General features: G+C 37.2%; 5 protein-coding genes across 13 annotated transcripts; 4 read left to right on the forward strand and 1 right to left on the reverse strand.

Moving 5' to 3' along the window:
• The first annotated feature begins 9820 nt into the window (after nt 1–9820).
• tmem115 (transmembrane protein 115) lies at nt 9821–14756 on the forward strand. 3 transcript variants are annotated; one of them, XM_048209970.1, is made up of 3 exons: nt 9821–10295; nt 10635–11666; nt 13335–14756. In XM_048209970.1, exons 2-3 carry the CDS (start codon nt 10810–10812, stop codon nt 13561–13563), a joined length of 1086 nt encoding a protein of 361 aa, XP_048065927.1. In that variant the 5' UTR covers nt 9821–10295; nt 10635–10809; the 3' UTR covers nt 13564–14756. The 3 variants fall into 3 exon arrangements, with proteins under 3 accessions (XP_048065927.1, XP_048065930.1, XP_048065928.1); XM_048209973.1 differs by having other exon boundaries at nt 10762–11666; XM_048209971.1 differs by having other exon boundaries at nt 9821–11666.
• Nucleotides 14757–16564: 1808 nt separating this feature from the next.
• On the forward strand, nt 16565–21024 carry rhoab (ras homolog gene family, member Ab). Its single transcript, XM_048209974.1, has 5 exons — nt 16565–16721; nt 18973–19130; nt 19520–19640; nt 19756–19886; nt 20188–21024. The coding sequence occupies exons 2-5, from the start codon at nt 18975–18977 to the stop codon at nt 20359–20361; spliced, it is 582 nt and encodes a 193-aa protein (XP_048065931.1). The 5' UTR covers nt 16565–16721; nt 18973–18974; the 3' UTR covers nt 20362–21024.
• A 6010-nt stretch (nt 21025–27034) lies between these two features.
• sema3h (sema domain, immunoglobulin domain (Ig), short basic domain, secreted, (semaphorin) 3H) lies at nt 27035–52538 on the forward strand. 5 transcript variants are annotated; one of them, XM_048210546.1, is made up of 18 exons: nt 27035–27611; nt 34161–34339; nt 35011–35073; nt 35248–35367; nt 36622–36715; nt 36806–36925; nt 37125–37270; nt 38280–38394; nt 42842–42911; nt 44600–44744; nt 44898–45117; nt 47129–47217; nt 47310–47351; nt 47661–47818; nt 48014–48075; nt 48503–48645; nt 48733–49153; nt 51024–52538. In XM_048210546.1, exons 1-17 carry the CDS (start codon nt 27518–27520, stop codon nt 49147–49149), a joined length of 2277 nt encoding a protein of 758 aa, XP_048066503.1. In that variant the 5' UTR covers nt 27035–27517; the 3' UTR covers nt 49150–49153; nt 51024–52538. The 5 variants fall into 5 exon arrangements, with proteins under 5 accessions (XP_048066503.1, XP_048066501.1, XP_048066502.1 ...); XM_048210544.1 differs by having other exon boundaries at nt 27038–27611; nt 34161–34316; XM_048210545.1 differs by lacking the exon at nt 51024–52538 and having other exon boundaries at nt 27038–27611; nt 34161–34316; nt 47664–47818; nt 48733–49199.
• Nucleotides 52539–55093: 2555 nt separating this feature from the next.
• borcs6 (BLOC-1 related complex subunit 6) lies at nt 55094–62011 on the forward strand. 3 transcript variants are annotated; one of them, XM_048209975.1, is made up of 6 exons: nt 55094–55215; nt 57004–57509; nt 57949–58429; nt 58514–58677; nt 60298–60381; nt 60475–62011. In XM_048209975.1, the coding sequence occupies exons 1-6, from the start codon at nt 55125–55127 to the stop codon at nt 60598–60600; spliced, it is 1452 nt and encodes a 483-aa protein (XP_048065932.1). In that variant the 5' UTR covers nt 55094–55124; the 3' UTR covers nt 60601–62011. The 3 variants fall into 3 exon arrangements, with proteins under 3 accessions (XP_048065932.1, XP_048065933.1, XP_048065934.1); XM_048209976.1 differs by having other exon boundaries at nt 58517–58677; XM_048209977.1 differs by lacking the exon at nt 55094–55215 and adding an exon at nt 55233–55393.
• A 2135-nt stretch (nt 62012–64146) lies between these two features.
• On the reverse strand, nt 64147–70378 carry si:dkey-72l14.3 (Glyco_hydro_56 domain-containing protein). Its single transcript, XM_048211437.1, has 5 exons — nt 70243–70378; nt 68070–68655; nt 67591–67986; nt 65497–65586; nt 64147–64684 (listed from the first exon to the last, which is right to left on the reverse strand). Exons 2-5 carry the CDS (start codon nt 68580–68582, stop codon nt 64154–64156), a joined length of 1530 nt encoding a protein of 509 aa, XP_048067394.1. The 5' UTR covers nt 68583–68655; nt 70243–70378; the 3' UTR covers nt 64147–64153.
• Nucleotides 70379–71467: the final 1089 nt, after the last annotated feature.

Consider the following 71467-nt stretch of genomic DNA (forward strand, 5'->3'; position numbering starts at 1 on the left):
GTGGTCCAGGCTGCACCAGTTTGTTTTTATTGCAGTTTTCGGAGCTTGTGGCGACTACAGAGACCGCGTGTGTGTTTTTTTACAGTGTGTTCAGGGGACAGGCAGCTAGCGCATAGTGAGGAGATGTTTGCGGTATGTGACAAAAAAAAAATTGGGCCTAAAAACGCGTCAAATCGCTTAGAGCGCCTTTAACTTAAACAGCGTTAAATAGCATCTCTTCTAGTCTTTGTGATGGAACATTCCAAAAGAGATTTTTTTTTCTTGTCATCTTGGTACAGAACAAAGCAGAAAATATGGAGAGATAATATGAGTGTGTAATTGTGGCAGAATGTGTGTGGATGTGAGTGTACAAGGTCATATAAAGCAGACAGCAATTAATTAATGTGACTATAGAGTGTATCCAGCGGAAAACCCTCATTGTATTCATGCTGTTTTCTTTTTATGTTAAAATGACTTTTGCATACATTTATTTCATTGTTTACCATAATTTATATATAGCAAAATCTAGACTTCTGGAATGTTAGGAACATTTGCATTGTTCCAAGAACAGAAAATGTTTCAATAATCTTTTGACCAAATACTCTGACTGAACTTCAGTTGCATTCTGTCTTAAAATTGTTCTTCTTTGTGTCCCTGAGTAATTTGTTCTATAAAGTGTCAAAATGACTTTTATTGACAAGAGTTTCTCTGTTGAATGGTAGTTGCTGTCTGATGTTTTTACAGAGAGCTGGTCTTGATTCCCTGCTATTATCACTACAACTGTCTCAAAAGAACAAACACAGAATCTTTGAAGTGCTTTTGACTGCTGGGTTTTTCTGATGACGTGGTTTTGTTGAGTAATGCTTTGAAAGTTCTGAAGAAAAGCAATGAATTACAAAATGAAATCACAGGATTTGTTATCCCTGATCTCTCTCTCTGAATTTCTGTATTTCTGTGATTGGCCATGCTAGAAAAGTTTTTCATCATATTACTTTTTACAATAAAAATTATTGCTTACACATCCATAAAATTATTTGGGCTAGTATTATTATTGAAAAAACTATTATATGTGAATCACAAGATCCCAATCAGTGACGTATGATTTGTCATCCACACAGAGCACAGATGAGTCAGAGTCATCTGCATCTAGTTGCGTCATCCATAAAAGATGACATTCAAAATACATGCTAATGAACCTGAGATCAGAAAGATGTTATGGGTTTTTTTTTTTATTTTCTTTCCAAGGACTCATTGATGTAATAAACAGACAATGAATAAAAAATGAACCATGAAAACAAGATGTACATGTGAGCGCCTAATTAAAGCTCACTCTCATCTCTGAATATTTTGTTTGACTTCTAATAAAAGAAAATCGGGTAACACTTTACAATACGGGTGCACTAATATGCATTAATTCATGCTTTAACTAATGCACAGATAATCATGTTTTAATGTATGACTCATGAAGAACTAAACCATTAATTAATGATTAGTGCATCAGCAACTAATAAAGTTTCTATATGATTAATAGATTAAGTGATATATGAATTTTATTAATTAAATGTGTCATAATGTATTAATTCCTTAATAACATATTTTATTAACTAATAGTGTAAATTAATGTATTAACTACCAGAATGGGTTGAAACCATGTACTTCAACCTCCAGTTGTCTGCTTTAATTAATCATTAACTACTGATTTGAAAATGTATCATTATGTTATGACTTTACTTGTTGAGGCACATGACTATTAACTAATTGTTAAGTAATATAAACATGAATTAATGGGTTTTGACAGTTGCACATGCAGTGAGTGTAATGTCAGAGAATGTGTTTGAAGGATGGGTAAGTTGGGCTGCACATAAATATCAGCACGCCAGAATCTGAAATACTGACCACCGTTACACTGTGTTTAAACTGGACGCGACCATTATCGAGTCATGTGACAGACCATTGCAAGTCCATTTGTCCTTAATAACAGAAGAAGTTTTTGTTGTGTCATGTAGTGTCATCCCGCATCCAGTGTAGCATCACTATTACTGATTATTATAATGGGTTCTATTGTCTTTGTCCGTTCTTGACACAGCGTTACGAAATAGCAGCGCCCGGCCGCATGTTCTCAGTGTTCTGCCTTTGAATCCTTGACCTCAAGCTTAACCTGACATATTCCTGTGCCATGAACAACAAGGTTCTGGATGCAGCAGTTCATCTGGTACAGTGCATCACGTTATAGATAGCTGGAAATTGAAATCCATGGCTTAGTGTAGATGTCAAAACCATTAATTAATCATTAATCAAACCATTAATCATTCATTAATGTATAAGTTAAATATTACATTAATATAAATGAAGTCTATATTATGCACATGCATGGTTATGCTAAGCTTTTGTGTAAAAACTGAAGCTTAATCAAAACTATGAACATGAAGTGAGGATTAGCATATTTTTGCACTAACACGTTATTCTTTAAACACTATCTTAAAAATTGGCAGTTGTGAATAATTATATAATTATGTCTGTAATAATTATTTACTTATAATGTAATAGAATGTACACAACTGTGTTAATTTTTAGTAATGTTAGTTCACTGATTACGTTACTTTATTTCCTTTATGCAGTGCTGATGTGCAAATTAATGAATGTATACACCAGGGGTGTCCAATCCTGCTCCTGGAGGACCACTGTCCTGCAAAGTTTAGCTTCAACCCCAATTAAACACACCTGAACTAGCTAATCAAGGTCTTACTAGAATCTTCCAGACAGGTGTGTTGAGGCATGTTGGAGCTAAACTCTGCAGGACAGTGGCCCTCCGGGATCGAGTTTGGACACCCCTGGTATACATGGATAAAATGAAAAAGAGACTCTTGCTTTGTCATACTGGGGAGTTGTAAACAGAATATGGTACTGCACATGTGTCCTCATATCAAGCAGAGGAGCTGTGAAAGACCAAACGTAACTCTACTGTTCTCACTTTATCCTATTTTACAGGCAACAGTTAAAGGCACAATATGTAAGATTTTTGGATTAAAATATCCAAAAACCACTAGAATGTCACGCTAGTTGTGTTTAAATACAAGAACGAAGAAAAAGATAAGGTAACAGGTTAGTTTAATCCACACGATAATGTCCAACACTGATTGGCAAAGTACACAACATACACTGACATATAGACGAGATCCAACAAACACAGAACAGATCCGAGAGATTATATAAGTGAGCTAATGAGGGAGAACGTAATCAGGGAGAACAGAAACAGGTGTGGATGGTTAACTAATCAGGATACACACGATGAGGGCAAATGAACAGACCAAGACATGACAGAACCGAATGCAAACATAACAAAATTCTATGGGTGTGACATAGAACAATGTTATATTTTGTTGACTTGTGTACTTATATTATCCCAGATGTTTCCAAGAATGTTTAAATCCAGAGAAATAAGCCATTTTAACCAGGACATGGACCATGTCCGTGCGTCGCCTATCAATGACATCATTCCTGCGCTACCCTTGATTTCCGATTTCAGAAACCATGGAAACACCGAAGACGCTTTAATAATATTATATGTTTTATTAGACAAGGGAGCAACTGTTTGGTTACATTTATAGACAGAAAACTAATCGTTATATAGCTCAACACTGTAAGTCTTATTGTTTGAATCTCGTTTTCTTGATTTTCCGCGAGTACCGTGTCAGAATAAAACACTATTTTAGGGCCAGGCCCCCAAAAAATACTTGGACTCATTTATGTTCTGGAGTTCTAAGAACATTCTCTTCTGTTCTGTCCATGCAGGTCTCATTGTTTCCAGATAATTGCAAAATGGAATCCATCCTGCTCAGACAAGTGCTGGAGAAACTGTGGCCAGCATGTTGGCAACCACACCCATGTTTTGTGGTCATGTCCAAAATTAAGAAATTACTGGAAAGATATATTCGACGCCCTTTAAGAAATCTTCCATTTTGAAATCCCCGAAGACCCTATAATTGCCTTTCTAGGTGTGTGTCCAGAGGGCTCTGAGGGTAGAGCTAAAATATATTTACTACAAATTCTATTTGCTGCAGCCATTAAGTGTATTACATGCAGATGGTTAAAACCTAACCCCCCATCATACAATGCCTGGATTCAAAAAGTATGGGAGTTGTACGAAATGGAACAAATCACATATTCATTACGACTTCAGAAAACTAATTTCTTAATGAGGTGGACTCCTGTAATGCCTTTAATACTCCAGTGATCTTGTGCTATACGAGCACATCCTTCATGTGTTCTTCTCTGCCTTTCCCTATTATTTTTCCTTTTGTTTGTGTTTCTTTTTTTTCCCTTTTTTTTTTACTCTTCCTACCCCTGTAGGTGTATTTGTTTTTATCCTCTAGATAATGTGTCTGATGTAATTAAAATGTAATAATTGTCAAGGCTGTTGGAATATGATGGACTAACATGTTAAAAACTAATATTATACTGTATTGTATGTTATTTTGTGGTTCAAAATAAAAATATAAGTTTAAAAAAAACACTAATTTGTCAAGTGGCTAACACATCATAATCAGATGCAGCTTTATTTTTAGGAACAGTAATACAGCATTTTCTCTGCATGCCATTTAGCAGCACACGCTATCCAGTACTGATATTCTAATATCAATCTAGCTTACTGCAGTGCAACAAGTGTCTCAGCAGCCGCCAAGTGAACGCACATCATTTTCAACACACACAAATGTATCTAATAAAACAGCATGGAAGCGGGTACTGCAGCATAATAAAAGTTCCTCTGCTGTCGAGCCATGTGTCGCGCTCGTTTCTCATTAGCAATCGCTCCAGCTCCCACAGCACTTGGCCCCACTCTGCTTCATACTACAGTAACGTTAAAGGTGCCATCGAACGTTTTTTTACAAGATGTAATATAAGTCTAAGGTGTCCCCTGAATGTGTCTGTGAAGTTTCAGCTCAAAATACCCCATAGATTTTTTTTAATAGATTTTTTTAACTGCCTATTTTGGGGCATAATTAGAAATGCGCCAATTCATGCTGCGGCCCCTTTAAATGCTCGTGCACTCCGCCCCCGGAGCTCGCGATTGCCTTAAACAGCATAAACAAAGTTTACACAGCTAATATAACCCTCAAAATGGATCTTTACAAAGTGTTCGTCATGCATACTGCATGCATGCGTCGGATTATGTGAGTATTTTATTTATTTGGATGTTTACATTTGATTCTGAATGAATTTGAGGCTGTGCTCCGTGGCTAACGGCTAATGCTACACTGTTGGAGAGATTTATAAAGAATGAAGTTGTGTTTGTGCATTATACAGACTGCAAGTGTTTAATAATGAAAATAACGATGGCTCTTGTCTCCGTGAATACAGTAAGAAACAATGGTAACTTTAACCACATTTAACAGTACATTAGCAACATGCTAATGAAACATTTAGAAAGACAATTTACAAATATCACTAAAAATATCTTGATATTATGGATCATGTCAGTTATTATCGCTCCATCTGCCATTTTTCATTATTGTCCTTGCTTGCTTACCTAGTCTGATGATTCAGCTGTGCACAGATCCAGACGTTAATACTGCCTGCCCTTGTCTAATGCCTCGATCATGGGCTGGCATATGCAAATATTGGGGGCGTACATATTAATGATCCCGACTGTTACGTAACAGTCGGTGTTATGTTGAGATTCGCCTGTTCTTCGGAGGTCTTTTAAACAAATGAGATTTATACAAGAAGGAGGAAACAATGGAGTTTGAGACTCACTGTATGTCATTTCCATGTACTGAACTCAACTATGCCAATATAAATTCAATTTTTAATTCTAGGGGACCTTTAATAATCTCATCAATGAACATGACTTCTGCCTGAGTCCTGTTGGATTCTTTTTTACCTGCTGTGAGGTAAAGAAGACGACATTTCCCCACACAAACTTGGCGTCATCAAGCTACGCCTTTGTTTTGAATAGGCGAGGCGGAAAATTACATATTGTGCTTTTAATCTGTCAGCCAGGACTCCTGAGCTGAGGCCTGAAACAATAACTTAATTGTTAACAATGATTAGCCCTAGAAAACTTACAATGTATTTCTTTCAGACATATTTTTGGTCATTTGTTTTGTGTATTTGAACAGTATTTAATATCTAGAGGAGGCGATAATCATACGTGAATGTCGGAGACAGTGGGAAGCTGTCTTAAAAGGTTAGTTCACTCAAAAATGAAAATTCTGCCATCATTTACTCACCCTCATGTTGTTCCAAACCTGTAAGGCTTCCATTCATCTTGGGAACACAAATGAAGATATTTTTAATGAAATTTAAGCGATTTCTGTATCTTTATTCACAGCTATTTGAAGAGGACTAATCCATATGAAATGAGTGATTTAGTCCAAATTTTCTGAAGAGGCAGGATTGCTTTATAGACTGGACAGATTTAATGTAGGCTTTTTATTCACATATAAACATTCATCAACACACTTCACAACACATCTTTGCTTGACATGGGTTAGGAACAACATGAGTGAGTAAATAACAGAATTTTTGGGTGAACTATCCCAGTTTAGTGATGTAATCACAAACCCAAATCAGATCTGTCCCTAATCTTGCAGCAGACAGACATATTGTCCTGCTATCAAATAGCAGTCCCTGTAATCATTATTTGTTAATTTATCAAACATATTGTGTATCATTTTAGTGATAAAACCTTTCCCAGGTATCTGCAGCTCTGTCTGGATTTGCTTTGATCACACTGAAACCAAGTTTTTCACTGTCTGACCGTTTAAATAGAGAGGTTGTGTCTGCTCTCTCTTTCTCACAGTCTCTGTAATTTATGATCACATTCCATGAACCGTGACTGTGAATAAGTATGGCAGCAGACCAGAGGCTTTAATTGGGAATGCCTGGTCTTGTCTGGTCTAGTGCCATCAAAAGGCCTGAAGAAAAAAAAAACAAGACACAAGCCCACATTACTGTTCATATCTAATGCACATCACATGATATCAGTGACGCAGATTCAATTTCACACTGTAGATAAGAAGAAATTAAAGGGATAGTTCACTCGAAAATTAACATTCTGTCATCATTTACATGTCATATGATTTTTCTGCGGAGCAAAGTGCAGAAAATTGACAACAGCTAACAAGAGTGATAACAAGAAGACAACAGATGAGTAGTGTGATGAATGCTGAACCAAAGATGAAAAGATGACGTGACCTTGAAAGCAGGATGACAAACTGACAGAACTGGAGAGGACAGATAGTGTGATTGTGTTTTCATGTGTTTGCGTTTGCATGATGTGAGTGTATATTCAAAGCCTGGACAGACAGCAGTTTTTAGCGACAATGATCTTATTGCCCTCCCCCTATTATCTTTCTCTTTTCTCCTTGCTTCTTTCTCTCACATTGAAATGCACCACACGCATTTGTGTCTCCTAACCAAATGTGTTCATCAGGTGTTGATTCGGTGTGGAGGATAAATGTGTCACTGGAGGCAAGGGAGAGAGGAGACAGAGCTCCTTCATAATGCAATAAAAATTAAAGAGTGCTATCAGTGGGTCATGACTTCCCTTTTCCTATAAATGTGGCATATTGAATTTGTGGAAAAGGTCCTGTTTAGTATTCGGTGTGCGTGTGTTTAGGGGGGATGGGCAGAACCCAGTGGTCTCCATAAGGAAAATTTAGTAAAAAATGGCATAATGAAAATCTAAATAAAGGTTTCTGTTATGGGTTAGTTTTGGAAATAGAAAATATCACTAACTTAGTGTGCATTCAGGTTTTACATACATTGTGAGTGAGGTCCAAATGACAGTTAAACATCTTTGGTACCAGATGTTCCCCACAAACATAGTAAATTGTCTTAATGAAAATGTAAAAATGCTGAATGATTTAGGGTTTGGGGATAGAAAACATTATTAGTTCAGTATAAACTCAATAGAAAGTCTTTGCCATGATACATAGGCTAAATGTGCGTGTGTACTGCTAGGATATAGATGAATGGACAAAAACCATCAAAATTGAAACTATATTGAATTTATGAGAGCTAAATCTTTGTAGACGTCAGGAATTGTTTTGTGTGTGAGAGGGTGAGAACATTTTATCCTTTCTGGCTTCAGTATCACTGTCTGCTCTGCCTACCTGTAAAGGCACAAGATGTGCAACAATACCTGTCAGCATCTCAGCGGGTATGCAAGACTCCAGATGTACAAAGGAGAACAGCTGAATGAACAGTCGAGTACATGTTGCTCTACACAACTGAGGTTGCACCCTCTGTATATCTGCATAACCTTTTCAGAATCTGATGGAATGCAAGATATTTGTCATCATCACTCAAGTATCACAACTAAAATGGGCTTAAGAAGCTTCACACTAGTCAGTGTGGGATTAATTTTGTCTGCCATCTAGTGGACTATGTAGGACAATGCATTAGCATTGTCATGTCACTTCACAGGTATTTGCCACTTATTACTTAAAACAAACTAACTAGTATTTTTATTTAATCCCATAATTAGTAGGCTATATTTTTCAATTTCAGTATTAAATATTCATTAGAGACTAATACTTACTCCAATAGTGACTATAGCATTTAGTTACTTGTACTTGTTCATTCAATAGACTATTATTTCTTTACTACTATTCTTTTGTTAAAACAATTTAATCACTATTTTGTATTCACAGCTCAAACTTAAAGGATTAGTCCACTTTTAAATAAACTTTTCCTGATGATTTACTCACCCCCATGTCATCCAAGATGTTCATGTCTTTCTTTCTTCAGTCGAAAAGAAATTAAGGTTTTTGATGAAAACATTCCAGGATTTTTCTCTATATAGTGGACTTCAATGGCCTCCAAACAGTTGAAAGTCAAAATCACAGTTTCAATGCAGCTTCAAAGCGTTCTACGCGATCCCAGACGAGGAATAAGGGTCTTATCTAGAGAAAAAATCACTCATTTTCTAAAAAAAAATTACAATTTTATAAATTTTAATCATAAATGCTCATCTTGAACTAGCTCTCTTCTTCTTCTTCTATTTGAAGTCCAGCAGTGTAGACACTGCTAAGTGTATTACTGCCCTCCACAGGTCAAAGTTTGAACTAAATTGTCATATACAATATGCTAGTGCAAGTATATAAACAATTAGTTCAAACTTTGACCTGTGGAGGGCAGTAATACACTTAGCAGTGTCTACACTGCCGGAATTCTAATAGAGAAGAAGAGAGCTAGTTCAAGATGAGCATGTATGGTTAAAATATATAAAATTGTAATTTTTTTTTTAGAAAACGAGTGATGGTTTCTCTATATAAGACCCTTATTCCTTGTCTGGGATTGTGTAGTACGCTTTGAAGCTGCACTGAAACTGTAATTTTGACCTTAAACCGTTTGGGCTCCATTGAAGTCCACTATATGAAAAAAAAAATCCTGGACTGTTTTCATCAAAAACTTTAATTTCTTTTCGACTGAAGAAAGAAGGACATGGAGATCTTGGATGACATGGGGGTGAGTAAATTAAAAGTGAACTAATCCTTTAAGTCACTTTCAAATCAACCAACTTTCTGTTGGTCAACGAATCCGCGTGACCAACTTGAACACGATGGGAAATTTGCGTTTGCCCTCACGCAAAATTCCCTATGGCGTGGGGGTTGCTACTTTAAGCAATAGTTACCAGCAAAGCTAAATATTTGTACCTAGCTAGCCTACTAGTCACTATTTGATTTTTTTTATTAGTAATTAAAAAATACTAATAAATACATAAAATAACTACTTGTTAGTTTGAATGAATATATAAAAACAGCCGCTGAAAAGAAAAACACGACTTGTTTAGCGTTCAAGGGGGGAAAAAGGACTACATTTCCCAGCGTTCTTCGCTAAACGGCAGCGTAAACGACACGCCCAGTCGCAACGCTGGACGGTGACGTTTGCAAATCTGATGTTTGCGCTTTGTGGCTGTTAGCTGGAAACGCCACACTCTCAAACAGCAAAACAAGCTTAATTCAAGGGAAATGTCGATGTGAGGATATTAAAAAGAGAAGCCCTGGACATTTGTTTCGGATTCACGCTTTCTGGCTTCAAACCTGTTACCTGAAGGCCTGCTGTGAGAGGAAATCCACGGACTGAACTGCGACTCCAGGCCGGTCTGAGAGGACATGCCACCGGAGAGAAAGCTGCTCAAAGCTCGCCCTTTTTCGCGTGTTTTACTCGTAAAACAAACGGCAAGTGCCTGAACTAAAACCAAAAGACTTTTATAAGACATGAGACTGTCAAACTGACATGAAAATTTTGTTAAAACAGACCGAGGAGGTGGGGTTTATGGAGTGTTAGCAGACGGTGCTGATAAGCAGGTAACGTTAGAGTACCTACTCTGATAGAAACTCATAAGTGATGAATTATATGTTAAGAACTCAGAAACAGGAAAGCCTGAGCATGTAGATAGTCATAATAATGTTTTGTCAGTAAGGTCAACTACTTATTTAGCGACATTTACCTTAAATAAAGCTTTAGTATTTTGTATGCGCAATTGACAGATTATATATTATATTTGCTAGGAAACATTATTTAAAACAACAGTTCTTTGATTTTTGAGGGAGGTTGAGGTCTACTTATCTCACCACAAGTGTTGCAATCACCTGTAAGACCAGTGTGAGGTAATAGTCATTTTCTCTCCTCTGTCTTCATCAAAGGCACCATCCCAAAGTTTCATATGTTGCAGAACCTCTGTTGATGAGGTCACACTCCATGCATGTTGATGTCTGGGTTCCAGCTCCTGGTTGTGTTCCTCATGTTTGACACAAGCTGCTGATTTCTTAGGGTCACCATTTCTGGAGCGTTTGCATCTGAGGACTTGAATCCATCAGGATGAACCGTTACCTGCCAGTGGCACGGCAGCACTTTCTGAGTGCTCTCGCGAGCACGAGCGTGGTGGTCAAATCCATATGTGCCACAGTAATCCTGTTGTACCTGCTCTCCTGGGCTGCTAACACCACTTACCTGCTTGGCGTCACACCTGGCTTCCTTTTTCCACCCAACTTCTGGATTTGGACGCTTCTGACCCATGCGGTGGTGGAGCAGCATGTTTTTGGTGTGGCGGCAAACATTGCTACCGTGATGGTTGCCGGGCGGCTTTTGGAGCCATTATGGGGAGCGCTGGAACTGCTGATTTTCTACGCTGTGGTAAATGTAGCAGCCGGCCTCCTATCTGGACTCTCCTACCTTCTCACCTACGCTGCGACCTTTGACCTGGACTACCTGTTTGCCGTGCGGGTGTACGGCGCACCCGCTTTTCTTGGGGGTGTTCTTGTTGCGCTGAAGCAGACTGCGGGTGACACCACAGTGCTTCGAGTTCCTCAAGTACGCTTGAAAGCTGCCCCGGCACTAGCTCTGCTCGCAATAGCTGTACTGCGGCTAGCGGGGCTGCTGGACACTTCAGCTTCACTAGCAGGGTGTGGGTACGGCGCTCTGTCTGGGTGGGTTTACCTGCGCTTCTACCAGAGGCACCCTAGGGGGCGTGGAGACATGTCGGACCACTTTGCCTTCGCCTCTTTCTTCCCAGAGGCACTCCAGCCGGCTGTTGGGTTCGCAGCCGGGCTTGTGCACGCCGCCCTTGTGAAGATGAAAGTTTGTCGTAAAATGGTTAAGCGCTACGATGTTGGGGCTCCGTCCTCTATCACCATCAGCCTGCCAGGCACAGACCCTCAAGATGCAGAAAGGCGGAGGTATGTTTATTTCATTCCGACCAATACAAAAAAGCCCATATTTATTTTCATGTTGTGCCTGATATTAAATTTATGTGCTGTTTAGGGCTGGGCGATATATCGCATGCGATTGTCACGCGCATTTCGTCAGTAAAGTCAGTTCCCTGATTACCGTGAAATCGCCATCATCTGCTTTCAAATGGAGCGCAATTTAATAGACAGAACCGTAGATCACTGACAAGCTACGCAATACCGCGTTCATTATCGCAGATGAATCGCCTTCGATAATGAACGCGATATTGCGTAGCTTGTCAGTGAACTACGGCTCTGTCTATTAAATGCCGCTCCATTTGAAAGCAGGTGATGGCGATTTAGCGGTAATCAGGGAACCGGCTTTACTGACGAAATGCGCGTGACAATCGCATGCGATATATTGCCCAGCCCTAGTGCTGTTTCTTCTAAATAAATTAAAAATGTCAATCGTTTTAAATGTTACAAATGAATTTAGGCATTACAACATTATAATGTACAGTATGAAAAATGGATGTTGATTTGGAGCTCGGTGTTATTTTAGTATTTTATACTGTCATAGTATTTATTAATATTTTGAGTTGGGTCTTTTAACAATTTGTTACATTATTTTGTCTTTTTTTTGTGTGATTTGTAAAAAAGAGTTGGTTCACTTTTAAAATGAAAATTATCCCAAGCTTTACTCTCCCTCAAGCCATCCTAGGTGTATATGACTTCTTTCAGATGAACACAATCGGAGTTACATTAATAAATATCCTGATGCATTCAAGCTTTATAATGCCAGTGAACAGGACCAACGTGTTTGAAGCTCAAGAAAGTGCATCCATCCATTATAAACGTACTCCTCACAGCTCCAGGGGGTTACTAAAGGCCTTCTGAAGTGATGTATTTGTGTAAGAAAAATATCCATATTTAACATGTTATAGAGTAAAATATCTAGCTTCCGCCAGACCGTCTTCCGTATTCAACTTACGAAAGTTAAGGAAGGTGGTTTGAATATGGAAGCTAGATATTTTACTTTATAACTTGTTAAATATGGATATTTTTTTTTACTCAAGCGGATTGCTTCACTTCAGAAGGACTTTATTAACCCCTGGATCCACGTGGAGTACGTTTATGATGGATAGATGCACTTTCTTGAGCTTTATACTCATTGGTCCCGTTCACTGCCATTATAAAGCTTGGATGCGTCAGTATACTTATTAATATAACTCAGATTGTGTTCATCAGAAAGAAGAAAATCATATACACCTAGGATGGCTTGAGGTTGAGTAAAGCTTGGGGTAATTTTCATTTTAAAGTGAACTAATCCTTTAATATTCATGTTTTACTTTAATTTTATTTCAGTTTTAGTAATTTTCGTACTTTACCTTAAACTTATTATTACTTTAGTTAGTTGCCAATGTAACATTTCAAAATTTTCTTTGAGTTTAAATTTACATTTTCATTTAATATTTGTATTTTATTTAATTTCAGCTTTATTTAATAAATTATTCGCCAGTGACCAATATAGTTCTGACGTATTGTGCATCTCTAGAGCCAATTAAGTAAATCAATTTGAAGTAGATCAGTCTGATGTTCTTTGTTTTGTTGTCTTTTTTTACTGCACCTTCACTGGCTGATAGCAGCATCAGTTCATTTTCATATGTTTTCCCATAGGCAATTGGCATTGAAAGCTCTGAACGAGCGTCTAAAGCGTGTGGAAGACCAGTCGGCTTGGCCCAGCATGGAAGATGAGGAGGATGATGAAGATGAGGAGGTGCGGACAGACACTCCTCTCCTTTCAAGCCGAGAGACTTTGCCACCAGCACCCAGCACCACACAAAATCCTACGGGACAACAGGAGTCCAGCATCATAAGTTTCGAAGATGCTCCAACCCATTCCTAACAAACACAGACACACACAATCCTTATTTTTGTCCTGCAGAGTTCAAATTAACCTTACAAAAATGCTACTGGAGAAATGACACACACACTATCTTGGTAAAGTTTTACATAGACAAACAAGGAGTTGCCACTAAATGAACACATTACCCAAATAAGTAAACTAAATGACAAAGACATCCACACTCAGTTTTTCAGCTGTACAAAAAGCCCTGGACTAGCCTGAATCATAGCAACTACAGTGCTCCAGTACTTCTGCTTTGTTAAAACAAGAATATCTTCTCTCCCTCTGGCCTCTTGTGTAAGGTTTCTGGGGTGTATCTTTTCTGAATAAATGCTCTAATGGTTGATGGGATTGAAACTCTGTTTTTAAATGTATGGCAGACTCTACAAAATGTTTATGGGTTGCCTCTTTTTGTTGGGTGTTTTTTGGGCTTTATCAGGAAAAAGACAATATTTCTGATATTTATTGAGCAGACCATGGGACTTCTTGCTGCTTACTGATGTAACAGCATCATTAGAATGTCTGGAACGTCAAGAGCTGGATTGCTTAAAGTGAAGATTGTTTGCAAATTTTGGGACTTTTCAAAGAATGTGATCTCTAATTTAAGGTTCTGCTTTCACAGGATGTGGCCCTTTGATATCCTGTTTTCAGTCATGGCGATTTGATAGGTGGAGGCATAGAGAGGAGAGAGTTGGATACAGTCATGTCAAAGATATTTTTGTTCAGAGTAGTTTGAAATGATGATAGCAATACAGAATCTGATTCTGTCCCCTGTTGTACCCTTTTCCTCAACTGTACTTTAATGATCTGTCTATATGTGTTGGCTTTGATAAGAGTGTTGCACTCTAAATTATGAGCTTACATTATGGACCTGTTTTTATAAAACACAGATTGTCTACACAATGTGGCTTGAGTTTCATTTAATGCAGATTCTGACAAATAGCTCAGCTATTTCTTTGGAGAAAGCTGGTTATGTATGATTTTTGGGTAGGGTTCCTGAAATTTTCACTAATATTTTTTAACTTTTTTTTTTTTTTTCTTTGGGGTTTTTATTACTAGTAATTGTTGACCTGTTTTCTCATGGTTACAAGGCATCAGCCTTGATGCTTCTCTGGCAGTGTCATTCTCTGATTCAGGTTTCAGCCTAATTTTCTGATCTCTCTCCATCTGTAATAAAGATTGAATGAAGAACACACCTGTACCAGAGGACCTTATTGATTCAAAACAAATGATCAGTTTTTTTTATGTTATTTGTATATTTTCTTTGCTATTTTGTAATATATACAGTCAAACCACAATTTATTCCGACACCTTGAACATTTCATTCATTAATACAGTTTATTCGCTATAGTTTAAAAAATGGTAATAAAATATGACAAGATCTCAGAGTTCAATTGTATCAGAAAAAATAATCTTAATTATGTCAGATAACACTTAAGCAAAACATGGTCAGGTCAAAGTGAATAATTTTTGGTTCCACATTTTTTGTTTTTATTAATTTTACTGATAGTCCACTGTATGATGAATTTTTGGGTATAATATATCAGTGTACTTTATTTTGCTATCCTCACTTACATAAATGAACTATAGTGTCCTGCACCCACTAGTAAAAAAAATATATCAAAAATATCTGAATAATTTTTGGTTTGACTGTATGTACACCCACACACTCCTACATATACGTATACATATGTACATTAACACTGGAGTCAGTAAGATTTTTTAAAATGCTTTTGAAAGAAGTCTCCTATGCTCAACAATGCTGCATTTATTTGATCAAAAATACAGTACAAAACAGTAATATTATGAAATGTTATTACAATTTAAAAGAAGGTTTTCTATTTTAATACATATGTAATTCTGTGATGCAAAATTGGATTTTCAGCATCATTATTCCAGATTTAAGTGTCACATGATCCTTCAGAAATCATTCTAATATGCTGATAGTGCTCAAGAAACATTTATTATCAGTGTTGAATACAGTTATGCTATTTTAAAATTTTAGAAAACATTTTTTGATCAATTTAATGTATCTTTGCTGAATAAAAGTTTATATATACATACATACATGTACACATATTTATATTTACACACACACATATTATGTAAACAAACTTTTATGTTAGATGCGATTAATCGATTTGACAGCCCTGATTACAACACGTTTAGGCCTTGATCAGAGATGATTTCTTTGCATGTCCAACAATTGCTAAAATATTTGCAATTAACAAAGGCTGTGCATGAGGCGTACTGTGTATTACAACAATTGAAGCTGGGATGAGAAGTGGAACTAGCCACAATATAGCGCCCTCCACCGGTAACCATTCACTGTCATTATTTGGAACAAAGATGCAATAAAAAGTGGATGGTGACTGAAGAATTCATTCTGCTTGTAGTCTTTTTTTGTGTGTTCCACAGAAGAAATTCAGTCATACGGGTTTGGAAAAACATTATGGTGAATAAATAATGACAGATTTTTCTTAAATGTGGCTTAAATATTAAAACAGGCGGGTTTGTTTGTGGACTAACGGCAGTGTAACGTGGTACAGTCGCCGATAGATGGCGCAACAAACATGCACCATTATCGTCTCCCTTCATCATCCACTCAAACAAGCTCATCCACCCTGAGGGATGTCCTGTTAAATGCGATTGCCTTCTGTTTCTACACGTTAAAAAAAATCGAAAACCGCTTCCAAAAAACAAACCTGTTAAACATAATATTCGGTGCTGGTTATTACCTTTTACGTGAGACATTTTGATTTATAGTTTTCCAGAGAAACTTTATTCAAAGGTATGCTTATGTGGTAGGGGTTGTTTTAAGCTGGAAAAAAGTTGTACGTTGGTTAGATTATTATAGTCATTTTTGTTCCATGAACGACACACATTTTTTAGTTTTTAACTTCATATATAACACAAAACTGCCTTGTTATAGTGGTTAGGGTGGTCCGTTTCTCATAATGACTCATTCATCCACCGCCAAATAAACCCTCTTCAACGTGCTCGCGCAGGCGTGGCTCGAGCTCGTGCACGTCATCCCTTCCCCCTTCTGAATGCCCGCGCTCTGCGCGCGCACGTCAACGGTTTATTGTATCGGACAGAAGCGGCGACGGAGCTCCACCGTTGGAATTAAACAAAACGGCTAGCCATCTAAACTGCAGGTAAGACTACTTTACTTTCATTACTTTACTTACTTCGTGTTTATACACCTATTATAAACTTTATAAGCCTAATTCGACTCTGAATCGTTGTTTTAAAACTACTTTTTTGATATCGTGGAAAGGTAAGAGCTTAGCGACTGACCATTCACCGCTTCCGCAAGCAGCCGCCGGCCGGGAGTAGCAGCTCACCCTCAGCGTCTAGATTTTTAAAAACCGTTTAAAGCTTTGTCTATGTATTTAGACATGTAAATGAGCTTTAAAATGTTTGAAGAAAGCGGCGAAGTTTACACACAAGTGTTTGGTCGTAGATTTCATCTGTATTACCGCTAACAATTATATATGTGGTAGAAGCTGTTTGCCTTTGTTTTTTTAAAGCAGAGAGCTAAGCTCGACCCAGACATGCGCATAATCTCAGATTTAGACGTAACTAGAGGATTAATGATTTTATTTATCTTTAACCGTCCATCCGTTCATTGAACCATTGTTCTTCAGTGGTTTATATATATATATATATATATATATATATATATATATATATATATATATATATATATATATATTAGTAATCTAAAATAAGCACATGATTTATAAACAGTAATTTATGCAAATATTTGAAATTATAATCTGATTGGTGTATGTTTCATTAACCTGAGTGATTTTTACTTTACTGTTTATTGATCATTTGAGATGTATGAGTTTCTCTGGGATTATCTTTGGTATTGTTTTATTTGGTAGTACAAAGAACTTTAGGCTATCTCTTTTTAATAAGGTAATTTCCCATCATTTGCTTTAGTCCAGTCTAGAAAACTGTAATGTCTTCATGAAGTGTAGTGTTAAACAGTAGTTAGATGTTCAAGTGAGATGATTATCTAAAATATGTCATACAAACAACATTTTTTTTTAAAGTTGGAAACAAAAGTATAGGCAGTCAGACGCATTGACCCAAGCTTAACTTTTTTCCAGTTAGTTATGATACAGTAGCACAATCCTTTATTTTAATGCATGACATTTTTCCCAGTGACCATTAGAAGTTATTGTGAGTAACGTACCTATTAATGTGTCTTTAATCAAATACAGTGCTTTGAAACTCCCATCAGGCCTTACTTACAATGTCCAGTGTAAATGTTTCATAAATCTATGCTAATTTACATTTTTGAGTGATATTACAGACTTTTTAGGCAGACACTTCTTCTCCTTGTTTCATGAATGAAGGTTCATTGAGCCAACAGGTGCCATCCAGACCAATCTCTATCACTTTGAATAATTTACAAATCTCAGTCTTGCCATGCAGTTACCAGGAGGTCCCAGAAGCCATGTGGCCCAATGCAATCCAATGAAGTTTGACTTCCATGGCGATATAAGAATATCAGATAAAGGAGGTGCCGATAAACATCAGATTCATCTTCAGGTCTTGAGTTACCTTGCCTGTTATCCAGGTCCTTGGGCTGCACAGCATCTCATATTAATATATATTATTAATATCATGTCTCCATTTAAGTAGACATGTTGAAGTTAAGAGAGAGAATCTCCCACATCAATAGGCCATACATTTTTATATAGTGGGCCGTATGAAAGATAGAACCGATGGTTGATCTTTAGTGCGCAAGGCTTTGTCTCTTCTGTTGTTTTTTAGACTTTGATCTCAGCTTTGCTGCACTGTGTGTGTGTGTGTGTGTGTGTGTGTCAGTGTTTAATCTACTGTCCATCTGAGCTTCTCTCATCGCCACGGGCCTGTTCATCAATAATGTGGGCTCTGTTCTGTAGCTGCCAGCTTTATCTTGGCCACTGGGGTGCAGCTTGCACTTCAAAGACATCTGGCCCAGTTAACAGACACTTCCAGATCTGCCTCTATTTAAACGACTGTTCTGGATCAGAAAATGAAGTGACACGTCACGTTGATGCGATCGGATGGGTTGGTTCTGGTGTGGTCATGTTGAAATGACTCTGTTGAAGGCTTTTTGGATGTCACCGTTGGCTGTGATGAGTCAACTGAGGACTCTGAAGACTCTGAAGGCTCTGAACTCTGTGTGGCTTTGATTACTGGGCCTGGGGTGTGTTGGTGTGTATTTACAGGACTTAATAATAGTGGAGGACTTCCACAAGGGGCACTGTTCATATTAGAGATTTGTATTTTGCAGGAAGTGACATTGAAAATGAAGTATCCCAACATTAATAGCTATGGAGATGCTAAAAAGATGACTGGGAGTGTAACACTGCAATGTTTAACCGTGTATGTGTGTGTCTTTTGTAGGAATGGCAGCGATTCGCAAGAAGCTGGTGATTGTAGGAGATGGAGCGTGCGGTAAAACCTGTTTGCTTATTGTGTTCAGTAAAGACCAGTTTCCTGAAGTCTACGTACCCACGGTGTTTGAGAACTATGTTGCCGACATCGAGGTTGACAGCAAACAGGTGAGCAAAATGCATGAAAAATGTGCATAAATATTGTCTTCTGCTGTTTTATGTAATTATGTATCAAATCACACCACTTACTGAGGTTATTTTATGCTGATTAATGAAATGATGGATTGTTAAATGAAGATGGAATTAAAGTTTGACTCATTTATGTGTTCGAATGTAAACCCCAAAACCCAGTTTAAAAAGCTAATAAGTCTTTGCCTGTCAGTTCAAGGTCTTAGATGTGGCTTTAATGTGAAAATATTGACCTGATTCACTTTCTTTATTTAGCTTGACATGCTGATGGCCTCTCCATCTGTCCTTTTTTGCAGTGCAAGTCAATTTGAATGGTTTGGGATGTTCAGAATGTGTGCTTGAGCTCAGTGTGTTTCTTTACCCGATAGGTGGAACTTGCTCTGTGGGATACTGCAGGACAGGAGGACTATGATAGGCTCCGGCCTCTTTCGTACCCAGACACAGATGTCATTCTCATGTGCTTCTCTATTGACAGTCCTGACAGTTTAGGTAAGGATACTCTTTTTGGTATATCTTTGTGTTCCTTTCCCATATGTGCATGCTTAAATGACACTTTCTTTCTCATTTTCTGATAAAACTGACCTTTGATTTTTGTCCTCTATAGAGAATATTCCAGAGAAGTGGACACCTGAGGTGAAACACTTTTGTCCAAACGTTCCCATCATCCTTGTAGGCAACAAAAAGGACCTACGGAATGATGAACACACACGCAGGGAGCTGACCAAGATGAAGCAGGTAAACACAAATACAGAGTGTTTGCTTAGAAAGAAAAAAAAAAATGCTTATTATTACTTTTCAACTGGGTGTTAAGGCATGTAATTTCTTAATTCAATCCAAACTGCAAAATTAAAAAAAAAAAAATTGAAGCTTGCCACTTTAGCATAAATTTACTCTCATTCAGTGACATTAATTAGTTAGCTTTGCCTGATTGAATATAGAAACAAATACAGTATTTGGTCATTTTTACTATTGGCATATAGAAAATCAATGCGCAGATATTTTGTACTGACAGAATTTTGTGTTGACTGTCCAATAGGAGCCTGTTAAGGCAGAGGAAGGGAGAGACATGGCTAATCGAATCGGAGCATTTGGTTATATGGAGTGTTCAGCCAAAACAAAAGATGGAGTTCGGGAGGTGTTTGAAATGGCCACTAGAGCGGCGCTGCAGGCACGCAGGGGAAAGAAGAGCAACAAATGCTGTCTGCTGTGAATACTTGCCATTGGACTCTATGCCTCAACTGGGGCTCAAAAAGAGTGTGTGTGAGGGGCACACTTCTATTTACAGTCATACACCCCCCTCACATTCGCCAAATGCTTTTGGGAAAGATCCCAGAAAAAAAGCTTTTTGTCTGTTTTTTCCTCCCTTTTGGTCATATATTTTTAGTCATGGAGATGTTTATCAGTATTTAAGAGAACTTGGAGAAATGGGACTTTTTTTTGATGCTTTACCTGAATTTGTGGTATCATTTAAGCTTGCCCATCTGCCAAATGCTGTCATGTGACTCTTTGGGCTGATTGGAAATGAGTGATCCTGTGAGCTGCCAATCAATACTTCAGCCCATCCCCCATATGCTGGGCTTTTTTCTGCAACATGAAACAGGGCTGAACTTGATTGTTTCTGTATGTATGAATCATTTTAAGGTTTTTCTTTAGATCAGGGCAAGATTGGGATTTTAGAACAAAAGTACAAACTAGTTTTAAAGCAAAAAAAGGGCATGGGGCTGGGGGGGGGGGGGGGGGGGGGGGCTATGTATACATACCTGTACATATGAGCATGTGTGTATTTATATGTACACACATTCAGGACTGGAAAACATATTTGTAAACTAGACTTGGTAATCTTGTGTAATAAAAGATGTTCTATAAGGAGCAACTCTGTGTTTTTGTGTGTGTATGCTTGTAGGAAATGATTCATGTATAAACTTTCGGAAACTAGCAGAATGTAAATGATACAGGAAAAACCATTTTGTATGTCTTTTTGTAAGGAGTAGTTTACAGCGAAAAAATACAGTTCTGTTATTTACTCATTCCAAACCTGCCGTTTGAGAAGTGTAGACATTTTGAAGAAAGTTCACACTACTTTTACCCTTACAATAAAATCATATATTCACCACAATCATCAATGGACTTTATGCACACCTACTGCCTATGTATTTCTGCTAAAATGTGCTATGCGAGCTTTCTCCCACAGCAAACTGTGATAGTTATTAGAAATATGACAAAGAATTTGCTGCTATCAATCACAAATATTTATAGTGTGTGTATGTGTGTATATATATTTCATTTGAAAGTCGTTTTGGACAAAAGTGTCTGCTAAATGAGTAAATGTGTGTATATACATACATATACAGTTGCAAGAAAAAGTGAACCATTTGCACAATCTGAAAATGTGAATATTTTTAACAAAATAAGAGAGATCATGCAAAATGCATGTTATTTTTTATTTAGTACTGTCCTAAATAAGATTTTACATAAAAGATGTTTATATATAGTTGACAAGAAAAAAAAGTTTAATTTATTACACATACTTTTGAACCAATGGTACTTTTGAACCAATGGTTCAAAAGTATGTGAACCATTGGTTCTTAATACTGTGTGTGGTTACCTGGATAATCTATGACTGTTTTTTTGTTTTGTAATTTTTTATACATATACTGGGACCAAACGCGATTGAATGTAAAGGTTTGTGTCTCGTTATTTTATTAATAACTACCGATTGATTTTGCATTTCTATTAGAAATTAAGAATTATTAGTGTCATTGTAGATAGTGGTGCAAATATCTAAGCTATCTAATACTTCAAATCTCAAGGTTAAATCAGAAGATGTTTCTGTAACAGCTGCCAAAAATAGTATATAGCTCCACTGTGGTTTTTAACAAATTTTCAAAAACAACAACAAAAAAAACTTTTCAACCCCCCCCCCCCTCTGTTTTTTTTTCACAAATCGCACCCTGTATATATATCATCAAAAAATGTAAACTTATTTCACTAATTCCATTCAAAAAGTGAAACTTGTATATTATATTCATTCATTACACACAGACTAATATATTTCAAATGTTTATTTACAACTAAGGAAAATCCCAAATTCAGTATCTCAGAAAATTAGAATATTGTGAAAGGTTCAATATTGAAGACATTCATTACAGACAGACTGATATACATATATATACAGACACTTCCATATATTCTATACTGATATATATATGTATGTATGTATATATATATATATATATATATATATAATGTGTGTGTATGTGGAGAATGCGGAAATGATCATGTATAGAGCCCATAAGCGTGTCAAGTTCCAAATGGACAAAAAGTACTATAGAATTTATCATAATATATTATTGGTAAATAATGTAGTTTTGGTTCGTTCCTCACACTAAGCTCCTGTATGATTTTAACACAAAAGTTGTATGAATTATATTTCAAATAACATGAGGATGAGTGAGGATGAGTGAAGATGGTGCAGTTTTCAAACTATTCCCTTAAACTCACAGTATTTTGCTTCCAAATTCAGAGAGGTTTGATTTCAGCAAAAGTGGAAGGGATAATTATGCTGCTTCCTTAGTGGTGAAATCAATTAACATTGTAAATCTCAGTTCCTGGGGTAAAATCAGGAACTATTTTTCAGCTGTACCTTTTACACAGCAACAAAATACAGATTGGTAACATACCATCATAATCTGTCCACATACAGTAGGATCTATGTGGAAAATAATCCTTATGGGGTCATGAAAACTTACTAAGTGACAAGACAATTACTTCACAGGACTGGAATGAAAAAAAAAAATTAATGGATGTGGAAATTCTGCTTTCATTTTGTCAGTGAACAGTATGTTCTGTTTTACTCTGGTGACTAAGCCTCTGCACTCCAGCTAATGTTGAGAGAGCTCTCTGATTCAGAACTTGGTGAAGAGGAGCTAGAATTATTTTGAGTTGCCACCCACTGGATAATCCAGGATTCAGAAGCCATCTTTCCCAATATGGGTAATGACAGTGTAGTGGATAATTCTCGGATATTATGCAATACAACACAGCTTGATTTTATTTGACTGAGGGAAAAAAAACATGACTTGTTCAGGAAGGAAGGAAATAGTCACGCTGCCCCCACCCCCAACGGGCAACACCCAGATCTATGCTGGCTGAAAAACTGAGCGCCTTGCCATTTTTCTGTCTTTCTTGTGAAAGACTGCGCCGTGACGTGGGACTGAGAGAAAAAAGGGGCCGCCGCCCTTTCGCAATCTCTCTCTCTATATCTCTCGGAGAGCTCCAACCTTCCCCGCTACTGCTGCGTAAGTGCAGCGAGTCTCAGTGAAACGCCGGGGTTTATATATGCGCCTATTTTTAGCCTCAGCGCGTGAAGCTATTTTTAACCAATATGAGCTCATCGCTTTCCTGCTCGTCCAATCAGAGCACAGGGTTGAGCACGTGTGTGGGCGGGAAGTACAGAAAGAGAGAGAGAGATGAATAAACGGACAGCTGATAGAAACCGGGCTGGAAGTACGGGAGCGCGCAAAGCCCAGCGCGTTCTCATGGTCGTAAATTTAAAATAAAAAAATAAATAAAATAATATTTTTTATAAAAATATAACAACAAAACATTATTAAAGGTTCATTATATTTATACATTATTATAATTTAAATAATGACAATTATAAAATATATAATTTTTAAAATTAAGAAGGCTTGGTTGGGACATTCAACGCATGCTCTATCGGTCTGTGGTAGCAAGTGATGTTTTCTATGAAGTGGTGTGCTGAGGAAACAGCACTAAAGGGACAGTTGCCAACAGAACAGAGAGTATTCTGAGGAAGACAGGGTCTTTCCTGGGGACTAAACTGAACTCACTGAGGGTGGTGACCGAGAAGAGGATGCTGACCAGTGTCCCAAACATTTAACCACCCCTCGCATCGCAATAAGAGCACCTTCCCCTTTACACGTATCATGCCATGGTGTACCACTGAGACACGGAAAATCCTTTCTGCCCGCTTAGTCTGTACTCATCCTTGAAAGTGTGAATCATATATTTGCACTACTACCGCTTCCCTATATCGCGGTTTATTTATTGTTGATTGGTTTGTTTGTGTGTGATTACATTATACTGAATGATGTGTACAACACCTGTAGGCTACTGTAAATGACACTGTGTAGATTAATAAAGCAAACGAAGTATCTATGATAGTAAACTTTTAACTGTACAACAGTTTCCACTTCCAGTTCAAAAACTAGTTTCAGCCTATACAACGTCGACACCTGGTGGCCAATCATCATAATTCTATTTGTATTTTGCATTTTATAAAGGAAATAGTTCTGTATGAGGCCTATTTAACTGCATTAATGCTCGTTTGATATTAAATTAATATTCGTTTATTCTACTGCATATAGTGGTTTTCTCAAATTTTAAATTAGCAGCATCTGTTCAATCCAGCTGTATTGTGATGCTGACCCTAAACACAACACTATGTAATGCCATGATCTTTTGTAGCCTACAGGTGCCATAGCATACCACAATATTCTTTAAAATACCTTGGGAATACTACCATGTTAAGTATATGGTAATCATTCAGAACTAGACGGAAGAAACGTAAGAAAGCATCTCTTGGAAGAATCAAAAACCGGCAAGAGACAAGTGAGAACTTAAAATGGACATCTTATTTGTAGCTGATGTATTTTAGCTTGCTCTATACACTAAAATAACCTGGATGCATGAAAATTATATAAAATAAAATGATCTCTGTCAATATAAGATAAAACAACAATTTCAACTCCACTTATATGGCAAGTAGCCATAAATAAGCAGTAAAGTACAGTTAGCAAGTCATAATCGAAAACAAACCCATTCAGGATAATGCAAGATCCCTTTGTGTAATTTGTACAGGGTTAACACTGTGGCTTCTTTTCTTAAAGTCACCATGAAATCAAAATAGACAGTTCTTAATTTTGTTTTTAATGGAATATTGATGCGTTTATTATAAATGAACTCTGATCTATGCACATTATTATTATTATTATTACGGGGCTGTTGAATGCTCGAATCTGATTGGTTGACCAACGTTCTAAGGCGTGCAATTATTTTCAGGAAAATGCGTGGCTAAAGTAGTTCTGGCAGGACCGCATTACAGTTCCATATCACTTCGCCAAATAGCCAACCATAAAAAAAAAAAAACCCACAACCACACCAAGCAAATAAAAATAGTAAACTAGGATGAAAATGACAAATTATTGTCATGGTTTTTTTTTTTTTTGCCACAATTCATTTTATTGTGTCCTGAAAGCTCAAACGCCCTCCTGCTCTCTCTCTTTCAAACGTACACACGTCACGTTCGGACACTCACTCGCACAGAAACGTTTGGTCAGCACTGCTCTGACAAATTAATCAGTAAAATAGTTTAGCAACTTAAGATACATGACTAACCAGTGTGCGGTTCTTGAGATAAACTTATAGTTTCGCCATGAAACAGCGTGTACTAGAGACACGCTGCCGTGAGAGACGCACAGACTCGGGTAGGCTAATTCACATATGCTGCTTATTAAATGACGTTTTGGAATTAGGAACGGAGGCTTGGGATGAGATGCGTAAGAAATTAGTCCCAAGCAAAAGAGCGTTTTAAGGACAAAAAAAAACTGACAAATGTCTTGAAATACAACATCTGAACAGTGTCATGAGGTGTGGTAACCGTAGCAGAATAATTAACTCCGGGCTGTTGAATTCTTAGAAAATAAGTCTCTCCGCCGCCTGCTCATAGAGACTAATTTACTATAAAAAGCACATTTGTGGAAAATTGGGTTGTTGAAGCTCGTTGTTAACGTATGGAACTAACTGAAACACTACTGCCAGCCAGCGGGACATTAAAGAGGAAGTGTTTGTCCGAGCTCACAACAAGGGAACGTTCTTTAGTACTTCTTAAGATCATCTTAAGAACATCTAAATGTACTCAACTGTGCTATTTTGAGACAGCGTGAAATATGAACTAAAATGTGCTTTTAATATACTATCTCTGTATTAAAAAATATATTTAGCTACCACTTGTAGTACACTATGGGTTCAAATGTACTATAAGTAGTATCTAAATACATTTTTTAATACAGAGATAGTATATTAAAAGCACATTTTAGTTCATATTTCATGCTGTCTCAAAATAGCACAGTTGAGTACATTTAGATGTTTTTAAGATGATCTTAAGAAGTACTAAAGAAGATTTTTTAGTATATTAAGTACAAAATTAGTGCACGAAAATAGAGCACTTTAAGTAGAAATGTAATTTTTTTTCACCTGGGGCAAAAGATTTGAAAAAAAAAAAAAAAAGTCCTCCCATCCCAAATTTTTTTCCACCACCACGTCCCTTTAGGGGCTCCGTACATTTGAATACACATCACACTATGGAAGAAAAGACTATCACAACTTCAGTTTCATGTAGACTTTAATTTTTACTTGTAAGGGGTGGTGTATTAAACCATGATCTTGGTTCAGTCGCTAGAGGGCGTCAAATTCACACAGTTGCATTTCTGACGATGTGATCCAGTAAAAAAAATAATATGATCCCTCAGAGCTAAGTGTGTGTGTTAAAGGTCTGCTAGGGGAAACTTATTCTTTTGATCTTTTTGTTAATTGTTTATGTGACCTGATTCAGCTACCATTAACTCTGATGCTGCTAGATTTAATTGGTGTGTGTGTGTGTGTGTGTGTGTGTGTGTGTGTGTGTGTGTGTGTGTGTGTGTGTGTGTACACAAACAAGACAGTGAGGGTAAGAGATGAAAAGAGAGAAAACCAGCATGAGATTTCAACAGTCATTAAGCAAATGAATCCTAAGAGAGGGTCACATTCAGCAGCTGTCTTATTTTTTAAAAAAAGATATACACAGTAATGGAGCAAGGGAGAGATGGAAAGAGAGAGTGAGAGAGGGGTTGGGCACAATTGGGACAGTTCCCTCCTTCCCAGCAGGGGAGTGTTTGAAATAAAAGAAGTGAATGATAAGAGACGACTGAAGGAGAGAGAGATCATAAAGAGTTAAAAGATGCAGAGAGAAGCAGAGGGCAAGACAATAACAGAGTGAACAAAACAAAGAGAACGGAGCAGAAAAAAGAGAAATGCAAGCAATATTATAAACACAGAAGACAGACCAAGAGAAGAATTTGCTGCAACACTGACCTGAGCAGGATTATATTACACTGCACTGCATGCGCATATACACACACACACACACACACACACACACACAAGAGGTGTGTGATGCTGACATCAGGTAGACACCATTTGTGTGTGTTATTTCTGAGCAGAGGACGCCGAGAGTGTGTGTGTGTTTAATCCTTGCTAGAGTCACATAGTGTGTGTGTGTGTGTGTGTGTGTGTGTCAGACAGCCATGAGGAGGATGCTGTCTCTCTTTTGCCTAATTTTGGCACCTCTAACGGACGCATGGAGACCATCACAACCACGACTGCACTTCCAACACTCAGGTGAGGCAACTGCATTTTCTATCAAGCTATTGGTCTTTTCCATCTCCTAACCTTCACACAAATCTTTCTGCATTTAAAATTTTAATCCAGACATTGTTTAGTATGTTCATATTCATGATATATAATATATTTCAAATCATTAATAAGGCTTGGGTCATTTAACATATGCACTAGTAACACATTATGTTCTGTTGGTCTGCATATTTCAGTGAGACAACTGACTTTCCATTGACTTCTGTTGCTTTTTCTATTGAGCTTTTGGTATTTTTATCTCTTAAAGGGACAGTTCACCCAAAAATGAAAATTCTGCCATCATTTACTCATCCTCAAGTTGCTCCAAACCTGTATGAATTTCTTTGTTCTGCTGAGCACAAATAAAGATATTTTAAAGAATGTCGGTAACCAAACAGTTGATGACTTCTATAGTATGGAAAAAAATGCTGTAGAAGTTAATGGGGTCCCAAAAATATATTCTTTTGTGTTCAGAAAAAAAATCATACAGGTTTGGAACAACTTGAGGGTGAGTTAATGACAGAATTTTAATTTTGGGGTGAACTATCCCTTTAACCCTCAGACAAACCTTTCTGCATTTCACTCTAGATGATTTCAGGTTTAAATATGTGTACCATCTGTAATCATCTATGGTTTGACAGGACTATATCATGTGTGACGCTGTGTAGACTGAAACTGCTTGTGTTTCTCCATGACCTAGAAAACCCTGCACAGATACAGCCATTCATCCATCACCATTCTGCCTATTAGAGACAAAGGAAAGTGTATGTGAGGGAAAATATTATGTATAAAGTGTTTGTGTTTTAGAAAGTTCTAGAAGTAATACATATCTTAATTAATCCATCTATGTCTGTATGAACGCGAGTGTTGTGTTTACTTGGATTTCTTAATTACCCAATTAGTCTTTCATTCACACAGACTCTCAAAGGGTATGAACATAAGTGTGTGTTTGTGTAAGGCAACGTCTGGTGGTTGATTATTATACAGCTCATTTTGGCTTGATTTCCCTGATGAGATGATAAATGACAGCTCTTGAGTAGCACACACACATACTAACAACAGTTTTAATGTGAAGTGAAATGATATATGCAGTAATATATCCAGCAAATCCTTCAGCTCTATTAAATCTATTTTCCAGCTGGTCTGCTTTGATTGGTCAATTTTCAATTGACTGGCCTTCAGTAGGTGTGATTGATTAAACATGAGCGTCAATCAATTAGCCACTCTCAGCTCTGGCAGTGTGTGTGTGTGCGCTATAATTATGATGTATACTCATATTTTGCTCAGGTCAAAGGTCATAGTTAGTAGGCCTGACTGAGAGATTTGAGAAATACCAGAACACAGCAGTGTGTGTGTGTTCGCCCAGTTTATTTTAACTGTGTTTATGCATGAGCCCTGAGCCTTGTGTTCCCCTGTCACAGACTTATAGTCGCACCTGTTAACATTTCCACCACACACATATGAACATGCCAGCTGGTGGACTGAGCAGTAATAGCTGATAACTCAATTTGCACAGGAAGTGTGTACTGTTTGACCTTGCGCACCAGTAGCACTATGGGAAAATGTGCTCAAGGAAACACACCCTAACTTTCATTCACACTTGCAGTAAAGTGTGCTTGTGAGCAGGTTTTTGAAACAATTCAGTTTAATTTGAATTTGATTTATTGTAAAAAACAATCTTTTGTTGTTGTTGTTGTTTTGAAATATTGTTGCTGTGGTTGTGCTTGCACTCCTGTGGTTCGATATAATGTTTCTTAGCTGTATCACACACCACACATTTGCGCTAATCGAGTAATCCCACATCGGTCTCTCTCATGACTGAGGTAATCTAATGTTCAGATACACTCACAGCTTGTGTGTGGTTAAATATACAACATTAGGTCTGTATGTGGCTAAATATACCCTCAGCTGGTCATAGAATGATGGACGGAAGGGTTTGTTACTCACTTTGCGTTCATATGTGTCTGTTAAAGAGAGTAAAATGACAGTTGTAGTTGTACTAATGGTATAAGGCCATCAGAATGTCTCACTGTTTGTCTAATTTAGTTTATGGCCAAAAGGGTCATGAGTCAAACTGATTACAGTCTAAGGCTAAGGGATTCTAGACCACCTAGTCATAAAAACTCACTTCCTGTTAAACACACAGGAGACAGGTGGAATACCAGCCCATAATCTATCTGAGTGATTCGAGCACACACACACACACATACACACCCTTGTTGCCACAGCAACTGCCCCCAAGAAAGGGGGCAATGAGTAGGACTGGTGCCACTGAGAAAAAGCCAGGAATGTGTGTGAGGTTGCAGGCTGTGACAGATTGTGTGCATGTCCCTCATAACAGCTGAAATTTTTTAGTGTGTGTGGGTGAGAGAACATTTTAATGGAGTGATAAACACGCAAACCATATAGAACAACCAACATGATATGTGTGTTTATATGTTATTTTTTAGTGACTGGGTTTTTGGTGTTTTAAAATATTATCTGATGCACTCTCACTGTAATGAATTCATTTCCCATTATTCTCAGGACATATTTTCAATCTTTTTGTCTATTCTATTCATTTCATGGGTTATTTTATCTCTCTGTCTGTCTCATCAGCTGTTCAGATTTTTAAACAGGTTATTCTGCCCAAAGGTGAGACTGTCTGGTCCACATATGAGTTTATATGAGTTCATTGTGTTAAGGGAATGTACAAAATAGAGTGTTACTGGCGGTTTTATGGCACATCACCGTATTTTTTTCTTTATATAGGTTTATAGTGGCTTATTTTACTGTCAGGAGTACATTCAATTTTTATTTAAGGGGTTAGTTCACCCAAACATGAAAATTCTGTCATTTATTGCTCACGTTCATGCCGTTCCACACCTGTAAGACCTTCGTTAACCTTCGGAATGCAAATTAAGATATTTTTGTTGAAATCCGATGACTCAGTGAGGCCTGCGTAGGGAGCAATGACATTTCCTCTCTCAAGATCCATAAAGGTACTAAAAACATATTTAAATTGGTTCATGTGAGTACAGTGGTTCAATATTAGTATTATAAAGCGACGAGAATATTTTTGTTGCGCCAAAAAAAATATAAAAAATAACGACTTATATAGTGATGGCCGATTTCAAAACACTGCTTCAGGAAGCATCGGAGCACAAATGAATCAGTGTGTCGAATCAGCGGTTCGGAGTGCGAAAGTCACATGATTTCAGAAGTTTGGTGGTTTGACACGCGATCCGAATCATGATTCGATACGCTGATTCATTTGTGCTCCGAATCTTCCTGAAGCAGTGTTTTGAAATCAGCCATCACTAAAGTCGTTATTTAGTTTTTTTTGGCGCACTAAAAATATTCTTGTCGCTTTATAATATTAATATTGAACCACTGTACTCACATGAACTGATTTAAATATGTTTTTAGTACATTAATGGATCTTGAGAGAGGAAATGTCATTGCTGGCTATGAAGGCCTCACGGAGCCATCGGATTTCCAAAAAAATATCTTAATTTGCGTTCTGAAGATTAACGAAGGTCTTACGGGTGTAAAACGGCATGAGGGTGAGTAATAAATGACAGAATTTTCATTTTTGTTTGAACTAACCCTTTCAATTTCGCGTGAACCGGAAGTTGCAAACGACTTTTCTCCAGTGTTGTGACGTATTTCCAAATGAAACGGAATATTGAATAGAGGGCAGAGTTTTACTTTAGCGCTCCTCCTCTCCATCTCTCGCTCATAGCAGACTAACGGTTGGAGGGGAGTGGTTTAAGCTATTTCAACCCAAGCCGTCAAACTGACGTCATTATAAGGGGCACCGTTGCAGAGGGGAGGAGCATTTTCAGATTTTGATTAAATATTACAAAGCCAAACATTTTTTTTGTGTGGATTGACTTGCACGGATGAATTGTTCACCACAAAACTAGCAATTTGAGCTAACAAAATAAATAAAGTCAATTTTGATTTCATGTGTACTTTAAGTATAATGCCTATTAAAGTATTATTAAAAAAACTGTAATGTCAAATACAGATTTACTTTGGAAAACCAATTTATAAAACTAACAATTTAGTTAATCTTTTAAAATGTAATTGAATAAAAATTCAAAAATTGCTTCTTTTTTTTTTTTGGCAAGTTTACTTACTGATGTTTAAATTAAAATGTATTAACTTATGTGATATTCCTTAAAAATAATGTTTTAATAAAGTGTATTATTATTATTATTACTACTCTAAAAAGTACATTCTACTGTGCAATAGTAATATATTTCTTTTTCATAATTTCTTCAAGTTTGACTGAACTTTTATTTTGGCGTGTTGTAATGAAGACCTTTGAGTTTCTGTGTGTTTTAATAAACGGTATTATTATTATTATTATTATTACTATTATTATTACTACTACTACTACTATTATTATTTTTTATTGAAGTACACTCTACTGTCAAAAAGTAATGCATTTCTGTTATAATTTCTTCCAAGTTAAACCAAAACTTTTATTTTGACGGGTTGTCGTGAAGAACAACTTTGTTGTCCAGTAGAACTCTTGAATGAAATGCTGAAATGCTCGTGAAGTGACTCGGAGCAGATCTGCAGATGAAGTTCATGTCCTCAAATAGTGAGACTGACTGCAGATGCTGATAACACCACGAGGCACGAGCGTCACGCATGCTTTAGTAGATGAAACCGCGGCGTTCATTACGCAGAACGTGCAGTCTTCAGGTTTCAATAGCAGTCTTTTTGAGCTGTAATGTTCACGATTCTATTCATTGTATAGTCCTATTTTTGAAATTCCGTAACATTCCGCTTTATACAGTAAGTTCTATTTGTGACTCTATTCCGCGCGCGTTTTCTGCATCCCGGAAATCATAGGGTTCTACATGGATTTGCCATGTTAAAAAGAGTTAGTTGGGTAGATTATTTATTGTTGCGTTAAAAAGTTATAAACATTAGTAAGAAGCGTATGCATTTATTAGAGGTCCCCATTGAATAGTTGCAGTGTTATTGTTTCAGCAACAAACATGGCGGTATTTGCAGAATACATGTCGGCGAAATCAAAACCGGTTAACATGCCAGCACTATAAGTTCAACCCAAACATAAATATTCTATCATCATTTACTCACCCTCACGTTGTTCCAAACCCGTGGCTTGACTTTCTATCTTCCATAGAGCACAAAATGATTTTAAAAAAATAGGCAACTTGCTACTCTTTCCAGGCAGCCTAAAGCTTTCAGGATTTAAAAGGATGCAAAAGTGCCATAAAAGTCTAATAAAAGTGGTCCATATGAATCATTCACTATATTCCAAGTCTTCTGAAGTCATATAATAGCTTTGTATGAGAAAAAGATGCAAAGATTGAGCTGTTATTCACTGATAATCTCCTCAAGTGGGCTGTTAAAGGATTAGTTCACTTTCAAATAAAATTTTCCTGATAATTTACTCACCTCCGTGTCATCCAAGATGTTCATGTCTTTCTTTCTTAAGTCGAAAAGAAATTAAGGTTTTTGATGAAAACATTGCAGGATTATTCTCCTTATAGTGGACTTCAATGGCCTCCAAACGGTTGAAAGTCAAAATTACAGTTTCAGTGCAGCTTCAAAGGGCTTTAAATGATAGATGAACCACACTTTTGTATTCTTCAAAAAGCTTACGCTGTATGTCCTACGCCTTCCCTATTCAACTTACGGAACGTACGCAGCGGCAGTTCCATTTTTCCGTAAGTAGAATAGGGAAGGCGTAGGACATACAGCATAAGCTTTTTGAAAAATACGAAAGTGCTGTTTTGGCGGAAGCACTTGGAAGGCGATCATTTGTTTATATAAAGCATATACATTTACATTTTTTTCGAAAATGACGGATCATTTTGCTAAACAAGACCCTTATTCCTCGTCTGGTATCATTTGAAGCCCTTTGAAGCTGCAGTGAAACTAATTTTGACCTTCAACCGTTTGGAGTCCATTGAAGTCCACTATAAGGAGAAAAATCCTGGAATGTTTTCATCAAAAACTTTAATTTCTTTTTGACTGAAGAAAGAAGGACATGGACATCTTGGATGACATGGGGGTGAGTAAATTATCAGGAACATTTTATTTGAAACTGAACTAATCCTTTAACTTTTGAAACGGATCATTTGAATATGCAGTAATTTCCAGTAAATAACGTTTAAAATTTTCCTCTAACAAAGCTATCATATATTTTCAGAATACTTGGGATATAGAACATGAGTCGTAGACCATTTTATGATACGTTTGTGGTAATTTCTTGAGCTTGACAGCCTCATTCACTGTAATTATATTGTAAAAATTGACCAGGATATTCTTTGCAAATTCACCTTCTGTGTTGCATGGAAGAAAGAAACCCTCTTTCTCTGTATTTTTTCCCCCTTTCCCATATAAACAATAAAGCTAAATTGCATTTTCTTTATTGGCCTGTCAGATATATAGGATTTATGATGAAAAACAGAAATGCTGCATATAAGCTGATCTCAGATCAGCTAAGGGGGTCTTCAATCATAACAGAAATGTATAAAATAACCTGTTATCTTTCCTTCTCTGCCTCAGAGCTGGTGCAGAGCGGCAGGCTCATGTCTCTCTCTGTGCCTGCTGGGGATCTGAACACTCTGCTGCCGGATGAAGACAGTCGTCGCCTTTACATTGGTATGAAGGACCATCTGCTGTCCACCAGCCTGGATGATATTACTCAAATCCCCCCACAAGGTATGTACACACCCACACACACTGTTTCTCTTATATTCCTTATATTCTTAAATAGGAGACAGTTAACTCTAAAATTAAAAGACTGTCATTATATACTCTCTTGCTTTACAAAAGAAGAAGTTTAACAGAATGTTCATGCGGCCCTTTTCCATACAATGAAAGTGAATGGTGACCATAGGCTGTCAAACTCAGTAAAATACGAACAATATGTTTCTCACAGAATAATATCATATAAGACTTTGAATAGATCATATATAAATCATATGGACCGATGTTATGATACTTTTTTGGTATTCTTTTTTTTTATTTTGGCGCTAGACAGTCCCTGGTCACCATTCACTTCCATTGTACGGAAAAGAGAAGCAACTTAAAGGATTAATAAATGAAAACTATTTTATTAAAGGGATAGTTCACCCAAGATTACTGCAGTATCAAACAAGCTATGAGGCCCTGTGAGTGTATTTGTGCATGTGTGCGTAAGAGTGTGTGTATGAGCCCATCCCTGCCTGTCTACATAACTTAAGTGTGTGTTCATAATGATTTCATCTAGTAATACCAGAGTGGCATTCAACTGTAGTTCCTCACATGCTACATGATAAAATCAGCATATGCATCGACATTTAATATGGTTAAAGAGAAGCTTTTAATCATACTCGTGCACCAAATTCATATCTGTGTGTGTGTGTGTGTACAGATATACTGGCCTGCAAATCCAGAACGGATCCAAGAATGTATAATGGCTGGAAAAAACTTGCAGGTAAAACGTGATTTTATGTACCACAGCTTATTTAGACAGCTATTCTTGAAGTGTCTAATTACAAACAAATTAAATCGCTGTCTGGACAGTTTATTAGTTCTGTCTATACTGAAGCTCAGTCGACATCACAAGCAGGCTTTGTTCATGAGTGATAGTTTTCTGTTTATGTCACAGATGGACTGTGCTAACTTCCTGCGTGTGTTAGAGCTTTATAACCAAACACATCTTTACGCATGTGGAACTGGAGCGTTCAACCCTCGCTGTGCCTTCATCCCTACAAACCTCTTCCTCAGGGTAAGGACTACATTTCCCAGCGTGCACCTAATATTATTCTATTAAAATGGTTGTAATGTACTTAATTATTTTTATTACTAAAACTAAAAAATGTGTTACATGCAATTAAATAATTAAAATCTTAAAATGTTTAATAAAAATTAAAAGTGTTACAAATTCCAAAAAAAATGTTACTGTATTAAAGGTACCATAGAACATCTTTTTAAAAGATGTAGGTCTAAGGTGTCCCCCTGAATGTGTCTGTGATGTTTCAGCTCAAAATACCCCATAGATTTTTTTTTTAACTGCCTATTTTGGGGCATCATTAAATATGAGCCGATTTAGTCTGCGGCCCCTTTAAATGCTCACGCTCCCCGCCCACGGAGCTCGCGCTTGCCTTTAACAGCATAAACAAAGTTCACACAGCTAATATAACCCTCAAAATTGTTCTTTACAAAGTGTTCGTCATGAAGCATGTCTAATCGTGTAAGTATAGTATTTATTTGGATGTTTACATTTTGATTCTGAATGAGTTTGATAGTGCTCTGTGGCTAACGGCTAATGCTACGCTGTTGGAGAGATTTATAAAAAATGAAGTTGTGTTTATGAATTATACAGACTGCAAGTGTTTAATAATGAAATTAACGACAGTCTTGTCTCCGTGAATACAGTAAGAAACGATGGTAACTTTAACCACATTTAACAGTACATTAGCAACATGCTAACAAAACATTTAGAAAGACAATTTACAAATATCACTAAAAATATCATGTAATCATGGATCATGTCAGTTATTATTGCTCCATCTGCCATTTTTTGCTATTGTCCTTGCTTGCTTACCTAGTCTGATGATTCAGCTGTGCACAGATCCAGACGTTAATACTGGCTGCCCTTGTCTAATGCTTGAACATGAGCTGGCATATTCAAATATTGGGGGCGTACATATTAATGATCCCGACTGTTACGTAACAGTCGGTGTTATGTTGAGATTCGCCTGTTCTTCGGAGGTCTTTTAAACAAATGAGATTTATATAAGAAGGAGGAAACAACGGTGTTTGAGACTCATTGTATGTCATTTCCATGTACTGAACTCTTGTTGTTTAACTATGCCAAGATAAATTCAATTTTTAATTCTAGGGCACCTTTAAAATAATTAAAATTTACATTTTTTATTAAAATAAGAAGTTACATAGATATCCAAACATCCTTAAACAATTAATGTGTATAAACAAAAATAAATCATTTGGACTATAAATAATGTAAAGAGTTTTTCAGGCCGAGGAGCAAACGCTGCCATATGAAGACACTGAATCAGGGAAGGGAAAATGTCCGTACGACCCTCGCCAGAGAACAGCTACCGCCATCATAGGTAAGACAGTGTGTTTATCGGTAGTTTATCTGTTTGTGTAAGAACATGCCAGTGTTACTCTGATTCAAATCTTTGTGTGTGTTTGTTCAGACGGTGAGCTGTACGCTGGCATCTCATCTGACTTTCTTAGTCATGATACTGCTTTTATTCGGAGTCTGGGGGAGCGGCATGTGATTCGTACTGAACAATATCACTCTACATGGCTGCAAGGTGATACATGTGCAACCACACATACACCTCAGCTAGCACAAAACACTTAGACTTACGCGTACAAAAATACACACACAGCACGTTGTTGACAACAATTAAGGATGCACTGTGCTCTGTAGGTTAAACACAAGAAAATACCATATTGTTTACACAATAAGAGATTTATGAGTTAGTTTACTGTATTTTTGTCTCTCTCCAGGCGCTGAATTTGTACATGTTGCAGCGATGTCAGAGAGTGATAATGAGGAGGATGATAAGGTCTACGTGTTCTTCACTGAGCGCGCACAGGAGGCAGAAGGGGCTGCTGGGAAGGTCCTCTATTCTAGAATCGCCCGTGTCTGTAAGGTATCTATCAGTGTGTTCCTACGTGCCTAACTGCACTTGTGTGGCCACTGTCTGCCCATCTCTGTGAATCTGATAGGATGTGCTATCTCTGACTGTTCCTCTGGTTGATTTCTATAATTTTTATATGAAATATTATATTAATAAGATAAAAAGAAATGTATAATTTTTGTCTGCTGGATTACTACGGAAGCTTGTTTCAAGATGGAAACAAGTTTCTGTAGTATTTAATAGGTAAGTACACTGTACGTTCATGTAAGTACACGTACTGTACTAAAGATGAACAGGTGATTGTGAATTTTTATCTCACAATTCAGATTTTTTTTCTCAGAATTGCGAGTTTACAACTCTGAAAAAAGAAGTCAGAATTGTGAGATAAAAATTCACAATTACCTGTTCATCTTTATTACAGTAAATGTACTTACAGTGTACTTACCTATTAAATACTGAGCAATATAAGGTAACTACATGGGTTAAGGTTAGGTTTAGGTGTAGGTTCAGGGTTAGTACCTAGTTATTACCAAGTTATTATAATTTCTGTAATAAGTATATAGTATGCACAGGAACTGGACTGTAAAATAAAGTGCTACCGTTATTATTAATAACCTTACTAAAAGTACTGTAGTGGTACCAATGGTAAAGTGATGGCATCAGATGGTAATGCCATAATACTATCATATGTATGTCATAGAAAAGAGTGATTACCATATTCATGCAATAGGGTATTTACATCTACATCAAAGAACATGCCCATAAACACTGTATTAGCAGGGTACATGTCCAAAAAACATGATATTTCCCTGGTACATGTCAGAAAACCATGATATTTGCAGGGTCTAAATATCCAAAACATGTCCAAAAACATGGTATTAGCAGGGAACATGTCCAAAAATCCATGGTACCATCTCCAAATAATCAGTATATATGGTACTTTTTTGTTAAAGAAGACTAGTAGGAAAGGGATATTATGGTACTATATCAGTGTTTATCTCTCTTTTTCCTCTCTTTCTAGAATGATATTGGTGGTCAGCGTAGTTTGGTTCATAAATGGAGCACCTTCCAGAAAGCTCGTATTGTTTGCTCCGTACCAGGTCCTGACGGCATACACACACACTTTGACAAACTCCGTGAGTAATACACGTGCCACATGAAATGCCACACAAAAAACATTTCACTCCCACATGATTACCTAACCAAAGTTTAAGCAAATCTCTCAAATTTAATAAGGCTTTGAGATAACCTTGTAAATTTTTAGAATATAATTTATACTGTTGATACTGTGTGTGTGTCATATATGCCCAAACGTCCGTGATTTATGAAAAAAAGTTTATCAGTACACTCACACACACACACAAGCCACACACAGACTCAGACACACACTCAGACAGAAACCGGTTTCTTATCAATCAGTCTGTCTAAACAAAGTCCTCGCATAGAATAAACAATTCTTGAATCCTCAGTCTGACTGAACTTTTACTATAATCTCATGCTCATATTATATCTATAAGATATACACATCAAAACACATACATATTCAAATGTTCATCTCATCTATCAGATGACTACATTGACGATAGCACATCCCCTAAACAATTTTACACAATTATGATATAAAAAACACACCCTGCAATAATCAGAAATCAAGGATGGCTTCCATATCTGACTTGATCTTTATCAAATCTGCAAGCAGCTCTGAACAGAACTATTCACTGTCCAGCACCATGGTAATCTTTAAACAGCTATGTTTACGCAACTTGTTTAACTCGGTGCATGTCCAGTTATGTTCAAGTGTTGTGAAATGTGTTTATTTCATGGCTTACCAAAGTATTTAGAACATTCATAACAGCTTTGTTCTGATTGGCGAACACTTTCGTGTATACTTGTGAATGTGAAAAGTGTTAATGATTTTATAATATAAACATGCTGTAATACTAATATACATCTCATCTTAGCTGTACTTTTGCCCTATGGTGGTAATCTATAAGAATTTTCTTCTATATCATGTTTACATTGTGCTCCACGGCCCCTAAACAACTACATCTCCCATAATCTCCCCCTACATCAGGGACCCTCATGTTGCCATGGTTATGATGAGCCAGACCACACTGCAGACAGTAAATGTTAATCAAGAATATTGAGGTTATAGATTATAAGAAGAAACATGCATAAACTGACAATCAGATGCAAGTTAGGAGCTACCAGGTTGCTGGAAGAATAGAGTTAGAATTGTATAGAATTTTATGTTTTCATGAAATATGGAACAGATGAAGCTTGATTAGATCTTAAAATTGACTGGTGTGTTTTTTGGTATGTGAGACTAAAGGTACTCCAGAATGTCACGGTCTGGTGTAAATAAGTTTAGATAATGTGTTTGTGAGTGTGGAGGTGGTGCTGCTAGTTGATTTTGAAACTGTTGAACTGAATTCTTGTTATGTATGATCTGTTTTGAATTTTAAATAATTTGTGGTTGATTGATGAATGGGTATATTTATTAGCTGAAATTCAGATGGATTAGTCTTGTGTTTGTGTGTGTGTGTGTGTGTGTGTGTGTGTGTGTGTGTGTGTGTGTGTGTTTGCATGTACATGCACATGTATACTACTGTTCAAATGTTGGGGTTGGTAAGATGTTTTTGAAAAAGAATTCACCAAGGCTGCATTTATTTGACCAAAAATAGTGAATACTGTAATATTATCACAATTTAAAATACAGATTTTATATTTGAATATATTTTAAAATGTAATGTATTCCTGTGATGGCACATCATCATTACTCCAGTCTTCAATGTCACATGATCCTTTAGAAATCATTCTAATATGCTGATTTTGTCATAGTGAGGAGGACAACTGATAATTAAATACATATTGACTCTAAAGTGTTTAATGTCAGAAATTATAACACAAATTGATAGAACACATGAAGAGGGATATTATTCCTTATGTTTATGGGTCATTGATGAATAAGGTATTCAAAAGTGTAAAAAAAAAACATAATGGAGAGATATAATTAATTTTGAAGTTTTATTAAGTGTTAACAATGAGATTATGTGGTTTTTATAATCAATTAATGCTGCTTTTTTCATTTTTTACAAGATGGACAAAATGTATCATTTGGTTTAACCAAAATTTTGGTTTTACCGAATGACACTTTCGGTTATACCGAATGACGATATTTTCAAACAATGCTAACAGGCTGATATCTAGCAAGCTAGCAAAAGGACAAACAAACATTATATATTTAGTACAAGTTTTTAAAATATTACAACATTTTCCATGTTTTATAGCGGTTATACCGAATGACCTGATGTTTCGGGATATGTGTATGAGCAAGTGAAAACATGAATTTTTCAAATAGTTAAAAGAGAGTTAGTTACTTTGCTTCACGACCATGTGGTCCTTCGCAGGTGTCTGAATGATGTCACATCCTGTCACATGATATTGACTGCATGACTTGATCCAAAATGGCCCCTTTATATTGGTTACTCCAAATGACATCAATGAAATTCATTTTTCCGGACATTCTTTCTCATAACAAAGCAATGACTTCTGCACATAATTTTAATACCGTTTTGCACTATGTTGATATATGATGTTATAAAATCATGCCAGAATAAAAAATATAAACATTTATTACATTTTAAGATATTTTAATCACAAATGAAGTGGCTGTATTGGCCTTTGGACGGTTAAACCAAATGACCTTTTGACACTTCAAAATCTATTAAAATACCGTTATATGTAGCAAAATATAATTAAAACCTTTTAAATTCAATAAAAGAGATCCAGTTTTACTACCTTACATACTTTGGATGTCATATCTTTCTTATTTATTATTATTAAGGCCCGTCACATCTTTGACTCTTATACACATTTTATCGGCCCTCTAGAGGTTTTGTCACAAACTGACCCAATTTTCTTGAATCCACCCTTGAATGTTTTGCATTTTTGAACTTCATGATGATGAATATATCTTAAAATGAGTGTGCCAGTGCATATGCCATTTGTCTTGGTGGTCTGCTGAATGTTTTGAAGACCGTCAGTATCTGTGTGTGTGCATTTTCACGTCTACGGTGGCACCCCCATCCTGTTTCCACATAATCTACTGGCTAACTCTAGATGGGGATGAGGGAGGACAGCAGAGAGCAGAAGAATCAGAGGTTAGGAAGGATAAGAATGGATAGGGGCAGGATAGAGAAGTGTCAACATGTGCAGGACAGACAAAACTATCTGTAATCAAGGAGAACAAAAGCTTTTGTTGGAGGAAATTGACACAACTATAGCATCCCCGCAAAAGTGAAAGAGAAGAAGAGCCAGAGAATAGGGGGTGGTGAAAACAATTTGAAAAGGAGGAGAGGAGAAAGAAATGGAGGAGGGTTTGGACAGAAATGAGGGATAGTATTGGGATTGAGAGGGAAAGAGGGAGTGTGAATGCTTAATTAAAGGGATTCTGTTGGTTTGTGCGTAAGATATGAGGGGAAAACAGAGCGGCTGTGTGTGGTTTACCGCAGAGCGGAGTGCAGTTAAGGTTTCAACCATTTTATAGTTTATGTTCTCGGTTTTCAACAGTTTACGAGAGTCAGTTAATTTGTAGTAGCATGTCCGCTGCAGCATGGATGTTTAATACTGTGGTTTCCAATTGGTGGGTCGTGCCCTTTATTTTTGTTTTTTGTTGTCAAGGGCTGTGTGTTTGATTAAACTCCACAGTATTTTTGATTGAGGTCGCTAAGATATTTAAATTTTTTTGAAAGAAGTCTCTTATGCTCACCAAGTGGAATTTATTTGATCAAAAGTACAGTAAAACAGTAATATTGTGAAATTTAAAATATCTGTTTTCTATTTTAATATATTTTAAAATGCAACTTTTTTAAAAATGTTACTCCAGTCTTCAGTGTCACATGATCCTTCAGAAATGATCTAATATGCTGATTTGATGCTCAAGAAACATTTCTTATTATTATCAATGTTGAAAACAGTTGTGCTGCTTAATATTTTTGATCAATTAAAGGTGTCTTTGCTGAATATAAATATTATTATTATTATTATGTCCCCAAATGGTATTTCATGTTAATTGTTTTGCATATTGCTGGGTCTAATAAATTCATGGCCATTCGGATGTTACATTTTTTACTTTTTATAGTTTAACAACTATTTTGGCTTTGTTTTGGGCTGCACTAGGGCATCCACTGTAAAATCTGAGTCCTGAAGAAAAACCAGTTGAGAACCTCTATCTTAACGTGTGTGTTTGATTTGATAAGGCTTTTGATCATATCTGACATGGCTGGAATGTGAGAATGCAGAAATGAACTAGTGTACCCTCAACACCACACGTTCATTGTGAAGACGTGTATATATGTGTGTGTGTGTGTATTTGAGCAGAAGCGAAACCACAAATAGGCTGCGTTACACACGTTTATTTGTATGCTAAAGAGAGTGTGACCAGGTAAATATTCTTTTCATGAGTTTATACAGCCTTGAGACGAAACCAGAGAACACACACACTCATTCTCTCATTAGCATTGACTGAAGCGAACAAAAAGCACACTTAATATTCTAACCCTGTTTTCTGTTTTTCCATAGAGGATATTTTCATTCAACGTGGAAAGGACAAAACGAACCCCCTCATCTATGGGCTCTTCACCACTACAAGGTGAGTCTTACACACTGACCTGGTATCAGATTTTAAACCAAGAGCAAGAGCTGACATTAAAAAAGGACATTTCTGTCATCATTTACTCACCCTCACAACAGTTTTTTAGAAAGTTGGTTCTGCTCTTTATCATAAAATAAACTAAATGGTGACGTGATTTTTGTGACTAAATGGTCACAAAAATCTTCATCAAATGTGTGCTATATTCCAAATCTTCTAAAGCCATTTGAAAGATTAAAAAAAAACCTAAAAGTGACAGTAAAGATATTTATAATGTTGCAAAAGATTTCTGTTACAAATAAATGCTGTTCTTTTGAATTTTCTATTCATCAAATGATCCTGAAAAAAAAATGTATCATGGCTTACACAAAAATATTAAGCACTACAACTGTTTTTAACATTGATAATAATAGGAAATGGTTCTTAAGTACCAAATTAGCATATTAGCTTTACCATCACAAGAATAAATTACATTTTAAAATTATTAAAATAGAAAAGAGTTATTATAAGGTTATTATATTTCACAATATTGCTGTTTTTACTGTATTTTTGATCAAATAAATCAAAATTTTAAAAAACAAAACAACATAGTAAATATATATAGTGAATAACAGAACAACATAGTGAATATATGATTACACTTTATTTTAAGGTGACATACTTACATTGTACTTACTCAAATAAGTACTGAGTGATATTAATTAACTAAATGTACTTACTATAGAGTTATGTTAGGGTTTGGTTTATGGTTACTTTTAATTATGCATAATTTACTGTTATTACTAGAGTAAGTATGTGTAGTAACGTGTAACTACGTCACCTTAAAATAGTGTTGTGAATAACACAACAACATAGTGAATATATATATATATATATATATAGTGAATAACAGAACAACTTTTAGCCTTTTCTGCACACAGAGCTCTTATTTGGATTCAGAAGTCATGTTCACAAGTGTAATGATACTTTTATGGTTCTGTCTTGTTGTTTTTTAGAGCTTAACTGCTCCTGGTCACCCTTCACTTTAATTGTATGGAAAAGAGTAGAGTAAAAATCATGAAAACCGTGTGTGTGTGTGTGTGTGTGTGTGTGTGTGTGTGTGTGTGGTTAAGGGTGTGGATAAAATTGCTGTATTACTGAGTCATACTTTCCAGCAGGTCTATGATGACATTAATGATGCACCCATGATGTTTAAAACACATTAGAAGTTGAACCAATTTTACATCAGCCATCTCAAATAACACATGCATTCATCTTTCTTTGTGAAAATGTGTGTGTGTGTCTGCCCAAGGTTTTGGAGAGGGTTGCTTAGGGTGGAGTGCACAATGAAGTATGGATTCTAAAAAAGCTGTTTGGAAAGAGTGACAGTGTTATTGCTCTCTGTTGAGCTGTTCCACTGAGTGTGTTAAATCTCTCAGAGACTCGTAAAGACTCCAGCTTTCACGGCAGACCCAGATTCAATTCACTTTTGACCAGATGACACTGCCACTTTCATTTGTGCCACCAGAGCTGGGTTTTAATTGGATTTAAGCTGGGTGAAAATGCGTAGGAGAACTGAATAAGATGAATTCTGTTGCTTTGATACATTTTTATTGATGTTTCCAGTTGATGCTGTCTACTTAGAACTCTCAATCAATTAATAATTGATGTATATATTTTTTGTTTGTATTGGTTTCCTCTCCCTACAGCAATATCTTGAATGGATCTGCTGTGTGCGTGTACCGCATGCAGGACATTATTAGAGCTTTTAAAGGAAACTTCCTTCACAGGGAGGGACAACAGTACAAGTGGACAGAGTATACAGGCCGAGTTCCCTATCCCAGACCTGGCACAGTGAGTCTTTTCATACAATAAGCCAATAATTATTTCATTTTTTTTTTTTTTTCATACGTTTCATTTTTTAAATATATTTCAATATTGAGGGCTATAAAGTCATGTAAATAATTATTTTTAGACAGTAATACTGAACTTCCCATCAATATTCAGTGTCCCAGCAGGACATACGGAGGCTTTAAATCAACGAGGGAATATCCTGATGAAGTTATCTTCTTTAGCCGCACACATCCTTTAATGCAGGAGCTGGTGCATCCTCTTGGGGGTCATCCTTTGCTGATCAGAGTGGGCGTGTCTTATAAACTGACCCGCCTCCTTGTGGACAGAGTGGAGGCGGTAGATGGACAATATGACGTGTTGTTCATCGGCACAGGTGTGTGTTTGTGGTCAATATTGAAATAAACTGCAGGTTTGCTGAATTTAGGATGTATATTATATGAGATGTCCATGTGGTTTTTTAAATACTGTTTGTGTATTGTATGTGTGTAACAACAAAATATTCCAAGGCACTCATGTGGTTAAGCATAAAATGCCTTTAATAAATTGGGTCATTAAAAAATTGATCAACACGCATATATATATATATATATATATATATATATATATATATATATATCTCATTCATATCTGACTCTTGGTGATTCTTCAGGTCATCTCTCGCCATACACGAGAATGTCCATGATTTTTCTTCTTCCAATCTTCCCCTTTACATGGCTTGGGACTCACACACAAACACATTCACACCTACGGACCTACACTGCATGTTTTTTCACTGCATAAATAAAAAAGGGAAAAATAACATAAAGAAAAAAATAATAATAACGGTGATGATGATTGCTACAAGAATGGTAAAAAATGTCTCATTTACTCTAGATAACATTGTTCCCTTAAAGGGATAGTTCACCCAAAAATTAAAATATTCCATGATTTACTCACCCTCAAGCCATCCTAGGTGTATTTGACTTATAACAAGGACTATAGAATAACACAAGACGTGTCACTCGAATGGGAGAAAGTGTAACGCGCAATATGGCGGAATAAGTCCCGCCTTCTAAATAAGAGCCAATCGCCGACTGGTAAAGTCATCGCGTCACTGCAGCGGCCGTTAGAAGCGCCGGTTTCTATAGAAACAGTCAGATGCGCGCGCGGCGCCTCCGAAATGAGGCACAAGAGACGCGCATTTAGGTCTGCGCATGTGCATTAGCTTGATCCAGCATAAAAATACAGTTTTTTTTGTCATGATTCGAGCGTTTGGAAAAAAATTATGAGACAGTTGTTGTCAGATTTCATTAGTGATTTCAAATATGAAATTTAATCGAAAGCTTTGGAGCTGCATGATGCCCAGGATGCCCGAGAGGCGTTTCAAAGATGGCCGCCGAGTGAAATGACTTGTCTTAAAGGGACTTTGCTTATAATTAACCAGCTTCTGGCAAACATTCGCACGCAAGCGTAACATTTGACGCGACCCATGACGTATTGACGAACACAGAAGAGCAGAGGACAGAACAAAACAAAACGCTGGTCATGAATTAGAAATCTAAAACAAGAATTCTAAAAGAGAAATGTCAGAGGATTTCGATATAAGAGAAGAGGAGCTTGAGTTGAGCTTGTTGCCCAACCCTATTTGTTTGAACCGCGAGAGGCGTCTACTCTCACCTACTCATATGTCATACGTCCATAAGTCGACTTGTGAATGGATGTTTGTTGGAAGCTGGTTATTATAGTTTAGAAAGTTTTAAATATGGATATATATATATATATATATATATATATATATTTTTTTTTTTTTTTTTTTTTTTTTACAAAAATCCATCACTTTGCTTCAGAAGGCCTTTATTAACCCCTTGGAGCCGTATGGATTACTTTTATGATGGATGGATGCACATTTTTGGCCTTGAAAATCATAAATGCCATTCACTACCGTTATAAAGCTTGGAAGAGCCAGAATATTTTTTAATATAACTCTGATGTTGTTCATCTGAAAGAAGAAAGTCATATACACCTAGGATGGCTTGGGGGTGAGTAAATCATGGGATAATTTTCATTTTTGGGTGAACTATCCATTTAAGTGTGTAAATTCAAAATGTCTCACGTTGTAAAAGACGTTTAAATCTATTCCCACCTCTTATAGTACATGGAATAGTTTAATTTCCTATCACTTTAAGGGAGCTATCAGTACGATGACCCACCTCATTATAATGCCTTGCCATAGAACGCAACTAACATTTAGTGCGAATAGCATAATGTTCGGCCACTCTCAATCTCAACTTCCTTTTTGTTTGACCTATATAAAATATATAAATTACATGAGAAGAATTACAATTAATGAAAGACTTTACCAGAGAACACATCATTAGAAGTTTTATGTGTTTGTGTGTATTCAGATTCTGGCCTGGTTCTGAAAGCGATTCACCTTCCAAAATCTAATGGACAAAATCAGGAGGTCACTCTGGAACAGCTTCAGGTTTTTAAGGTAAAACAAATCTGCAGCTTTAACATTCCAGATTCATTAGGATGACCTTTTAAACTTTAAACATTAACTGCTCATCTCCTGTCACTCAACAGAACAAGTCACCAATCACTGCCATGACGATGTCCAAGAAAAAGGTACAGTGTTTATCAGTGGAAGCACACATACACACACGCAAACATACATGAATATATACATGAACACTTTTATAAATGCTCCCATCCTGTCACCATGGCAACTTCAGAGGGTGGAAGATACTTAAAATGAAACTGAGAGTTTTCACACATTTTTTTCCATGAAAAATCTAGGATGGAAAGAGCACTGTTATTCTAGAGCTGTATGTCAGAATGTGGTTTAAATGTTTGGGTTTTTCTGGCCCAGTTGCTTACTGAAAAAAGCAGTAAACAGGATCACATCCCATGTGACTGTGTGTGTTTTGTCTCCAGCAGTGGCTGTTTGCTGGATCAGCAGAGGGTGTGGTTCAGTTGCGTCTGTTCCACTGTGATCTGTACGGCCAGGCCTGCGCTGAATGCTGTCTCGCTAGAGACCCATACTGCACTTGGGACGGGCACTCTTGCAGCCCATACATGCCATCTGCACACAGGTGACGCACATCTCAAACTCAGGCTTATTTTACCTTGATTACAACTGACTAAACAATTTAAAAAGCATCTTGTATGGGTAGCTTGTTTGATAGAATCCATTATATCCGCAGTTTCTCGTACATAGAACCCGGAAAGCTTTGGTATTTGGGATATCTGAAATAAATCTGATCTGAAACATTCTTCCCTGTCTGCAGAAGAAATATTCGTCAGGTTAATGATGACGGCAACCCGCTGAACCAGTGTGTCAGACAGGGAGGTAAGAGATACGGACAACCAGACATTTAATGTTGTAAAACATCCTGCTTAGAACAACACTGTCATTTTAATGCTTATTTTTATGTGTTTTTATGATTTCATTCATTTAAATCTGGGTGGAAACTAAAAGGCTGACTGAACTCTCATCATTTCAGCCATTGGAAAAACACTTAAAATTAACGTAAAGTAATTCAGTCTTAAAAACGCAGTGACCAATGCCATGTGCTTGTGCGCTTAGACCAATTAATTCAATTAAAAATATACATTATTTATTTAAATTAAATAACAACAACAACAATAATAATAATAATTAAAAAAGCATAATAATAATAATTAAGTATTATTATTATTTACAATTTAATTGAAAACCTTAATTATTTAAATTATTTTTCAATTTTGTTTTAATTATTTCATTCATTGTTATTCAGCTGGTCTTCAGGTGGAGGCAGAGGAGAAGACACTAGTTGTTGCTGTGGGTAACAGCACCTACCTAGAGTGTCTACCCAAATCTCACCATGCCACCGTCACCTGGTATAAAGACATAGGCGAGAACAGCTTGGAGCAACATAAGGTACACCTACCCCCAAAATGTGCATGCACACTTTAAAAACTTTATCAATATTGAGATGTCTCTAAATGTGAACCCTCTGTTTTTCAGGTCACATCTGGGGAGCAGCTGGTTGTCATCAACAGAGGCATCCTCATTCCCCGGACTGAGCTCAATCATGGCGGCGTTTATCACTGTCAGCTAGAAGAGCATCAGTTCCGCTGGACGGCCGTTACTATTCGTTTAATTGTGTGGAGCCCCGCCCTGCAGCCCTTCCTTGGTCCCGCGCAGCCATGGTACCAGGATGTGATGGCACTGATCAACCACAGCAAACTGGAGCGACGCTGCAAAGAACTCAGCCAACGTCACAACAACAAGGAATCGGAGAATCACAAGCATAACAAACAAGACAGAAAGAGAGCAGACCGGCACAAGCACAGAGGAGGGGGAGAGAAAGAGAAAGGGAGGGGGCGGAAGAACCGGAGCAGAATGCAGAGTTCAGCACAGAGGCTGCCGAGGAGCGCATAGACAGGTGTTTACGAAGCTGCCCTAAACAAATAAATACAACAAACCATGCAATATACCGAATGCAAAGTACATTAATGCATACACACCATCATATTAAGATGTTTGCTCTGTTCCAAAACTAATCGTGCGGCAGCATGTTAGAGCACCAGTAAAGCTCTGTGAAAAAAATACATGCAAGATGGGGGATGAGAAGAGAAAAATGTTAAACTTACTTTTCATTCAAAGAGAAGTATCAGTATAAATTGTTCAAAGGTTTGGGATCAGCAAGGATGCATTAAATTGATCAAAAGTGACAGTAAAGACAGTTACAAAAGATTTATATTTCAAATAAATGCTTTTATTTTTAACCTTCTAGTCATCAAAAAATCTTGAAAAATATTATGTTACGATTTCCACAAAAATATAAAGCAGCACAACTGTTTTCAACATTGATTACATTGAGCACCAAATCAGCATATTATGATTTCTGAAGGATCATGTGACAATGAAGACTGGAGTACTGAGTAAAACTTCAGCTTTGCCATCACAGGTATAAATTACATTAAAATATATTCAAATAGCAAAATTTAAATTGTAATAATATTTCACAATATTACTGTTTTACTGTATTTTTGATCAAATAAATGCAGCCTTGGTGAGCAGAAGAACATTTGTTCAGTAGCATTAAAAAAAGATCGTACCAACCCAAAACTTTCAAACAGTAGTGTAATTAAAAATGTTTTATTTTACCATTTTACCAAATATTTCAAGAATTTTATGCTTATTAGAATATTGAGCTGTTTGCAATATGCTAATTAAAATGTCAACTATTTAAATCAATTGCAAGTCAAAACTGTTTGTGTGGTTTGTTTCAAATTGCATATTGAGTTCTATGATAGTTAGATTGCTGCCTATGTAGGCAGCGAGGCAGCTTACTAGGTTTTGGAACAAAGCTAATATCTGAATCATGTGAAGGACTGTCGCTAAGCAATTTAAAGGGTTACTTCACCCAAAAATGAAATTTCTGTCATTAATTACTCACCCTCATGTCGTTCTAAACCCTAAGACCTTTGTTCATTTTCAGAACACAAATTAAGATATTTTTGATGAAATCTGAGTAGTAAAGACATTGTTGAAATAGTCAGCGTGACTACAGTGGTTCTACAAAGGTGTTATAGAGGATGTTTTCGACGACTGAGAAACCGAGTTTTTTAAATGAGTGCATGCGTAAGAACAACCCCCCTCCTTCACAGCTCATTTCGAGGGAACGCCTCCCAAAACTCATGCACGAGTTTTGGAACATGAGAGTTTGTTTACCACCGGCATTCGCTGTGTCGTGTTAGTGGATTCATTATGTCGGACTCACCGCAGGTGACTCATAATCTGCAGTTGTTACTCCTGACAAAAACATTGCATGCGCCGCCTGTGGAAAGTTACTGGAGCGCGCAGCCGCGCACGTCTCTCACAAGGAACGTCATGGCAGTGATTGACAAGCCAGAGGGCCAATCCGCGCACGTCTCTCACAAGGAACGTCATGGCAGTGATTGACAAGCCAGAGGGCCAATCCGCGCACGTCTCTCACAAGTAATGTCACGGCAATGACTGACAAGCCAGAGGGCCAATCGTTTACGCGATGATCATGTAAACGATTGGCTGATGTTTTTAAGGCCCTACCTCGTGCACAGATGATGTATATTAATATTATTCCTTTCAGTGCACCTAATAAATAGTCTTTTATCAGTTAGTAAAGACAGTTTCAAGTAATATTGCAAAAATGTATAAAACAAAACATCCTCTGTAGCACCTTTAATGTTATAATGTGACGAGAATACTTTTTGTGCACAAAAACAAAACAAAAATAACTTTATTCAACAATTTCTTCTCTACCCTGTCAGTCTCCTACGCAGTTGATGCAGTCCAGCACTTCCGTGTTTAAGTCCGAATGCCAGCTCAGTATTGTCCAACGCTGTTCACGTGAGCAGCACGACGGATGCGTGTGATGCTGACGCAGGAGCCAGCCAATACAGAGTCGGCTTTGTGAAGTAGAACCTGCAATGTGTCTTCAATGTAAACTGCATAGGATACTGAGAGGAAACTGTTGAATAAAGTTGTTATTTTTGTTTTATTTTTGTGCGCAAAACATTTTCTCGTTGCTTTATAACATTAAGGTTGAACCACTGCGGTCACGTCGACTATTTCAATGATGTCTTTATTACTTCTCTGGACCTTGAATGTGGAAATTTTGTTGCTTTCTATCAACAACAAAAAAAAAAAACTCTCAGATTTCATCACAAATATCTTAATTTGTGTTCCGAAAATGAACGAAGGTCTTACGGGTGTGGAACGACATGAGGGCGAGTACTTAATGACAGAATTTTTATTTTAGTTTGAACTAACCCTTTAAGAATGATCTGGAAAGGGTGTGGTCAAGAAAAGTGTTTACTTTAATATTAAAAACGAATTAATTATTTGAGGACTGTGTTAAACATATCTGAAAAATCTTCTAAAGCAAGGGAGTGTCTCCAAATGATCCTCTGTTGAATTAAAGAGAAATCTTCCAAAGTTAGGGAGCATCTGAAAAAGTTCTTTGTTTTAAAAAGACTTCAGTGTTGATGGCACTTTTTCATCTGTACTGAAATGTATTGCCTTATTTATCTTTCATGGTATTTATTTTTCTTGTGATTTTGTGCTTTGTGTTTATATTGTCTTGCGTTTTAAGTGTAAAAATTGTACATGGTGTTCTTTTCCTTTTGATGTTTGAATAAGGTGTAATTCTGTCTCTGACGTCACTTCAGGGTTTTGAGAGATTTATTTAAATGAATCAATGAAAGCAAACTCTCAGAAAAGTCCCAGAATGCTACAGATCCTGTAGGATGATAAAAAGCATATTTTTCTGGGGAACGATGGAGGCACAAAGGGTGTGTTTTATATTATTGGACTGAAACGCCAGCTTCTTTCTCCTGCACATGGACACATGCATGACTGCCAAGAAGTTTGGCACCCGCCCTGAAAGTGCCTCCATTCAGAAGGATGGAAAAATGAAAAATAAATTAAGGAAAAAAGGATTTACAGGCTTTAAAGTACAGTAGAGACTGAGAGAGAAGAAGAGCAAATTAAAATGCGGACAGAACAACACCACATGACAGAGACAGAACCAGTGATCTGTGTATATGTTGGAGCAGCTTGGTTCACCAGGAGACTCGAACAAAAAAAATGTTAACAGTCATAGCATAAACAGAAAATGTAGAATTGATGTTTCATGTTCATGTTTTATATGAAGAGGTAAATCCTGCCATCAGTGATTTGAACCTTGTGTATTGTGTGAGTTATAATTTTCTTTGTTTTGCCTTTTATTGTAAATCTGGTTTTTATTAATGGACTTTGAACCTTGAATAAAGTGTTTTGGAAGACTTGTGAAATTGACAGAAAAAGAACAGAATTCAACATCGCACTACTTTATGTATTCGACTTTGTAATAATAGTAATAATATCAGCATATTTAAAATAGAGTGGTGCACCGCTCTATAATGCAATACCAGAAAAACATGACTGCATTAGTAATATACAACAGCTGACACATAATTTGCGGCCCTTTTAATCAAGTCCTGCTGTAAGCAGAAAATTATCATTGACATATCATCATCATCATCAGTTTTTTTTTTTTTTTTGTTCAAACAATAAAAACAGAAACACTCTCAGATTCACAAACATGTGCTGGAATTTTCTCCAGGCTCTGCTTGCGGTGTGACAAGCATTTGAATTCCATGAGCACATCTGTGTATATTGCATCCTCCTTATATAAATGACAGGACACTGGGAAATTGACTAGGCGTGTTGCCTTGGATACGGCTGTCCCTTAAAACGCTCAGAACTGAATACCAAATAGACTTTGGAGAGCCTATATGACAGTAAATGAGATTGGCGAAGAAAATAACGAAGCAAGGGGGTGAGAGCGAAAGAGAAATTAAATTAATTTCTATTAGAAAAACAGATGACTGCTTTGATGTTGTTGAATATTGACAAAAAATAAAGAAATTTACTGTCTTTATACACTATGGTCTAATTTAGCACAATTCCCCATGAAGGGATGGATTCTGGAATCCACTGCCGCTTCAGTATATACCTTTTAAGTAATTAATTAACATTTATCTTTCTAAATATTAAATTATTTGAATGACTTCTTCAACGTATGTTAAAGCATTTATTTTCCTTTTCAAACACTAGAAAATAATTATGGATATTGTCTATACCTCTCACTGAGAGAAAAGAACGTGTTATCAGTATGTTTTGGGAAAGTTTCCTGCTCAGAGCCGAGCTCAGATCAACTTCAACCTTGAAGAAGCTGTGAAACGTGTATCTGTTTATGTGCGCTAAGTGTTTTGTGCAGGTCCTTTGTACTGGACAACTGGCACTCTGCTTGAGACCAGCAGACGTCATATCATGACCCCAAAAGGACATCTAGTCCCTAAATCCAGCGTCCCCTCGTCAGCATCCTGACGAATGGAGATACGCTTCTGACTATCTGTCCATGTGTGGAAGATTACCAAATCTGTCTATTTTTCTTAGCCAATCAGAATCATTCAACCTGAAGTAATGACGTAGTTAGTTGACTCTGTTAGAGCATAATTATTATGGAAATGTGAATGTAAGCAGAGCGGCCTACAAACTCCTTGTGAGAATTGAAGCTGGCTTCTTCTGATGAAACTGCAAACTATTCTTCAGTATTTTCTTCAGTCATTTTCTTCAATTTATTATTTTCTTAAACTTTGACTCCGGGTCTTTATCATATCTGGTCTTTTGGGTCTTTAACTGTAAAATTCCCCTACACCCAGCATACATTATAGCATACTAAAGTTTTTTACAAAAATCATGAAAATATAATCACTTTCTCCACCTCTGAAACAAATTTCCTTTTGAGCTGATGTCATCTAGGCCGCTCTGGCTATTGGTAAATATTAACCAACAGCCAAATAATTCAAACCATGTTTTAGGCTACCATTTTAGCCTTTCTACAATCTTGCCAATAGTTCTTTATATGGGCTAATTTAATGTTAACGTTAACATTAATGTAATAAAGATGACAGCAAATGCAAACAACAACATATTTACCACTGAGATACATCAAGATACTACTGAAGGTGAACTTGACCTTCAAACTCGACATCCTGGTCAAAAAGCCTCCTCAAAAGTGTGTACTGGCAGTGTCTGAAGAAGAATGTAGTGTTTTTAAAGAAGTAATGTGTTTTTTTAGGATGTGTTAGATGTGTTTTTTTAGGACGTTCTTCATAATTGCTCTATTCTGCTACGGAACAGCCACTATCGCAATCTAATTAATTTCCAGTGGATAATAACATCCCACCTACACTTTTTTTGTTGTTGAATATACTGTTCCACTCAGAAATATATCAAATTAGATGTAAAATAAGAATGTTGCTTCATGTTGACTGTACAGTCCCCTAAAGAAGAAGAGAGAGTATGTGAGGGTCAAGACTGTGACTCAGCATACTTTGGCTCTACTTCATAGGGCTTTATTACAAGGGTAGGTTTTTTGGATAATAACAGGATCTTAGAGGTTTTGGTCTTGGTCACGGTTTTGTGACAGGGTCAAAGCCTGCCTAAGTCTTGCTGATGTGGTTGACAATTCCTTTAGTTTCAAACCAATAAAATGACTGCAGGGTAAAAATACACACGCAGCCCACTACACCGGACGTGGGAGAGAACTCCACGCCAATACCTGAATCAATCGGATTCGGCGGAGTCTACCGCCCCTTGTGGTGAAATGTGCGTACTACATGTCTGTCTGGACCCTGGACAGACTGTCTAGACATCTCTCTTTCTGCAAATATATGAATAGATTAACAGATTTGTTATTTATTAATTGTACAACGCAGTCATATGATACATTATATTGAGCTGTGAGTATATAAACACACAAAAATTATTTCTATGCAATGTAATACATGCCTTCTATGTCATGAGATTTCTCTCTGTCTGTAATGCGGAACTATAACGTCAACGTTGTTTCTGTACGACAAATATTTAGTGCGGACTCAGCTGGCAACCATCGTCCTGGGCGAAAAGCTGCAGGTAAATATTTAACTTCATAAATCATCCAGTGCATTACATCCTGTCGAAACATGACAGATCAATCCAAACTCAATCAGAAGTTGTCATAAAGCTGCGGGTTTTCGCTGATATCTCGCGGAATAACTATGAATTCAGAGGCCTGCTCTACAGCTGTAGCTTATCGTAAAGCTAACGTCAGGTGATCATTGTCTCTTCCTTAAACCGTTTTCTTATCTTTTTTGTTGATCTATGTCTGGTTTGTCTGGCTGTGATGCTGAATGTGTGAGAAAATGTCGTCTGTAAGTCATGGATTAGACCCCCAAATCAGTGTTTTTGGTGATTTTAGCGTCATATGATTTCAGTTCCTCTTTCAGAGACACACGTCATCACTATATAAAGTCTTTTTAGGTTTTTAGTGATTATGAAACTGAGTAAATGTATAGTAAATAAATTGATGAACAACGAATAAACTGACTTTGACAGCTGTCAAAACAGACGCCGGAAACTGAGGCTCATAACGCCTCAGTCGTGGTCACACATGTGACGTGAAACCTGCAAGATCATTCGTGATCATAAGTGAGGTTTTGAGTTTAATCTCACATACTATTTGCACTTTGAATATTTAGAGAGTGCTTTGATTATGGTTGCACTTATTGATTGCACTTAAGACTAAAAGAAAACTGTTATTTATTTTTATGGTAACACTTTACAATAAGGATTCATTAGTTAACATTAGTTAACTTTACATGAACTAAGGAAGAACAATACTTCTACATAATTTTAGTTAATGTTACTCGTTGATGTTGGTTAATACATTAATGTTAATAAATGAGACCTTATTGTAAAGTTTTACCATTTTTATTTATACTCTTTTTATTTCTATGGACAATTTGTGGAAAGGAGTTCAGTTAGGAGGTCAAAAGTTGTAGAAGCTCATAAATCATGTACAGTAAGGCCTGAAGAGATATGAAATCATACAGGAGAGAAGGCAGTTTGCGGCAAAACGTTTTATAGTGCTTGAATATTGTTGTCTTTTACTGCAAATGATAGTTCATACTCAGAAAGTAGAACTGAAATGACATTACTTACAAGATGATTAGTTAGAACATTTCAAATGCTCCTGCAGATTATTTTTCTAATCATGTATTTCATCTTTGAGGATTTCTTAAAAATAGTGTGTAAAAATCTTGTCTCGTTCTCGTGAACTCAATCTCGTGTCTCGTCTCGTCTCGTGAGCTACCTGTCTCATCACACCCCTAATACTTAATAAAAGAAGAAGAAATGAATTAACTTATTTTACATCTAGGTAGTTAACTGAAACTAAAACAGCAACAAAATGTTTGTTACTTTACACAAAATGAATGTTAACTGAAATAAAAAAAACATATTATATTATAAATTTTCTTTATTTCAACTAGTTGGCAACATTTCTCATTTTTATTTAGTCGAAATTGCTGCACTAAAAAATAAAATTAATAAAACTAATTTTAAAAACTAATAAAAATGATGAAAATGCACAGCAAAAAGACTTTAAAACTAAAATGAAAACAAGAAATAAAACAAATTTTATATATGTATTTAGATATAGATATAGATAATATAGATATGCTATGTTGTCTTTGTATGGTGAATTTTCCATAGAATAGTATAGAAACTCATACATGTAATAGGAATTATGAGCCAATAAACTGTAATTTGTACAAATTTTAATGAGAATTTATGGCTTGCTTGCATGCATCACACTTAGCTTTAGCTTTACATCACTGATGATGATGATGATGATGATTAAGATGAACTGTTTTGTTGTAGTGGGTGGAGGTATGAGCCGCTCTCCTGTGACCAGTCAGGATGCGCAGGAAACAAGCAATGGGGTGGAAACCTCTGATTCTCCTAAGTCCTCTGATTGGTCAGGAACTCATGGCTTCTCCCACCAGGAGATAAAGTTCATTGATGGGGATGATTTTGAGCCTCACATGGACACCCCTGCCCTGTCAGAGACTCTCAAACACACACCTCACCACATGGACTCATGTAGAGACACACACACACTCCAGTCACACACAGATCATGCAGAATCCCCGCCTACGCTGGTAGAGTCACTGGTTCAACACTCCCAGTGCACAGATATTCCAACTGAAGATGGGACAGACAAGGACACACTCTCCTGTGACACTGAACTAACACACGGCTGCTCTAAAAAAGAACTGGAAGAATGGAGAAGGGAGGAGGAGGAGAAAAAGACAAGTGATGGAGAGGTGAACAATGTCAACAAGAGAGAGATCAAGCAAAGGAAAGAGACTCTTATTTCTGTACAGGTAAAGGGTTAAATCAAATGTTCTTTGATACTCATTCAGATGTATAATATGACAAATACTAACTTTATATTAATAATAATATTAAATATAATAATTAAATTAATATTAATAAATAATTTCTATAAATTAAGAGTTAAATCCAATCTATACTTTGTTACTGAATTCAATTAAATACTAATATATAATATAATAAATGCTAACCTAATAATACTAATAAAATATATTATTTAAATAATAAAGTAATAAATACTAACCTCATAATAGTAATTAATAATACAATTTTAAATATAATTAAATTAATAATAAATAATAATTCCATTAAACTAATGAATTTAATTAATTAATAATTACAAAATTAAACTTTTTCCAATTTTTGTGACTCAAATATCTGTTGCTGTTTGTCTTGACCTTGTTAATAAACTAATCTGCACATTCACAGCCAGTTGCAGCGCTCTCAACCGAACACCCTCCTACTCACTCTGAACCTGATGAATGGTCCAATCCTGATTCGTCTGATGAAGTCCATCCAAATACTTCCATTTCTCCTGATGAGGCCCCTCCCCTTGTTCCAGCCCCTCACCCCGACCAGGCCACACCCCCTCTGCTGCCAGACCTGGACGATTCTCCATGCCCAGCTCACGTGATGGCGGAGGTACGTGTGCGCTCTGTCCCAGAGCGAGATCGAGTCGTGCGTGGTATGCAGGACAGTAAAAGCCTGGATGAGATCAGTGGGGCGTGTGGGGGCGGGGCACGAGGAGGCGGAGCTAGAGCTGGCCAGGCGGAAGGACGCAGAGCCACCATATCCAGCGCCCTAGAATTGGAGGGCACCGTCAGCCATGATGGAGATCTCACACACTTCATCGCCAAAAATCTTGAACAGAAGATTAAAATGAGCTCGCGGCCGAGTCTGGACACTGATTGTGAGTATCTGAGGGTGTCAAAAAAAAGTTTTGATCTGTTACAATGCCTTTGTTGTCATTAATCAGTAATTATGACCCTTGCAGCAGACTGTTCTGGGCCTGTGGTACGTGGTCGTAGCTCTTTGCGTCGTCCGGCTGATATTCCGCCCATTGACCCGTCAGTGTTGGTAGACCTGCATAAACACACACAGGATGTGGCTCAGAGTGTAGAACTGATGCTGCGAAGCCTCAGTGGAACTATACAGAATGTGAGTATTACCTTGTATTAAATACAGCCACCCAAGAAAGTACTTGTACATTTAAGCCACAAAACAAGTGCAATATACAAACAAATGATGCTATTCCTTTTTTTCAAACTAACTCAGCCATTTTTAACCCAGTTTTTAGCCAACTGCTCTCAAGGTGATTTTTATTGGCAACATGAAGTCAGTTCCACTCAAATTCACACTTGCCCTTTTTCCACTGACGTAATTTTGGTGCTGGCTCCTGGCCCATTCGCGAAATGCTCTAAAGATTTCCACCACAGAAAAGCCAGTTCTGGGTCAGATACTACATACTTGCTAATAGCTATTATGTCAGGGGGCGGAGTGTGGAAAAGTGTTTTGTCATTAGTTTTTACACAACAGTAATTGGCTATGAAACTATTGTGTTAACATCTGCAAAAATGATTAGTTCTAGTTTGATAACAAAAGTGTTCATTGGTGGTCATTAAAGGTGCTAAAGAGGATCTTTTCGTCGACTGAGAAACCAAAGACTGTTAGTGAGTTTTTGAAATGAGCGCATGCGTAAGAACAACCCCCCTCCTTCACAGCTCATTTTGAGGGAACGCCTCCCAAAACTCATGCACGAGTATTGGAACACGAGTGTTTGTTTACCATCGGCATTCGCTGTGTGGTGTTAGTGGATTCATTATGTCGGACTCACCGCAGGTAACTCATAATCTGCAGTTGTTATTCCTGTCTCCTGACAAAAACATTGCATTCGGCACCTGTAGTATGGAAAGTTACTGGAGCGCGCAGCCGCGCACGTCTCTCACAAGGAACGTCATGGCAGTGATTGACAAGCCAGAGGGCCAATCCGTGCACATCTCTCACAAGGAACGTCATGGCAGTGATTGACAAGCCAGAGGGCCAATCGGCTGATGTTTTTAAGGCCCTACCTCGTGCACAGATGATGTATATTAATATTATTCCTTTCAGTGCACCTAATAAATAGTCTTTTATCAGTTAGTAAAGACAGTTTCAAGTAATATTGCAAAAATGTATAAAACAAAACATCCTCTGTAGCACCTTTAAATACTGTTTTTGGGGGGTTTGGTAAGATTTTTAAAATGTTTTTTGAAAGAAATTTCTTTTGCTCACCAAGACTGCATTTATTTGATCAAAAATACAGTAAAACAGTAATATTGTGAAATATTATTACAATTTAAAGTTTGCTATTTGAATATATTTTAAAATGTAAAATATTTCTGTGATGTCAAAGCTGAATTTTCAGCATCATTACTCCAGTCTCTAGTGTCACATGATCCTTCATAAATCATTTCAATATACTGATTTAGTGCTCAAGGACATTTCTTATTTTTATCAATGTTGAAAGCAGTTGTGCTGTGCTGTCACTTTTGATCAATTTAATGTATATGTTCTGGATAAAAGAAATTCTTTCAAAAACATTCTAGCTGAACTGATAGTTTTGAATGGTAGCTTATTTGCTACTATTGCAGGAAAAACAGAAAATTCTCACACTCAAGCTTTTCAGTGTCCATTTTGTAGGCGACCCTCATTCCAACCAACTTATGCATTTATACAGACCCATGAAGTGCACATATTGTTATGAATATGAATATGAATGAAAATCTCTTATGTCTCCAGATGACTGCATTAAGTGTGGGTTATATCCAGACATATAGAGATTCTGTGGACAGTTTGGGAGAGTCAGTGGACATGAGTATAAAGGTGAGAGTGACTTATAGTAATTTAGTCAGGGGAGTTTTCAATTTTATTTTATTTAGTGTTTTGATCAATGTGTGCTTGTGTATGTGTTTCCAGGGAATGTACACGCTCATGGCGCGGTGTGAGGAGCTGGATCGCTCCATGCAACCTATACATACCCTAGCTGCTCAGATCAGAGACATCAAACGAACCCTTGATGCCCTGGAGACCATCTGCAAGTAACTATGGAAACAAACCACACCCCCTAACCGAGTAGGGACTCCACCCCTTGAAGACAAGCGGTGGCTCCGCCCTCTGCAGTCATTCTGCTACATACTGTGCAATGGAACGTTTTGCTAATTATAATGTTTCCTAGCAAGGCTCTGCAAGTGCTCGTGCCCTTAGAGACAGCTTGGTTCTTGCCCTTCCCCTCGGAGACCACATCTGTAAGCACCTCCTTTTGTCGTGGTTCCTCCCCGCTAGAAAGATCACCGGCAAAACAGCATTGACTCCTCCCTGTGATTTATGCCGTCCAACATCCTCCACATGAGGGATCTGTTGACCCTGTGTTATTGGTGGCTTTTGGGCAACTGATTGGTGTTACTGTTGCCCCTGTTTATGAAGCGAGTGAATGCATGTATCGGTGGGTGTTTTCACAGATTGCGTTGTTGGTGTTAAATGCGCCTATTTGTAATGGTAAAATTTAAAACATAGAGTAGAAATGTAACACCAATATTTGCCAGTATGGAAGCCATGCTCTGTGTATATTTGTTCCTCCTGGACGTCTGTGTTTCTGCAGGATGGATGCTATGCATCCCAGATCATTTCTTTTCACAGCAACCATTGTTGAAGGGATAGTTCATTTCTGATACCATTTACTCGCCCTCATGCTGTTTCAAACCTGAATGACTTTCTTTCTTCCATGGAACACAAAAGGAGAAATTTTGAAGACTGCTGGTTGCTCTTTTTCATGTAGTTACAGTGAATGGTGATTGGAGAGCTCAAGCTTCAAAACAGATGCAAAAGTACCATAAATCGTGAATAATGACTTAAATTTTGGTCTGTTTCTCACAGCAAGCTATTGTACAACTACGGAAGAGTTGTGCACACATCGAATGGACTACATTTATGGTGCTTTTGTCTTTTTTTTGGAGCTTGAAATTGCATTAATTGCATGGAAAAGAGTAGCCAGGATTTTCTTCAAAATATCTTCTTCTAAGAAAGGCATACAGGTTTGGAATGACATGAGGATGATTAAATGATGCCAACATTTTTTAATTTTTTGGTTGAATTCTGCCTAACACAAGCATCGTATAGGCTCGCCTATGAATTTTGGACTCTTGATTTCCATATTTAGAGTCATGACAGATGGCCCATTAATTGTTTTGTTGTCTGCAAGTGTTTACCACTAAAAATCAACCCCACAAATCAGAGGAAGGTGAGGACAGATCGGAGGTGAGTGTGGAAAAAACAAACAAACAAACATCAGGATGGATGAAATTTGATGACCTTTCTCTGTCTGGCCCTGTTTGAACTGTCTCTCTTTCTTTTATTGCTGTCTTGCTAACTATAACCCTGATTTGTCCAACAATCTGTCATTAATGTGTATTTTAAATTATTATATAAACCAAAATAAATTTGCTAGAATGATCTACTTCATTTTTTGTGCCTCTTCTCTCTATATTTTTAGAGTTAAAATAGTTTCCTTTTTGACAACAAATTTGTGTTCTTATAGTTACAGCTGGATCCTGATCTGCATTATGTTTCAGGGATTATGTGTGTGTGTGAAACAGAGGGAGAGAGATTGTTTGTGTCCTCATATGGCTTTAGCAGGATTATTTTACACTGGTGGATAAAAAGGTTTTGCGTATAATCCCTTATAAACCCTAATAATCACTGATGGATGCACAGATACATAAACACCTAGATATACACGTGTTTATTATTGAGTTGGACATTGTAGTTTTTCTTATCATCCTCCTCTAGTTAATATTTTTTTTATTTAATAAACTACCAGATCTGCCTAGTAGTCATTCATATCTGTCAGTAAATGTTTGAAAAGGGTTTACGTTTTCATGACGGAGAACAGTGTTGTTTTGTACAGGCTGCTCAGATTAAGTGTAAACTTGACTGGTTTCTGTTTTTTTCAGTGTCAAAATGGAGACTAAACATTTGATTAGATTTCAGTTTAGGCAGATAGAGGCCAGTTACACCCCGACCCGGCTGCATTCCGGACATCTCGTGATTGTGATATCGCTGTCCTGTTACACAGGTTTGACGTTGTAGAATGTGATGAGCAAATAAATAAACATTTTGCCCACGTCTGAGGTTTAATACCTACAGTACTGTTCAAGAATTCAAACCCAGCAATTTTTTTTTTTTTTTATGTTTTTGAAAGACTTTTATGCCCACCAAGGATGCATTTATTTGATAGAAAATACAGTAAAATGTTATTACAATTGATCTGATTTCTATAATATATATTTAAAGTGTAATTTATTCCTGTGATGGCAAAGCTGAATTTTCAACAATCATTACTCCAGTATTCACTCTCACATGATCCTTCAGAAATCATTCTACTATGATGATTTAGAGTTTAAGAAATATTTCTTATTACTATCATTGTTGAAAATAGTTAATATTTTTGTGGAAACTGATACATTTGATAAGATTCTTTGATTAAAGGTGCTAAAGAGGATGTTTTGTTTTATACATTTTTGCAATATTACTTGAAACTGTCTTTACTAACTGATAAAAGACTATTTATTAGGTGCACTAAAAGTAATAATATTAATATACATCATCTGTGCACGAGGTAAGGCCTTAAAAACATCAGCCAATCGCGTAAACGATTGGCCCTCTGGCTTGTCAATCACTGCCATGACGTCCTTGTGAGAGACGAGCGTGGCTGCGTGCTCCAGTAACTTTCCACACTCTACAGGTGTTTTTTGTCAGGAGACAGGAATAACAACTGCAGATTATGAGTTACCTGCGGTGAGTCCGATATAATGAATCCACTAACACGACACAGCGAATGCCGGTGGTAAACACTCGTGTTCCAATACTCGTGCACGTGTTTTGGGAGGCGTTCTCTTGAAATGAGCTGTGGGGGGCTGTTCTTATGCATGCGCTCATTTCAAAAACTCAGTAACAGTCTTTGGTTTCTCAGTCAACGAAAAAATCCTCTCTATCACCTTTAATAGAAAGTTCAAAAGCACAATTTATTCATAATAGAAAATATATTTTTAACGATGTAAAAGGCTTTACTGTCACTTTTGATTGATCAAATGCATCTTTTCTGAATATAAGTATCTTTTTTTTTTTTTCAAAAATGGAAAGAAGCAAAATATTACCCCAAACCTTTAAATGGTAGTGTATTATATTAAGTAAATGGTATTCATGATGGAAACAGAAGGTATAAATCTTTTGGATCAAAAGCAGAAACAAAATAATTTCATACTTTATCTGTATAAAAATTTATTCGGCACTTAGCTAGTCTGTTTTGACTGAGCCTATTAGTTATACAATACATTATAGAAGATAGCTAATTCAAAAATCATTCAGGGTAATTTTGTAAAAAAAAACAAAAAAAAAAAAAAAACATTTTTAAGTGCAGGTGATTCAGAACAGATCTGTTCATTCAATCATATTCAGATTTAAACCCATCTCTGAGATTGTCTTTCACAGTAGTTCTTCTCTTAACAGAGATATTCCTTTGGGTTTTTATATTAAAATCCTTTTTTTTCCTTCAATGTGCAATCAAAGTCAAGGCCAACTGGGGTTCACAAAAGTCCCGTCACACTCCAGCTCCCAAAACGTCAAACATAATGAAGCTGAAGAGAACCAGCAAAGAGAGATGGATTACGGGGGTTTTAAGTGCAGAACTTCCACTGTCCACCATCTGCTTGGTAGGCACTACTGTCACAGGAACCGCTGGAAGCACTGTACTCTGACTCTGGCTCCCAATCACTGTCTTTACTGTTGGCGATGTTATTTTTCTTCTATTTTCCAGCACTGCGCCTGATTCTTGATCGGCTGCTGTACCCTCCAAGGCTTCGAACAACTGGCAGCGGAAGTTCTTCTTCCAGAGGTCCACGTAAGCAGTGGGAAGCTCTCCCGTAGCCCGGACACCTTCTGCCCCGTTTGGGAGAAGCATAAAGTTGGCCGAAGGAAGATGCAGGTATGTGGGGTCCTCAGGTTTCTTACGCACACAGCGTCCACGGCCTTGACACAGTGAGACTCCACAGAGACGTGCTGCAGTGGTTACATTGACAGCATAAGGGCCGAGAACCTGGCGAACGTACAAGCCAAACTCGGAGCAGGATTTCTGGAGGAAGCATTTATGCAGATATAAAATAAATATTATCAATCATACAGAAATCTGTTAAGGCTAATCATTAAGATGGCTAATTATTAAAAGCATTAAGATGGGCAAACAAAAAGGTGTTGTGATATACACTATACCAGTGGTTCCCAACCACATTCCTGGAGGCCCACCAACACTGCACATTTTGCATGTCTCCTCAATCAAACACACCTGATTAAGGTTATCAGCTAGTAGTGACTCAGAGATCTAAAATGGGTGTGTCAGACAAAGGAGACATGTAAAATGTGCAGTGTTGTTGGGCCTCCAGGAATGTGGTTGGGAACCACTGCACTATACGATTCAAAAGTTTTGGGTTGGTAAGATTTTTTTTTTAATGTTTTTGAAGGCTTCCAAGGCTGCATTTATTTGATCAAAAATAGAGTAAAACAGTAATATTGTGAAATATTGTTACAATTTAAAATAGCTGATTTCTGTTTCAGTCTGTTTGAAAATGTAATTTATTCCTGTGATATCAAAACAAATTTTCAGCATCATTACTCCTGTCTTCAGTGTCACATGATCCTTCAGAAATCATTCTAATATGCTGATTTGCTACTCAAGAAACAATTCTTATTATTATCAATGTTAAAAAAAACAGTTTTTTTCAGAATTCTTTAATAAGTTTTGAAATAGAAATCTTTTGTAACATTATAAATATCTTTATTGTTACTTTTAATTAATTTAATGCAGCATTGCAGAATAAAGGTATTCATTTCTTACTGACCCCAAACTTTTGAATGGTAGTGTAAATGGAAAAATGATTAAATGATTACCTGTGTTTTAACTGCTAAGGATTTTTCCCATATAATGACTCCAGATGCTCCCATAGCAGCACTTTCTCCAATTGTATTCACCAGGTCAGTCTGATACATGTTCAATACAGACATAATTATGAGGATGTACTGAGTAACAACAAATCCCTTTTAAAGGGATAGTTCACCCAAAAATGAAAATTCTGTCATCATTAACTAACTCTACCCAACTAACTAACTCAAGTTGTTCCAAACCTGTATGAATATCTTTCTTTGCCATTGACTACTATAGTATTTTTCCCCCATACTGTGGAAGTCAAATGGGGTCCATTAACTGTTTGGTTACAGACATTCTTCAAAATATATTTGTTTGTGTTCAGCAGAAGAAAGAAATTCATACAGGCTGGGAACAACTTGATGGTGAGTAAATGATGACAGAATTTTCATTTTTGGGTGAACTATCAATTTAAGGTTAGTCAGTCTACTTGATAGCCATCTTGGTAAGACCTGGGCAGCTATTTACAGTAATACAATTACAACTTGTATCTACTTGAATGGAAAAAGACTGAAATCTCCAAAAGTAATTGTCAATTGTATGTTTAAATAACATATTTCAAATCAGGAATACTATCAGATAGGCCAAATTGAGGCAATTATTTAGTTGTTGTTGTTCTTTTTTACATCTCCTCCCTATTGAAGCTGTATCTGCCTCAGAGTAAAAATATGAGAACGGTAAATGTGACTTTATATCTCACAATTACAACTTGAAATCTCAGAGCTGACTTTATATATCGTATTTGCTAATTTATGTCTCACTATCTCACACAATAGTAATAATATAATATACACTATATTGCCAAAAGTTTTGGGACGCCTGCCTTTATGTGCACATGAACTTTAATGACATCCCATTCTTAATATGTAGGGTTTAATATGGAGTTGACCCACCCTTTGCAGCTGTAACAGATTCAACTCTTCTGGGAAGGCTTTCCACAAGGTTTAGGAGTGTGTTTATGGGAATTTTTGACCATTCTTCTAGAATCGCATTTGTAAGGTCAGGCAGTGATGTTGGCGAGAAGGCCTGGCTCGCAGTCTCCGCTCTAATTCATCCCAAAGGTGTTCTATCGGGTTGAGGTCAGGACTCGCTCATTCATGTCTTTATGGACCTTGCTTTGTGCACTGGTGCGCAGTCATGTTGGAACAGGAAGGGGCCATCCCCAAACTGTTCCCACAGAGTTGGGAGCATGAAATTGTCCAAAATGTCTTGGTATGTTGAAGCATTAAGAGTTCCTTTCACTGGAACTAAGGGGCCAAGCCTAACCCCTGAAAAACAACCCCACACCATAATCCTCCCTCCACCAAACTTTACACTTGGCACAGTGCAGTCAGCCAAGTACAGTTTTCCTGGCAACTGCCAAACCCAGAATCATCCATCAGATTGCCAGACAGAGAAGCATGATTCGTCACTCCAGAGAACACGTCTCCACTGCTCTAGAGTCCAGTGGCGGCGTGCTTTACACCACTGCATCCGACGCTTTGCATTGCTCTTGGTGATGTAAGGCTTGGATGCAGCTGCTCGGCCATGGAAACCCATTCCATGAAGCTCTCTACGCACTGTTCTTGAGCTAATCTGAAGGCCACACAAAGTTTGGAGGTCTGTAGCTATTGACTCCGCAGAAAGTTGGCGACTTTTGCGCACTGTGTGCCTCAGCATGCGCTGACCCCGCTCTGTGATTTTATGTGGCCTACTACTTTGTGGCTGAGTTGCTGTTGTTCCCAATTGCTTCCACTTTGTTATGATACCACTAACAGTTGACCATGGAATATTTAGTAGTGAGGAAATTTCATGAATGGACTTATTGCACAGGTGGCAACCTATCACACTTGAATTCACTGAACTCCTGAGATCAACCCATTCTTTCACAAATGTTTGTAGAAGCAGTCTGCATGCCTAAGTGCTTGATTTTATACACCTGTGGCCATGGAAGTGATTGGAACACCTGAATTCAATGATTTGGAGGGGCGATACTTTTCCCAATACTTTTGGCAATATAGTGTATATTGCAACTGTGACTTATTTAAGCACAATTTTCTTATTCAAGTACTATTTATTACCTCTGAGAGAAAGGAGTTAGAGGATCTGTACACAATCTTGATCAGCGGAAACACAGGAAGATCGAAGGTAGTCCCTGCAAGAGCCGCCACTCGTAAAGCCTCTCTGATCTGATTGGTTGCGTAAAGCCAGGCACCTTTTGTTCCCTCTGGCAGCTTCTCCAGAGAGAGGACTGGATAAAGGGCACCGCTACGTTTCCAGAGCCACATCAACTCATCATTAAGGGCCATTTCTGCCGCAGGGCACCGTCCCGTATAATTGGCTAATGCTATCTGGGTGGAGTCAAAGTTATAACAGTTAGGATACGAGGCCATGCCCCATAATCTTTGTGGGCGGAGTCTCTTCACCTCCCGCAGGGTTTCCATCATTATGGATTGTGCTGCTGCCTCAAAGTCCACCTGACAGGAAATGAAATCATATAATTGATTAATACAACATAATTCCGAATGATAGTCTTTGTAATATCATGATATGTTACCACCTGAGACCATTTCTCCACTTCTTCTGTGCTCCAATCTGGAAAAAATCCCCGGAGAAGTGCCCTCGACTCCACAAGATACTTTGCTTTATTTCCCTTGTTCCTGTTCCACTGAAGTGCCCACTCCTGCCAGCGCAGCACCCCCAACCCAGGTGCTCCTGTCTGGGGTAATGAGGCTGTCAGGTCGCCCTCCACCTTCTGGAGGTGAAGGTCAAGGCTGGTGTGTTGTGGTAGGCCACCATTGACAGGACAATCCTGCATAGTGAAATACGGGTAAAGTCCTAGTGTGTCCTCATAAAATATCGCAACACGGCCTTCCCACTCCATCCCAAATGCCGCTGGGTTTGGCCGACCCAAACAGTCTTTATCTGGAACCCCCCACAGCACCAGGAAAGGCTGGCCGGCAAGGAGAGGAGCTCGGGCAGGACCGCAGACACATGCAGGAGTGAAGAGACAGAGGTGGAGGAATAGATGAGAAAGGGAAAGGAGGTTGAATGTGTGTTTTCTTTCAGCCATGGAGCTGAGTAAGAAGTTTCAGGGTCCCTCACCCAAAAACTCACGCAAAAGCTGCCTCGGAGAGGGATGATATCTGGAGAGAAAGACATAGAAGGTGGATAAATGTTTTTGGTGAGGTGTTTATTGCTTTGTTTTTATTTCTTTTGTGAGGACTTCTGTTCTAATGTGTTCGTGTCCATAATGAAACCAATTAATTCAGTTGAACATTTTTTATTTTGACTGCGTTCTCATGACATAAGGGACATGTTGCTCGTGGGCGGCGCATGTTGTCATAGAAGGTCTACGCCAATTACGTGTGTGTAATGGGCCCTATGTATAATTCATTAATTAATTCATTTTTTATTGTTATTATTATTTCTTGGGAAATGTTCAACTGCTTTTTGTGCAGATATAGACGGTAATAATAATAATAAAATATAAGAAAAATCACAGAAAAATTATCTAGAGGAAAAGTGTGACCACCAGTCTCTATTTACCAACTAAAAACCATATAGCTGAGACGCTACGTCAGAGAAAACAAAGGGGGGCGATTTGGGATAATTACTCAATAACAGGATTAATTACTGCTGCCCACCTTCAGCGTTAATCTCTCTTTAAATTGTACCAATAAGAATCTGCACTTCACAAACTTTCCAACAGAGGGCGCCAGAGCGCCAAGCATCATCTGCGTCTCAAAAAACTGACGCAACATATTTATCTATCTCTTCATCGAATACTGGGCAAAAACATACTTATTTTTACTTCAATACTTGGTAGTTATTATTTTATTCATAGTAGAATAATTTTAGCAAACTGTTCTGTTCGTGTATTCCTTGAAAATACAGTAGGCCTACCCCGCTGCAACACCATATACTTGCCTAAAATGACTTGACTAGTTTCCCGACCTGGATAGGTTTGGTTAAGAGGCGTTTTTGAGCTGGTCAGACTGAGAGAGCCAGCAGAGCACCAGCTTAGCCAGGCTGGAGAAACCCGCAAACCATCTTTTTCAGCATGGTAATGAATAATAATAATAATAAAGATTTATCTGCTCTAAACACAGTTTATACTACAAAATAGCCTACCACAGATAAAGTAATTTCTAATTCTACATTAAATTATTATGATTTAAAAGAAGAAACTGACTGTTATAACTATGTTTATTATGTATTTGTGGCTCTTCATGCTAAATGTAACATGTACCCATTTTACGCCGGAGTGCTCACTCTGAAGTGATTTTGGCCACACAACCATGCCGGTTAATAGCCGTGACACACACAGAGGAGAGCCAGTTATATATGTGTAATGAACTGAATGCAAAGACATCTCTCTGAGTCAAATGAGTGCCTTTCTCTGAATAGGCTGCCTGAAATTGAAACTGAAGGACCTGAAATCTGCGTTCACACACATTTAGAAGTTGTGTTCTTTCTCATCCAGTTAAACTTGGCAAAGTTTTGTTGTTGGCTACGATAGATTTAAGCCAATTCTTGCTTTCGAGGAAGCATTGAGGAATTGACTTTGCTTTTATAATGCCAATTTCCATCTAATTTATCTAACATTTTGAGAATTTTTTTTTAAACATATAATTTGGTTTGTTTGTTTTGTTTTAAACTGATACTAAGTTTGGTTTTCCTCATTAGGTTCTTGAGGAGATGGGATCGGAGTGCTGGATTGTGTTACTCACCTCTGCATTGATAGATCAGTTGTGTGTGCCTGGAGCTCCAGGTCAAAGAATCCAGAAGCAAAGATCAAGATGAAGAGGACTCCCCTGGATGGGTAATAATAAGAAATGAGTGTTTCTGTGCAGGTTTGAGTGTTCAGGTGGCTCAGAACAGGACGCCACAGAAGGTAGAAGCTTCAGCCCGACCATGAGGGATGAGAAGACAGGCTGTCCTGACAAAAGGATGGATAAAGTGACAGAAGGAGGAAATAGAGAGAAAAGCAGGCTACCTCACCTTCACCAGGGTAATCTGTTAGTAAGCAGGGTCACCACGGACCATGACAATCACATGATCAGACTCACCGTAATCCCTTAATCCAGCACTCCCTCCTAAACGGCAAACACACCTAGAGTCAAACACACATACACTCAAAAAAAGTAAATACGCACTATAAAATGCACTGACTGCTATTTGCTTTTCATTCTCCATCATTCATGTCAGGAAACTGAACATTAAGGTTTCATGAATGACCCTCATATCAAACTTTCATATCTCTTCTTTATTTAATCTCTGGGTTCTGCCTTTCTTCTGCTCCTTTCTTTCTCATTTCTCTGTCAGTTTAATCCTAATTCCTGAAGAGGATCACTGGGAAGATTGTTCACAAATTATATCATCCAAATCTGGCATAATCCTGAAGTCTTTATGACAAGAGAAGGATTTGGTTTTTCTACCTGCTGTCATTTTAGGTTGAGGGTTTGCTCTTTATCATGTTTAGACTGAAATGTAAACTCATAAATGTGACATTTTTGGTGTCTAAACACTGAGCAGTTTGAAGAGGTAAAGAAAGGTAGTTCTATCTTGATAGGGTTGAAATTGTACAGAACAGAAAAAAGGATAAATATATACACTGCCATCAAACATTTGGTGACAGTAAGATTAATAAAAAAAATATTTTCAACTCTTCAGTGACGTAATTAAATAAAAAAATACTGTAATTTAGCAAGGATGCATTAAATTGTTCAAAACTGCCAATACAGACATTTTCAGTGTTGCAAAATATATCTATTTTTTCTTGTTGTTATGCTTTCAACATTGATAATAATAAGAAATGTTTCTTGAGCACCAAATCAGCATATTAGAATGATTTCTGAAGGATCATGTGACACTGATGACTGGAGTAATGATGCTGAAAATCCAGTGTAGCCATCACAGGAATAAATTACATTATAATATATATTCAAATAGCAA

The sequence above is a fragment of the Megalobrama amblycephala genome, linkage group LG12 (assembly GCF_018812025.1).
Source record: "Megalobrama amblycephala isolate DHTTF-2021 linkage group LG12, ASM1881202v1, whole genome shotgun sequence".
Lineage (NCBI taxonomy): Eukaryota > Metazoa > Chordata > Actinopteri > Cypriniformes > Xenocyprididae > Megalobrama > Megalobrama amblycephala.

Excerpts from the sequence above, each read along its gene's own strand:
- tmem115 (XM_048209971.1), top strand. The coding sequence starts at position 10,810 with ATGAACCGTTACCTGCCAGTGGCACGGCAGCACTTTCTGAGTGCTCTC. Across the intron at positions 11,667-13,334 it reads CAAGATGCAGAAAGGCGGAG|GCAATTGGCATTGAAAGCTC; the intron begins GTATGTTTATTT and ends GTTTTCCCATAG.
- rhoab (XM_048209974.1), top strand. The coding sequence starts at position 18,975 with ATGGCAGCGATTCGCAAGAAGCTGGTGATTGTAGGAGATGGAGCGTGC. Across the intron at positions 19,131-19,519 it reads TCGAGGTTGACAGCAAACAG|GTGGAACTTGCTCTGTGGGA; the intron begins GTGAGCAAAATG and ends TTTACCCGATAG. Across the intron at positions 19,641-19,755 it reads TGACAGTCCTGACAGTTTAG|AGAATATTCCAGAGAAGTGG; the intron begins GTAAGGATACTC and ends TGTCCTCTATAG.
- sema3h (XM_048210546.1), top strand. The coding sequence starts at position 27,518 with ATGAGGAGGATGCTGTCTCTCTTTTGCCTAATTTTGGCACCTCTAACG. Across the intron at positions 35,074-35,247 it reads TGGCTGGAAAAAACTTGCAG|ATGGACTGTGCTAACTTCCT; the intron begins GTAAAACGTGAT and ends TTTATGTCACAG. Across the intron at positions 48,076-48,502 it reads CCAGTGTGTCAGACAGGGAG|CTGGTCTTCAGGTGGAGGCA; the intron begins GTAAGAGATACG and ends ATTGTTATTCAG.
- borcs6 (XM_048209975.1), top strand. The coding sequence starts at position 55,125 with ATGCGGAACTATAACGTCAACGTTGTTTCTGTACGACAAATATTTAGT. Across the intron at positions 58,678-60,297 it reads TCAGTGGAACTATACAGAAT|ATGACTGCATTAAGTGTGGG; the intron begins GTGAGTATTACC and ends TTATGTCTCCAG. Across the intron at positions 60,382-60,474 it reads CAGTGGACATGAGTATAAAG|GGAATGTACACGCTCATGGC; the intron begins GTGAGAGTGACT and ends ATGTGTTTCCAG.
- si:dkey-72l14.3 (XM_048211437.1), bottom strand. The coding sequence starts at position 68,582 with ATGGCTGAAAGAAAACACACATTCAACCTCCTTTCCCTTTCTCATCTA. Across the intron at positions 67,987-68,069 it reads AAGTGGAGAAATGGTCTCAG|GTGGACTTTGAGGCAGCAGC; the intron begins GTGGTAACATAT and ends ATTTCCTGTCAG. Across the intron at positions 64,685-65,496 it reads CCTTAGCAGTTAAAACACAG|AAATCCTGCTCCGAGTTTGG; the intron begins GTAATCATTTAA and ends TGCTTCCTCCAG.